Genomic DNA, 72,089 nt, shown 5'->3' with positions numbered 1-72,089 from the left:
TCTCTGTAAGCCCAACAGTTCATAATTGATTCTTGTATTCCAGTAAATCCTTGGGACTAGGGATGGCTTTTAAGACAGGAAAATTTGCTTTAGTGCAGTAATGCTTATTACCTTAGGCAGATAAATTTCCTGGGCTGCTATGTGGCTAATTTTATTTTATTCTCACTAATAAGTAATCATGAATACTTCATGAATTATTGAGCAAAATGCATGCCTGAAAGCCACTGCTTGTATTCAGTTTAAAGAATAGGTCCATTTCAACTGAATTTTGAGTGATAGCAGTAAATAAATTGTGTCTACTGGTGACTCACACCTGTAATCCCAGCACTTTGGGAGGCTTAGGCAGGAGGATCACTTGAGGCCAGGAGTTCTATACCAGCCTGGGTAATATAGCAAGATCCCATCTCTACGAAAAATTTAAAAATTAGCTGGGTATGGCAGCACACACCTGTAGTCCAAGCTACCCAGATCCTCCCACCTTGGGAGGATCACTTGAGCTCAAGAGGTCAAGGCTGCAGTGAGCTGAGATTGCACCATTGCACTCCAGCCTGGGTAACAGAACAAGACCCTGTCTCAAAAAAAAAATTGTGTCTGCAAAAGAACCTGGCCCAGTCTGGTGCATGCTACATGCTACACTCCTACTGGTAAATATGGGTTTATGTAAAAATATAGCTTGAAGAAAATGATCTGTTTTAGTCTACAAAAGTAGACAGGGAACATGGTCTGTTACTAACTTGGGTGAATTTATTCTGGAACCTTTTCTGCTTTAACATTCAAAGGTTGATCCCAGGAGAAAACATTCTACTCCTCAACATGGGTCTTGCCTGATTCATTTACCGACTATGACAGTAAGTACTGATCCATGTAGTCAATGCTTTAAAAAAAACCAGTGACGACAGCCTAGACAGGCTGTTCTTTTTCTTCCTCTCCTTTTTAGGCCATTTTTGTTGATTTTGATGGAAATCTCTATTTTGAGGGAAAGAAATATATTTGCTTACTGTAATCAGATGTTTTTGAGCCAGTGCATTAGATGTTTTTATGGTTATATCAATTTTAGTTTTATGTAATATCAAATAGATTTAAGTATTACATACATGTATATATACATATGAAATCTATCTGTAAATTATAAACTAATAATAGAATAAACATATGGGAAAACCACTTTCGACAACTTAAGAATCAGAACATTACCAGTAACTCTCTTCTTTCCTCCAGGGATAATCACTCTCCTAAATTTGTGACTTCTTTGCCTTTAAAAAGTTTTATCTTTTTTAATCGATGTATCATAGTTGTACATTTTTTGGAGTAAATGTGGTCTAAAAAAAGTTGGCTGGGCACAGTGGCTCATGCCTGTAATCCCAGCACTTTGGGAGGCTAACGCAGGTGGATCACCTGAGGTCAGGAGTTCGAAGCCAGCCTGGCCAACATGGTGAAACCCCATCTCTACTAAAAATACAAACAATTAGCCAGGCGTGGTGGCAGGTGCCTGTAATTCCAGCTATTCAGGAGGCTGAGGCAGAAGAATCGCTTGTACCTGGGAGGCAGAGGTTGCAGTGAGCCAAGACCACACCATTGCACTCCAGCCTGGGCAACAAGAGTGAAACTCCATCTCAAAAAAAAAAAAAAAAAAAAAAAAAGTTTTGCCACATATGGAGTATGTTGTTTTGTTTAGTTTTGCTCATTGGGGGTTTTATAAAAATAACATACTATTTTAGTCTTCTGTGACCAGCTCTTTTCTCTCAATATTGTGTTTCTGGGATTCACTCACATTGTTGCATGTAGCAATATAGTTCATTCCTTTTCATTGTTGTGTAATAGACAATTGTGTTAATGCTCCACAATTTATTTATCCATATTCCTGGCAATGGGCATTTGAGTTGTCTGCAGTTTTTCGCTCTTGTGAATTATGAACATTCTACATTTCTCCAGGTATGTATGTCAAAGAGTTACACTATAGGGCATTGGTTTCCAAACTTTAAAAAACTGTAATATGTTTTACACACATATTTCACAAGTACCATAAATACTTTACATCACAAGCTGTACACACATGGTGCACACATATGTGAAACTAACAATTTATGAAACAAAACTTACTCTTTTTTCTTTTTTTTCACTCCAGCACTCAAGTTGGAGTGCAGTGGTGCAATCACAAGGCTCACAGCAGCCTCCATCTCCCAGGCTTATGTGATCCTTCCATCTCAGCCTCCCGAGTGGCTGGAACTACAGGCATGCACCACCATGCCTAGCTAATTTTTGTATTTTTTGTAGAAACAAGGTTTCACCATGTTGCCCAGGCTGGTAAAACTTACTCTTACTATACTAAGTTTTTCCACTCTATTGAATTTTGTGTGTTAAAAAAAAAAGGTTAGTTGAGGCCAGAAGCAGTAGTTCACATCTATAATCCTAGTGATTCGGGAGGCCGAGGCAGGAGTATCACTTGAGGCCAGAAGTTTAAGACCAGCCTGGGCTGGGCACGGTGGCTCACACCTGTAATCCCAGCACTTTGGGAGGCCGAGGCGGGCAGATCATGAGGTCAGGAGATCGAGACCATCGAGACCATCCTGGCTAACATGGTGAAAACCCGTCTCTACTAAAAAATACAAAAAATTAGCTGGGCGTGGTGGTGGGCACCTGTATTCCCAGCTATTCTGGAGGCTGAGGCAGGAGAATGGCATGAATCCGGGAGGCGGAGCTTGCAATGAGCCGAGATCGCGCCACTGCACTCCAGCCTGGGCGACATAGTGAAACCCCATCTCCACAAAAATAAAAAAAAGTTAGCTAGGCTCAGCTTAATGGTGTGTGCCTGTAGTTCCAGTTACTCAGGAGGCTGAGGTAGGAGGATTACTTGAGCCCAGGAGTTGGAAGCTGCAGTGAGCTATGATTGCACCACTGCACTCCAGTCTGGGTGATAGAGCAAGACCCTATCACTGAAGAGGAAAAAAAAAAAAATAGTTGTTTGTACCACCAAATTGTAGATGTTTGAAAAAACCCAGATCTAGAATACTATACCCAGGAGTGAAACTGCTAGGTTCTGGTTATATGTATGTTTGCCTTTACAACAAAATGACACATTGTTTATACCAAACTGTTTATAAGAATTTACATGCCCATTAGGAATGTGAAATAATTCCTGTAGTTTCACATCCTCTCCCACACTTGGTATCATCAGCATTCTTAATTTTTGCTAATCTGGCAGATGTAAAAGAATATCTTGCTGCATCTGCATTTGCAATTACCTGAGGAATAATTAGCTGGCAGATCTTTTTTTTTCTTCTTTTTTTTTTTTTTTCCGCGGTTTGAAACAGAGTCTCACTCTGTCACCCAGCTGGAGTGCAGTGGCTCAATCAGCCTTGACTTCCTTCTCAGCTCACTGCAGCCTTGACTTCCTGAGCCCAAAAGATCCTCCTACCTCAGCTTCCCCAGTAGCTGGGACTACAGGTACATGCCACCACACCTGGCTATTTTTTAAATTTTTTTTATAGAGACAAGGTCTTGCTATGTTTTTTGGCTGGAGTCAGACTCCTGGCCTCAAGCAACTCTCTGGTCCTGACCTCTCAAAGCGCTGAGATTACAGGTGTGAGCTACTATGCCTAGCTAGCTTGAATATGTTTTGGATCTATTCACCCACTTTGTGAAATGCCTATTCATGTTTTTTGCTCACTTTTTCTATTGGAATTTTTTTTTTTTTTTTTTTTTTTTTTTTAAGACAGAGTCTCATTCTGTTGCCCAGGCTGGAGTGCAATGGCACGATCTCGGCTTACTGCAACCTCCGCCTCCTGGGTTCAAGCAATTCTCCTGCCTCAGCCTCCCGAGCTGGGATTGCAGACACCCACCACCACAACCAACTAGTTTTTGTCTTTTTAGTAGAGACGGGGTTTCACCATGTTGGCCAGGCTGGTCTCGATCTCCTGACCTCAAGTGATCCACCCACCTCAGGCTTTCAAAATGCTGGGATTACAGGCATGAGCCACCGTTGGAATTTTTACAAAGCACCTGTTGGAGAATTTGCATCACATTCTATAGCATTTTATGTATTTAATCCAGGCATAAATTGGAAGATTATTCCTTTGGGGAGGGATTAAGAGTCAAGAAACTTGATTTGGTCTGACCAGGTGTAGGAGGAAAACTATGGCCCCATTTTTTGTTTTAGCCTTGTACTTCCTCTTGTCAGGAATCAACCTGTGTCAGGAATACTCCCCTCTCTTAGCTAGGCCTGGTACCTTTTTTCTTTTTTCTTTTTTGAGGGTATAATAGCTGCTGAAGACAGTAGCAAGGAGAGTGTCAACCATTCTTCACTGATGCTGCTTCAATATGAACAGCGGCCCCGCTCCCCATTTCCTGCCTCATTTCTCTTTGACCTCAACTGAGTATCTTATTCCTTTGCCCGTCTGGCACTGGGATTATGGGTTCCTGAATGCTCCAGAGCTCCTTTTAATGTCATTCATAATTTAATCTTGAGCTGCAATTCTGGGTCTTTTGGTTCACACACCTCATTCTTCCTGCATATTTCACTATAAGTAGAGAGAAAAATGCTGGTCACTGGGTGCTGGTGGTAGCCATGCTCTGACCAGGGAGCCCCTGTTCATGCCCTTTGTCCAGGTCCCTACAGTGCTGTTCTGTGGCTGTCTCTGGGCCAGGGTGGGCCTTTTCCCACCAGTGCTTTTGGTAGCAGTGCATTCCATGCAACCGCTTCACAAAGCAGATGATATTTTTCCAGGGTAACCATGTTATAAATGGGGTTTGTGTTACTAACTAAATCAATCATAATATAAAGCCAATCCAATATCATAAAAATAAAAATCAAGTGACACACAAGCCTCTGTAATAATTATGACCCAGATTAGGAGTACAGCTCATATCTGACACTGGTATGATCTGGAGCACGATTTCATCATTGTAGTGTTCATAGGTGGCCCTAGTTTTGCTTTGATGACATCATCCTTGGTGGTAGCATTGGGCCCTACTTCCCACATCTCAAATTGAGTCCCTTGGAACCCAACTGTTCTGGAGGAAAACTTTTGAGTTGGCATCCAGCCCCTCAGTGTCATTCCCTAAGATACCAAGACAATGAAAGCAAGGAGGATGTGTGGGTGGCCAGAGCCTTGGGTCCTCTCTGTTCAAACTAGAGCAGTCTTTAAAAATACACAAACATGAACACACACACACACACACACACACATGCAAACACATAGAATCCCATATATAATAGTTCATTTTTATAAATGCACCTTCAGTTTAGAAAGTGTGAACATCCCTGGAGCAGCTCATCTTGAGGCCAAGGTCTTTAAAATAGCTGGGGCTGTAGCTGAAGAGGAAAGGTAGGCTAATGTTTGCTGACAGTTTGTCTTCCTTCAAATAGACATACAGTTTCTGAAAATTAGACCATTTTTTCTTTCCTGCTCTCATGACATTTTTGATGCCTGGTCAAGGGTCCATGCATGGTTCCCCCTGTCCCAGTTGGTAGAGTCTTCTGGTTCCTTATTGTGGCTGACTTTGGGCTGTCTCCCAAAATCTATGTTCCCTTCTTCCATAGTAATAGAGTTTCAGCCCACATATCACTGCCCAGCCAGAGGCTTCAACCCTATTTTCTAATAGAATTAGCAAGTCCAAGAATTTTAGAACTGAGAGAAATTTCAGGGTCATTGAAATGAGTTCTAGAATTTGCATCCTTTTTGGGTTGAGAAGCTACTTTCGGATTTCTGAGGTCTTGAGATCACTGAGATTTGGGGTTTGAAGTGGAAACATGTTTTATCCAGAGCCTGGGAAGGCAGAGGGCTGCTAAGAGTACCTCCCTCCCTGACTGGATGTGTAGCTGACTGCACGGGGTATAGGAAGGGCAGCAGGAGGGGCCCAGGCCAGGTTTGGCTTGCCGCAATGCCACCAGCTTTGGTCCTCTGGCAAGTATTTGGGACCTTTGGAGACTCCTATCCTGGCCCAACCTTCTCTGTTTATAGAGAAAGAAATTGCGCCCGAGTTTCTTGTCAAAAGTCGCATAGTGATTTAATGGCAAAATTGGGACTAGAACCCAGGTATCCTGACTATCTGAGGCTATGATAGTCATGCTACTTTTGCAGGTGTCTTGATTGGCCCCAGATGTTCCCCATTGCTTTCAAGACAGCTAGGCTGATATTTCTGGGCCTCAGCCCTGAAGTATAAGCTGTATCAACAAGCCACGACAAAATGTTTGATCACATTTTACAATCCTTCTGGAGTTTCTTCCCTAGAGCACTGCCCTTAGCTGGGTAGCCCCCTTCTCCATCTTTTGGCACTCTCTGCATTCCCTCCCTCTACTTAGCAGACCCAGCTTTCTGATTGATCCTACTCCCTGGCCTCTTGCTTTTTTTATATATTTTTTTTCTTTTGAGATGGGGTCTCACTCTGTCATCCAGGCTAGAGTGTAGTGGTGCACACAGCTCACTGTAGCCTCAACCTGCCAGGCTCAAGCAATCCTCCCCACTCAGCTTCCTGAGTAGCTGGGACTACAGGTGTGCACCACCATGCCTGGCTAATGCTTAAATTTTTTTTTGTAGAGATGGGGTCTCACTATGTTGCCCAGGATGGCCTCGCACTCCTGTGCTCAAGCAATCCTTCTGTCTTGGCCTCCCAAAGTTCCACGACTTCTTTTCTCTCTTTGTCCTATCTCAGTACAGCATGAAAATGGGAGTAACCAGGGATCCCTCAGACGTCAGCCCATAAGACACCAAGACAAACAGGGACAGATTACTGAAAAGCACAATCTAAAGAAGTCCAGGCCGGGCGCGGTGACTCATGCCTGTAATCCCCGCAAGATCAGTGGGATCGCAGTGGCTCATGCCTGTAATCCCAGGTGGATCACTTGAGGTCGGGAATTTGAGACCAGCCTGGCCAACATGGTGAAACCTCATCTCTACTAAAACACAAAAATTAGCTGGGTGCGGTGGCGGGCGCCTGTAATCCCAGCTACTCGGGAGGCTGAGGCAGGAGAATTGCTTGAACCCGGGAAGCGGAGGTTTCAGTGAGCCAAGATGGCGCCACTGCACTCTAACCTGGGCGACAGAGCAAGATTCTATCTCAAAAAATAAATAAAATAAAATAAAAAAGAAGCCCAGGGACAAATGAGCCCACCTCCACTATAGACACTGGGAACCACATTCTCAAAATGAGTAACTACAGGGAAGAGACAGAATTCTCACAAGAGGGCATATCCTCCGCCCTTCATACATTTCTCCTGTAACACCTTTCTGGTTGAAAAGAAATAAGAAAGCTGTGCTTGACTTTCGCTCTGGTGCTTTTTAAGATCAAGCAGGAATCTTACATTCTTTCATTGCCTTCCACATTTCTTTTCCTTCTTCCCTGTCCTCTTTCTTTTTAAATTCAGATCATTTAACAGACAACGATCATAGCTAAAAATAAATCTTCATTGTACTGAGCTACCTATGATGTCATTTACTGTATTCACGGGTCTCCAGAGTCAGCACTCCAGGCATGTAGACACACACAGGAGAATAAAACCTCAGTTCCCAGGCAGCTTCCAGAAGCTGTGGCATTGCTGTGGCCTGAGGCCTGGACTTTCCCAGGGGATAGGTATCCAGATCGTTTGTGCCCTTCCATATCACCTTTCATTCAGAGGCCTTACCTGGATTGGTAGCCAAGCATTGATACTCACACCTCCCCAAAGAGGTAAGTTTTAGTAGGAAACTGAAGGAAACCAAGGCCCAACAAAATGAGGTAACTAGACGGAGTGACTGGGGAAGTTTCCAGCCAAGTCAGATATAAAATTTGTACTGTGAAAAACTGTTATCTGTATTTTGGTATTTACCAAAAAACAGTGAGCCATGATCACTCCATGCAGTGGGTTAAACTTGTGGGGGAAATAAATTCTGTGATGTCAGCTCAGAACAGAACATATTGGGAATGCATAATAGAAAAGCAGCATTCTCACTCAGCTTCATAACTCCAGCAAATTTGTGGATTGGGGTTAACCAAGTCTGGAATTCCAGAACTCAAGTTACCCAAGTGTGGCAGGCCAGGGAATTTCTGTGGGCTGGATGGGAAATCTTCAAAGTCAGCATTTATTTTCATCTGCACTCAATATTTTGGCCCAATATGTAAGTAACTTATTTCCATTCTTGTGTTGATAAGGAGCCTAAAAGCCTGGAACAGAGAAAGGAAAAGTTGGTCTCCACTCGGGTCTAAATGTGGTCATCAGTCATGGAAAATGCTGACTATGACCATTCCCAATCAGCTCCTCATGCCTGGCACTAAGAGACACTAGACACCTTGGGCTGCAATGACTGTGTTGTGCATTTGTCACTTTACCATAAGCTGCATGAGTCCCCAGCTGGCTGTGTTAAAATGCTCCATCTTCCCAATAGCCATGTGTCCCTTGAAGGCAGGAACTCTTTTATGTTTCTTCTGCAGCTCTCATGGTGCACCATGTTGCTTATTCTTTTTTTTCCCTTTTTAAATTTATTTATTTTTAGAGATGGGGTCCTGCTATGTTGCCCAGGCTGGTCTAGAACTCCTGGCCTTAAGACATCCTCCCACCTTGGCTTCCCAAAGTATTGAGATTACAGGCGTGAGACACCACGCCCAGCCCATGTTGGTATTCTGTCTGTCAGGATCCAACCAGGGAAGCAGAACCATGTGTAAATTTTGAAGGATATATTAGGCAATGGTGGGAGAAGCTAAAGAAGGGTGCATGACAGGGAGTTAAAGGATCAGTCACAAACCAGCCTTCCTGAAGCACTGGTGTGGATGGAACAAAGTTTGCCAAGGAATATAAGCAGCTAGGCACATCCAGTTGCTGAAGTCGGACCATGAAAATGGAGCTGGTAGAAAAGTCTGTGTTTCTAATGGTGAGCCGGCCCCACTAATGGTCTTAGGAAGAGTTGCTGGATGTGGAACGGGAAACTGAACAAGCTGGAACCCACCAGCACCCCTGCACCTGCCAGCCAGAGCATCGAACCACAATGACCTTCAGAGAGTAGTGGCTGTTGCTTTACTTCCACCTTCCTAATCTTGGACAAATTTCTCTTTTGGCCAACTCTCACCCAGAGGCATACAAAGAAAGGAACTTTAGAAAACTATTCCAGTTAAAGCAAGTCGATCCAGCACAGTCCAAAATCCGTGCTACCCAGCACAGTCCAAAATACGTGCAGGTATGTACTAGTTGCTCAGAACTCAAGCAGTCAGTTTCTAGCACTGTGAGAAAAGCCCTGATCTAAAGTCAGGATATCTAGGACTTCCGGTCATAGTTCTACCTCTAAAAATGTGTCTTGGGCTCAATTGTTAACCTCTCTGCCCCTCAGGTCCTTAGGGAAGGAAAACAATGACTCATCACCTCTTAGAGGGTGCATACAGAAGTGGAGGAGTTAAAATGTTAGCAGTGAAACTGTCAAACAGTACACAGGGGGAAAAAAAGAAACTTCCATCCAAAAGTTCTAAAAGATGCTAGATTCTGCAATGTTATTTTCTCTGATTTTCCTACTGTGCATGTAAAGTGTGTTTATTTACAGCTGAGTCTCCCTGCTAAAGCATGGGTTTGAAAATGAGAAATTCTAGGCCGGGCGTGGTGGCTTACATCTGTAATCCCAGCACTTTGGGAGGCTGAGACCGGTGGATCATCTGAGATTAGGAGTTCAAGACCAGCCTGGCCCACATGGTGAAACCCCGTCTCTACTAAAAAAAATACAAAATTAGCCGGGCGTGGTGGTGGGCGCCTGTAATCCCAGCTACTCAGGAGGCTGAGGCAGGAGAATCACTTGAACCCGGGAGGTGGAGGTTGCAGTAAGCCGAGATCGCACCACTGCATTCCAGCCTGGTCAACAAGAGTGACACTCCATCTCCAAAAAAAAAGAAAATGAGAAAATCTAGCTGTTTTTTCCTGTAACTATAATCTTGGTGTGCTATGAAATTTGGAGCAAGTCATTAAACCATTTTCTGTCAACATTTACTTATATACAGAATGGGATTAATAATATTTTACACTTGATCTTAGCCAAAAGGCCGAGAAGCGATGATTAATAATATTCTAACAATAGTAATTGACCATCAGCTAAGTCCTTTAAAGAAATGAAGTCTCCAGCATTTGTTGCATCCAGGCCCTGCAGAGCTGTGTGAGCTTCAGCCCCGCTGTGTTCTACTAGACTCCAGGGCTTGCCTCTGTTATCTCCAACAGATAAGATCATGCCAGAGCACATGAAGTCAGCACTCGCCCCATTTAACCTTAAGTCAACACTATAGGGTTTGCTTCCTTTTACCAAGTACCAGCAAACATAGAAAAACAATCAGTTTCCTGGTTCCAGTCTGATCTGCTGCAAAGAACAAAGAAGGGCCCGCTTTACTTTATCCACTGAATAAAGGGAACGGGGAGCCAAAAAATGATGTAGGAGATGGTGCCAGGCCAGGGTTGAGGAAGCAGGACAGAACCCAGGAACTTGCTTTCTCCCTGGACCTACTGCTTTCTACAGACGGTCAGAGAGTTCGGCCAGAAACCTCCTCCAAGACCAAGGTTATGTGTGTGCCTCCTTAATTAGAAAAACAGGCCAGACACAGCAGCTCACACCTATAAGTCCAGTACTTTGGGAGGCCAAGGTAGGAGGGTCACTTGAGGCCAGAAATTCAAGACCTGCTTGGGCAACATAGTGAGACCTTATAATTACAAAAAAAAAAAAAAAAAAAGCCAGTCTATTAGTTCATTTTCACGCTGCTGATAAAGACATACCTGAGACTGAGCAATTTACAAAAGAAAGAGGTTTAAATGAACTTACAGTTCCACGTGGCTTGGGAAGCCTCACAATCATGGTGGAAGGCAAGGAGAAGCAAGTCACATCTTACATGGATGGCAGCAAGCAAAGAGAGAACTTGTGAAGGAAAACTCCCCCTTATAACAACCATCAGATTTTGTGAGACTTACTGTCATGAGAACAGCACGGGAAAGACCTGCCTCTATGACTCAGTTACCTCCCAATGGGTCCCTCCCACAACATGTAGGAATTCAAGATGAGATTTGGGTGGAGACACAGCCAAACCATACCACCAGGTGTGGTGGCATGCACCTGTAGTCCCAGCTACTCAGGAGGCTAAGGTTGGAGGATTGCTTGAGCCCAAGAGTTTGAGGCTGCAGGGAGCCGTGATCGCGTCACTGCACTCCAGCCTGGGTAACAGAGAAAGATCTCATCTTAAAAGAGAAAGAAAAAAAAAGACAACCCCAACAGCTCTGAAGGACACAAACTTCACACACACAAACACTTCACGAATTTCACCCCTTAGATCTGGAAGGTTAACTTCATGGCAAACATAGGGGTTACGAAAATAACGCACCATAATATTTCCCCCCCAGTTTTTCATTAACAACATGAGCCTTCCCAGGTCTGAGTACTTTGGTGTCTATCCTTAATAATTAATATCTGAGCATTAAAAGTTTCTGCTCTTTCTACCTAGCATCTGTAAGCGTCAACCAGAACCTACTAACAAATGTGAACATACAACATTTGAACATAAAGTAACATCTCTGGCCTTCGAAGGTGACAAAGCTCAGAGTAGCATTTCTCATCCTAAGCTTCCAGCTGTTGGCCTGAGCATATTCACAAAGGTGAAGCCTTGTACTGCACCATTCACTTTCTCTCCCATGTCTCTGCAGGCCAGGAGCATGCTTAAGCAAGTTGGCTGATGGTCTGAAGAGTTGCATAGAGTCAAGGATAAACATATTTTGGTCTTTTTAAAACCCAGCATAAAAATAGCAGTAAAAATATTTCACAATAAAAATAAGCATTTCTGAAGCCCTTTATTAGTTTGCTCCCTTTCTTTTTTTTTTTTTTTTTTTTTTTGAGACGGAGTCTTTCTCTGTCTCCCAGGCTGGAGTGCAGTGGCGCGATCTTGGCTCACCGCAACCTCCACCTCCTGGGTTCACGCCATTCTCCTGCCTCAGCCTCCCGAGTAGCTGGGACTACAGGCGCCTGCCAACACGCCTGGCTAATTTTTTTGTATTTTTAGTAGAGACGGGGTTTCACCGTGTTAGCCAGGATGGTCTCGATCTCCTGACCTCGTGATCCGCCCACCTCGGCCTCCCAAAGTGCTGGGATTACAGGCTTGAGCCACCACGCCCGGCCTAGTTTGCTCCCTTTCTTAACTGGAAGACTTTTAAGTGACTTACAGCATTTAGGTCCAATGTCATGTTTGTTATGTTTATATAGTAACCAAAAACTCTGGATAAATATTTATGTAGTTACAAAACTTTTAACGGGCCCCAAACTTGGAATAATCCAAAAGAAACACAACGCTCCATTTTGGGCAGTTGTAAATCCCCTGTTGTCAACACAACTCGGACATTGGAAAGGAGGGAGTAAGCCTGAATGGCTCCCATATGTTTGCCATGAGCGGGCTTCAAGGGATGGGGGTGGAGGGGAGAATGGAGGAAGGGGCTGCCATGGCTGGCCTGCATCGAGTGTCCTGACAGTCTGGTAACATGCAGAGCATTGTTTTGCGCTTGTCAGCTGTTGCCCAGGGATGCCTGTGTGATAAATGAATAATGGGCTCCACAGGGCTCTCCTTACACTAAAAAATTCAGTGCATATGGTTCTGGCCAGTTTTCTATCCCATCCTATCTTTTGGTCACTCTGGAAGTACATTTGTTCCCTGGGCCATAAAAAACAATATTACAGCTTTTAGGAGAGAATTGAGGCCAACAATTCAGAGCATCAGTCTTTAGGGACATGACATAAAGAAATCATATTTGAAACCTGGATGCAAGATCATCTAGAAAAGTACCCAGGATCAATGGGGTGGGAGAGTGGAAATAAAGAAAAATAATTTAACAAAGGTTGCTCCCTTGAATACATAAAGACCCAAACTTACTTATTTTATTTTATTTTATTTATTTTTTGAGACAGAGTCTCACTGTTGCCCAGGTTGGAGTGCAGTGGCACGATAATGATAGCCTCAAATTCCTGGGCTCAAGAGATCTTCCTGCCTCAGCTTCTAGAATAGCTGGAACTACAAGTGCATGCCACCAGGCCTAGCTAATTATAAAAAAAAAATTTTTTTTAGAGGCAGGGTCCCAATAGGTGCTTGGGCTGCTCTTGAACTCCTGAGCTCAAGTGATCCTCCCATCTTGGCCTCCCAAAGCACCGGGATTACAACCCTGAACCACTGCACCTGTCTGGCTCAAACTTGCTCATTTTTAACTGGTAATCATTTCAGAAATTTTATGAGAGAGAGAGAGACAGAAAGCAGAGGATGCTCCTAGGCCTGTACATACAACAAGTTGGCCGTGGAGTCATAGTAATCTGGGGCCAGTCCTCTATAAAATAGTAATAATAACTGTATCTACCTCATGAGGTTGTTGTGAGACATATCTACAGCAATACAGAAGTTGCTTAGTGCAACGTCAGGCACAGAGTAAGTGGTAATCAATGCTAGCTGGTATTATTCTTCCTCAATTCTTCAGACACTGATTCACTACCCTCACTGCAGGGAAAGAGTTAAAACTAGACATATTTAGCTGGAACAACTAGGAAAATTGAGCAGAAAATCTTTCCAAAAGGTTTTGACTTGGAGAAAGGAGGTTTATGGTTCTGGTCCCTAAAAGCTATGGCCTAGCAGGGGACAGTCTCTGCCCAGCAGGAGAGAAACCCTACCGTCACTGAGGCTGTTAGCAGAAGGCTGTTCTCTTAAGAATGGAGGCTGGAAGGGCCTTTTGGTCTTTGGATAGTTCAAAGCATTTCTCAAAGCTTTGCTAGTGGGGCAAGAAATACCCAGTAAAACCTGAAATAGCCCCTGCCAGGGCTGATGGCCAACAGCTGTGGGAATGGCAGCTGCTGTGACCCACGTCACTGCACCTGACCCAGGCATGGGGATCCCTGACAAGTGGTCATGAGAGTCTCATATTTTTAATCTGTCTGGAAGCCAATAGGAGGTGTAAGGAAGCCAGATTCTGATCCCAAACAGTGGCATCCAATCAATTTGCGTAAATTTCTCATCGTGATCCCTTCCTCCTTACCATGGAGTTGGAGAGAAAGGGAGAATTCTCACACTTTGGCAATATGAAAGGACTTCTGTAATCCTATTTTCAGGACAGTTTTCCTTCCTTTTAAAAATTCAGGTTGGCTGGGCTTGGTGGCTCATGCCTGTAATCCCAGCACTTTGGGAGGCCAAGGTGGGCGGATCACGAGGTCAGGAGATCAAGACCATCCTGGCTAACACTGTGAAAACCCGTCTCTACTAAAAAATACAAAAAATTAGCCTGGCATGGTGGCGGGTGCCTGTAGTCCCACCTACTTAGGAGGCTGAGGCAGGAGAATGGTATGAACTCGGGAGGCGGAGCTTGCAGTGAGCCGAGATCGCACCACTACACTCCAGCCTGGGTGACAGAGCCAGACTCCATCTCAAAAAAAAAAAAAATCTGCCTGTAATCCCATCACTCTGGGAGGCCGAGGCGGGTGGATCATAAGATCAGGAGTTCAAGACCAGCCTGGCCAAGATGGTGAAACCCCGTCTCTAATAAAAATACAAAAAAATTAGCCGGGCGTGGTGGTGGGCACCTGTAATCCAGCTGAGGCAGAGAATTGCTTGAACCCAGGAGTCAGAGCTTGCAGTGAGCCGAGATCGCACAACTGCACTCCAGCCTGGGTGAAAAAACGAGACCCCATCTCAAAAAAAAAAAAAAATTCAGATAAATTTTTCATCAGAATAGAATTCTATACCTGGGGCCCTCTGAATACTGTTTTGAATGTTGAACATCATTTGAGGTGAAATAGTGATGCTAACTCACATTTATTAAGCATTTACAATATGTCTTGCACCCCTGCAGGCACTTTATATCTATTTAATTTAATCTTATAAAGCTTATCTCTAATACCAAGGTTACATACTAGTGAGTGCCAAAGGTGGAATCCAACCCACCTTTTTCTTTTCTTTTTTCATTTTTTTTTTTTTTTTTTGCAATGGTGTCTCACTCTGCCACCCAGGCTGGAGTGCAGTGGCACGAGTTTGGTTCACTGCAACGTTCGCTTCCTGGGTTCAAGTGACTCTCTGGCCTCAGCCTCCTGAGTAGCTGGGATTACAGGTGTGTGCCACCAGGCCTAGCTAATTTTTGTATTTTTAGTAGAGACGAGGTATCACCATGTTGGCCAGGCTGGTCTTGAACCATTGACCTCAAGGGATCCGCCTGCTTCAGGCTCTCAAAATTCTGGGATTACAGGTGTGAGCCACTGTGCCTGGCCTAACTCACCTTTTTCTTTATAGAAATCTGCCTGGTTTTTGAATGAAGTCTTGAAACATTTTTTTCCTTCTTAAAAGTATTTTATAAAGTATTTTGATTATAAAAATAATGTATGCTTATAATAGAAATTTTGGAAAATGCAAAATGTGTAAAGAAGTAGTAATTCTACTACTCCACATATAACTGCTATTAATATTTTAAATTTTCCTAAGGTATTTTTCTGCACATATATTGGTAATATTTCTTTTTTCTCCAAATTGTGATCTTAAAACTTTTAGACTTTCCAAAGATTTTTTAAACTTCTTTGAAATACCAGGAAGCCCATCTAACCCAGTGAAGCAAGTATGGACTTTTGAAGTTCAAACATAGTTTAGAAAATTGACCACACGGTTTCCAAGAGGAAACTAAAATTGGCAAAATGCCCTTTTCCACCCTGATAGGGGCTTTAAGTGCCTAACCATTTGTTTTGCTGGCAGCAGGACCACTTTTTAGTGGCAACCAATGACTATTAGTGCCAATAAAAGTTCTTAAACCCCTTACAGCATTAATCATGCTCCAGATGTTACAAAAGTTGAGTGACTGAAAATGTACATACATTAAAGTCTTCAGCTGCTGCCTCAAGGTCATGGGGATTTCAGCTTCATTCTCTTAATTCAGAGTTAACCCAGACCCCATCGGTGAGATTTCAGCCTCATTATAAACCACAGAGGCTTCATTTTTGCCTATATTTCAGCATTTTCTATTTTCCTTTGGCCACTCTTATAGTGTATGTGTTCCTTTAAAACATCTCCTCTTTGATGAATAGTCCTTCCTGGGGCCCTTTTGTAGGCATGAGAGATTATACTCTGTTTTGATTCTATCTTTGCCCCTGAGATACAAACCAGTAGCATTCTTCCCACTTTGTCTGATCAAATGGAATTATTTTTAGAAGAAGCTGCTGTGTTTGAAAGACAGCTTACAATCTTAAAAAAGCCCTTTACATTGCAGACATATGGGCTTCTTGACAGTGTGTGTCTAGAATTGCAATGTTTTCTCTGCCCAGAGGACTACCTTTGAATTCACCCTTTCTGCTTGTGTGTGTCTGTAAAGATAAATGAATTGCTTTGGCACTGAATATGGTAACTGTAGCGTGCATCATTTCTGACAACTACTTCCTGAACTTCTTCCCTGAATTTTGTACGAGCTGTTCTCATTGGTTCTCCGCAGAGCTCGTGGCACAGAGGAAAATGGACATCAGGTATCGGTAGCAGGCTGGCGACTGTGGCTTTTACACATTGCTTCACACAACCCTGTCCAGGAGTTTTACACACTCACTAAACAAACAGAAGGCACCATCCAATTCACTGGAGCCCCGTTGGATAAATACGGAAAGAATGTGGGAGCTATGTCATGAACCACAATGGTTTTGAGTTCTGTGTAATTTGAAGACGAGATTCCTTTGCTGTGTGTCACCTCCCATATTACCACTGTCGCCCAACATTTCGTAACCATCAACTCTTTGCCAGTGCCCACATGCAAAGATGGGTTTGTATTAAAAAATAAATGAGAACAGCACATTCTGATGTGGTGTAGTATATCAGCATTTTCCACGAAGCCTCGTCGCCGGCCTTTCCCTTTTAGGAAACAAAGGACCCGTGACAGAGCCTACTTATCCCGTTACAGCTCCTGGTGAGAAGGGCAAAGCATGTCAGAAATAATAGAAAAGCCTTTTTCCTTTGAAATATCTAAATGTTCAAAGATGGGAACAGCCGCAGCGGGGAGAATACTGTGCTATGCAAGTTGATCTGATTTTGTGGACCATCCATTTCCAATTGGGAAGCTCACTTACTTTCAACTTGAAGCATCAGAAAACCAGACTCACAGCAGCTTCAGCCTATAGGGGTTTATTTTTCTCATGTAACAAGAAGAACAGAAGTGGACAGTCCAGGCCGAGTTCTCAAGGACTCAGTTTCTTTCTGTCCCATCAACCTTACCATGTTGGATTGTCATCTTTGTGCTTGTTGCCTCATGGTGGCAAGATGGCTGCAGCACCTCTGGGACTCACGACTGATTTTTAAGGTAGGAAGAAGGGGACAGGACTGTACTAGCCAGACAGCCTCCTTTCATCTGGAAAGCAAAAGGTTTCCCTGAATCCTCAGCAGATTTCTGCTGTCTTCCCATTGGCCAGATCTGTGTCACATGGTCACTTTTAATAGGTTTAAAAATGAGTTTTTCCTGGGAATATTGCTGGCTTGAACTAAACTGTGGTTCTGTTAGTGCAAAAGAAGAGTGGGTGGAGTTTGGTCACATACCTCACACAGCTGCTCTTCTTAAGATGCTACTTAGAGGATGGTAGGGACTGAGACGAGGAGGCAGAAGGAGCATAGCGACCTGTTTGGAGATGTAAGTGACTGTCTACATCGTGTGTTCGTAGAGCCATGGGAATCACAAATAACTCTTGTGATAGGATAGCAGCCCCAAACTTTTTGTTCACATGCAAAAATCTCTGTAATGAATTGTTAGTTACCTGTTACAATTATTATGAAAATCTGCTGTGTTTAAATTATTGAGAAAGTAAAAGTATGATTTTTAAAAGGTAAATCTGACCATTTTGCCCACCCCTGGCTTAAAACCCCTTGAGAGATTTCCATAGCTCTTGAGATAAAATGCACCGTTCTTGGCATGGGCTCTAGAGACCTGCAGGACACTATTTCAGCAGCCTCCTGTGTGTCTCTCTGCTCCAGGGCTCTCTCTCTGTCCCTCCTTTTCCCTAGAACCCTCTTTCTGCATTTGGGGCCTGGCAGCTCCTGCTTATTCTTCAGCTCTAAGATGAAAGGTTCCTTAGAGAAGCATTCCCTTACCCATCAGCCTAGCTTTGGGCACCCCAGTAGGAGCACTGAGTATTCTGATCTTCTCCTTAGCATTAATTTTTAATTTTTATTTATTTTATTTTTGAGATGGGGTTTCACTTTTGTTGCCCAGGTTGGAGTGCAGTGGCACGATCTCAGCTCACTGCAACCTCCACCTCCCGGATTCAAGCAATTCTCTGCCTCAGCCTCCCAAGTAGCTGGGATTACAGGTGCCCACCACCATGCCCGGCTAATTTTTTTGTATTTTTAGTAGAGATGGGGTTTCACCATGTTGGCCAGGCTGGTCTTGAACTCCTGATGTCAGGTGATCCACCTGCCTTGGCCTCCCAAAGTGCTGGGATTACAGGCATGAGCCACCATGCCCAGTGGTATTTATTTTTATAATTAATTATAAAAATTAATTAATTTTCAGTAAATTGTTTCGATTCTGCTTTCCCTGCTAGAATGTTAACTTTATGAAGGCCCCGTTGTTCTTTCTTCCTACTTGATTTGTAGCACCTAGTTGGGTGCCTGCTATGTAGTAAGCACTTAAAAAAATGTGTACTGAATGAATGAAATGAAATTTTAAAAGTATGAAGCTGCTTTGTTGATACCACATATTGGTGCCCATCAAAATACTGTCCTCAAACTGGTGTTGGCCTGCAAACTCTTCACTATTCATCTGCAACAAGGTAAGTCAGAAATTTAGAGGATTTAGAAACTCTTATAACAATTATCAAATTGTTTGTATGCAATGATTAGGAAATTTTTTCTTTTTTGAGACAGGGTCCTGCTCTGTCACCCAGGCTGGGGTGCAGTGGCACAATCAAAGCTCACTGCAATCTTGAACTCCTGGGCTCAAGTGATCCTCTTGCCTCATCCTTCTGAATAGCAGCTAGGACTATAGGTGTGAGCCACCACACCCAGCTAATTCTTTTTTTTTTTTTTTTTTTTTTTTTAAGAGATGGGGATCTCATGTTGCCCAGGCTGGTCTTGAACTCCTGGGCTCAAGGGATTCTCCCACCTCAGCCTCCCAAAATGCTGGATTTACAAGTGTAAGCCATTGTGCCTAGCCAGATTTTTTTTGTTTTGTTTTGTTTTTTTAGACAGAGTTTTGCCCTTGTCGCCCAGGCTGGAGTGCAATAGCACAATCTGAGCTCATTGCAACCACTGCTTCCCGGGTTCAAGCAATTCTCCTGCCTCAGCCTCCCGAGTAGCTGGGATTACAGGCACCCGCCACCATGCCCAGCTAATTTTTTGTATTTTTAATAGAGACGGGGATTCACCATGTTGGCCAGGCTGGTCTTGGACTCCTGACCTCAGGTGATTTACCCACCTCAGCCTCTCAAAGTGCTGGGATTACAGGCATGAACCACCATGGCTGGCCCCCAGAAATTTTTAAAAATAAAATCAAATTGGCCGGGTGTGGTGGCTCGCCCCTGTAATCCCAGCACTTTGGGAGGCTGAGGCAGGCAGATCATGAGGTCAGGAGATCGAGACCACCCTGGCTAACACGGTAAAACCCCATCTCTACTGAAAAAACACAAAAAATTAGCCAGGTATGGTGGCGGGCGCCTGTAGTCCCAGCTACTTGGGAGGCTGAGGCAGGAGAATGGCGTGAACCCGGGAGGCGGAGCCTGCAGTGAGCTGAGATCACACCACTGCACTCCAGCCTGGGTGACACAGCGAGACTCCGTCTCAAAAAAGAAAAGAAATCAAATTAGTCCTTTGCACAGTTTGAGAAACACTGCTATGGGTTAGATACTGCAAACTATCATTACACTAATAAAATGTAAACATTTCTGAAGCTTCAGGAGCTCAGAAGCCACTGTCAGCAGCATGGGAAGCCGGCAGGTCAACAACAACCTCCTGCAAGAGGGAAACCATATAGCCCCCACACCCCCCACTTCCTGAGTGGAATCCTAACTCCTTAACTTCCCAGCAAGTTATTTAACCCAGCTGCCTCAGTTTCCTCATGTGTAAATGGGGATTATAAAAGAACCTTCTTCACAGTGTTATTTTGAAAGATTACGTGGGGGCAACTATATGCAAAGCGTTTAGTGCAGAATCTGTCTCCAGTATACACTAGCTAAGCATCTGCTATTATTATTACTTGCAAACCATTTTGCAAAAAAATAAAAGAAGATTTAAAAAAAAACAGTTTTGATTAAAATAACACCTCAAATATAACAGCACATTGAACAGAGATGGTATCAAGCCTACACTGAGAGCAAAGTGCCTGCTGGGAGGATATGCAGTTGTGTGTGCCTGAGGCCTGGCTCTGACCTCATATCAAGGAAAATATTTGCACGGCAGAGCTGTTATATTCATGCGTGATTCTTTTTTCTTTTCTTTCTTTTTTTTTTTTTTTTTTTTTGAGACAGAGTCTTACTCTGTGGCCCAGGCTGGAGTGCAGTGGTGCTATCTTAGCTCACTACAAGCTCCGCCTCCCGGGTTCACGCCATTCTCCTGCCTCAGCCTCCCAAGTAGCTGGGACTACAGGCAGCCGCCACCATATCTGGCTAATTTTTTGTGTTTTTTCAGTAGAGATGGGGTTTTACCGTGTTAGCCAGGATGGTCTCGATCTCCTGACCTCATGATCCGCCTGCCTTGGCCTCCCAAAGTGCTGGGATTACAGGTGTGAGTCACTGTGCCCAACCTCTTTTTTTTTTTTTTTTTTTGAGATGGAGTTTCACTCTTGTTGCCCAGGCTAGAGTGCAATGGTGTGACCTTGGCTGACTGCAACCTCCTCCTCCCGGGTTCAAGTGAGTCTCCTGTCTTAGCCTCTGGAGTAGCTGGGATTACAGGCACACAATACCATGCCCGGCTAATCTTTTGTATTTTCAGTAGAGACAGGGTTTCACCTTGTTGGCCAGACTGGTTGCGAACTCCCGACCTCAGGTGATCCACTCTCCTTGGCCTCCCAGTGCTGGGATTACAGGCATAAGCCACCGAGCCCAGCCTCATGCATAATTCTTATAGGGGAAAACTCGCAAACTGAACAGAGAGAGAGAGGGATGACTCTTTTTTTGTTTTTTCATTACTATTATATTTTTTTCTAACTCAGGAAATGGCTGAAATTCTATCATTAAGACTGCAGGCTGAGTGCAGTGGCTCACGCCATCCCAGCACTTTTGGGAGGCCGAGGCGGGCGGATCACCTGAGGTCAGGAGTTGGAAACCAGCCTGGCCAACATGGTAGTCTCTACTAAAAATACAAAATTAGCTGGGCATGGTGGCGCATGCCTGTAATCCCAGCTACTCGGGAGGCTGAGGCAGGAGAATCGCTTGAACCCGGGAGTCAGAGGTTGCAGTGAGCCAGGATCACTCCACTACACTCCAGCCTGGGCAACAATAGCGAAACTCCATCTCAAAAAAAAAAAAAAAAATACAAAAAACAAAAAACAACAACAACAAAAAACTGCATCTTCTTAGTTGAAGTCTTTAATGTAAAATGCAAGTACAACTTAAATAGGTTACATTTTTAGTCCTTCTCAGTCATTTACACTTTAATGTGAAGAAAACCTCTGAAGGAATCTTAGATGGTAGAGGCCTTGCTCCTGTCTTACTGTAACCTGGCACTTGCCCCCCAACTCCACCTCCACTCCACAAAATCCCACCCATCATAGAGTTTAGCTTAGCTTGTACCTTAAGCTTCAAGATTTCTTTGCCCGTTCCAGCCTGGCTGTTCTCTCTCTTCCCTGGTAGGAAGCACAGTCTGTGCCACATAACTTGGCACTTATATTCTGCCATCCACTGTTCAGTAGAGTTCTGTGTGTTTATCTTAGTCACACCTCTGAGTTCAGAGGCCACTTTTTGATAATTCTTCCTTCCCCATCACCGGGCTGCACACAGAACAGGTGCTCAATAAACCCTTGTTGGACGATGGGGAAGGTGAGGCAGAAACCTGGGGCATATGTGTCAGTAGAGAGTAGGGGCAAGCCTCGAATGTGAGCTGGACTAAGTCATTTGTGACCTTAAAGAAAGCGTGTTCGGCTGGGCACGGTAGCTCACGCTTGTAATCCCAGCACTTTGGGAGGCCGAGGCAGGCGGATCACGAGGTCAGGAGATTGAGACCATCCTGGCTAACACGGTGAAACCCCGTTTCTACTAAAAATGCAAAAAATTAGCCGGGCATGGTGGCGAGCGCCTGTGGTCCCAGCTACTTGGGAGGCTGAGGCAGGAGAATGGTGTGAACCCAGGAGGCAGAGCTTACAGTGAGCCGAGATCACGCCACTGCACTCCAGCCTGGGCGACAGAGCGAGACTCTGTCTCAAAAAAAAAAAAAAAAAAAAGAGAGAGAGAGAGAAAGCGTGTTCAATATAGATGGGAAGGAGAGGGGGCCAGGAGGAAAGAGTGAGAGGGTGAAAACAATGATGGAGGCAGAAAGTATAGTGGGAAATCCCTTTTAAAATAATTTGTTGGCCAGATGCAGTGGCTCACACCTGTAATCCCAGCACTTGGGGAGGCCAGGGTGGGCAGATCGCTCATACCCAGGAATTCGAGACCAGCCTGGGCAACATAGTGAAACCCTGTCTCTGCAAAAAATACAAAAATTATCCAGGCATGGTGGCACATGCCTGTGGTCCCAGCTACTTGGGAGGCTGAGGCAGGAGGATCACTTGGGCCCAGCAGCTAGGGATTGCAGTGAGCTTTGATCACACTGCTGCACTCCGGCCTGGGTGACAGGAGTGAGGCCCTGTATCAAAAAGAAAAAGAAAAGAAAAATTCACAATGTTTTCAAGATAGAAGAGACTTCATTCAGCTGGTGTATCTGTAGAAAGGAAGGAGACCACAGAAAGGACGCTATTAAATGGGAAGAGAAGGGGACAATGGGTGCATGATTGTTCCTAAGAGGCATAGCACCAAGGGTTCTCATAGAAGGGCTAACCTTGGCTGGAAGGAGGGACCCCTCCTCTTCTGACGCAGAAAGGAAGGCAAGGTGGGTAAGTGATGATACATTGATGCTGAGGGGTGGACAAGAAATGAATGAGGGAGGGAGCTGGTAGACTTGACCTCAGAAGAGAGAGAATCCACGTTCTTCTCTTCCAAAGGAAGGTCACCCCACCTCTTCTCTCCTCCACCCCTGGCTCAGAGTTTGAGGCTTGGCAGTGGAAAGAATGTGTGGGTCAGTGATGAGCTGTCAGAAAAGAGGTGCTTAAAAAGCTTACGCAGTAACCTCCAAGGACCAGGTTTCTACTGGCTACATGGATATGTAGAAGAACCAGGGGCCCATTCATTCACCCAGCAATCACGTGTCCTCCATTTATCTACCAAACATTCACGTGTCCTCCATTTATTCACCCAACAATCACCTGTCCTCCATTCATTCACCCAACAATCACTTGTCCTCCATTTATTCACCCAGCAATCACATGTCCTCCATTGATTCACCCAGCAATCACATGTCCAGCCCCTACCTTGAGCCAGGTGCTACTTAGAGCCTTGTTCAGCAGTGAACAAAAGAGGCTGAGTCCCTTCATCATGGAGTTCGTAGACTAGATGAGAAGACAGGCAAACAGGCAGTTGGGGCACAGTGTGGGGAATGTTACAGTAGGGTAAATAAGGGGAGCTGTCGGGGAGATGGCCCCAGTGGTAACAAAAACTCAAGGCTGCAAAGATTAATCTATTTAGAGTGAGTGGCAGAATCAAAGGCCCAAAGACAAGAAGGAAGCTGGCTTTTTGGAAAGTAAAAGTGGAGCTGTGTGGCTGGAGCGAAGGGTAGGTGGCGAAGAAGAGAAAAGACCTGAGGTTGGAGAGGTAAGCAAGGGCTGATCACAGGGAGCAGAGCTTGCCCCTCCAGTCCCACCCAACCTGTCTAGAGTCTGCGTTTTATCCTGCAGAAGGGAGGGAGTTGGAAACAAGAAGGCCAGTTACAAGAGAGTAGTGACTGTGTAAGTGAAAAGAAACAAATGGAGTTGAGAGATTTATAGGCAGGATAATGGACAGGCCTTGTTAATTGATTGGATAAAGAAGAAGTAAAGGGAGACTCTCAAGTTTCTAGCGTGGGCAACTGGGTCAAGGGAGATGCCGTTCACTGAAATAGGAAACAGGAGGAAGGACTAGTTTATAGGGGAAGATGAAGAGCTTATTTTGAGCATGTGGATGTTGAGAGGCCTGTGGGGAATGTAAATGGGGAATGGCAGCAGACAGCTGGATTTATGTGTCTGGAGCCTGGAAGAGAGGTCTGGACTGGCGGCACTGGATGATTGATCTCCAGCTTTGGATGATAATGGAAGCCTCAGAATCATTGGGATGAACCAGAGGAGAGGAAAGAGTAAGAAAAGAACAAAACGAGGGCTAGACCAGCAGAGAATACTTAGGGATGAGCAGAAGCTGAAGAACTCACAAAGGGAGAGGAGTCCACACAGGACACTGGGAGGAGGGGCTGGGAAAGTAGGAGTTAAAGAGCGGGACGTCCTGAAGTCAAGGGATGAAAAGGACATCAAAGGGGGAGCAATAAGCAACTTGGGAAGCTACTGAGAGGTCAAGGAAGAAAAGACTCAAGGCAGTCACTGGATCAAGCCACAGGGAGGTTTTAGTAACCTTGCTAAGACTGACTCCGAGGAGCGCTGGGTGGATGCAGAAAGGAACGGAGGAAAACAGCGTCACAGAGACAGTGAAGGCAAGCTACTCTCCAAAGATTGCAGTTGAGAAAGCATGACAGATGAAGGGGCAGGTGAGGTCAAGGAAAGTTCTTAATTACGTTGTCATTTTTAAAAATTGAAGTAAATTGTATTTGTTTATATGGTGATGGGTAGGAGGCTATAGAAGAAAGGCTGAAGGAACAGGCAGAGTGAATAACTGATAAGAGTGGAGTTTCTGAAGAGGCAAGATACCATGGAAGGCATTGGCCTTGGACAGAAATGATAAGAATAGTAACAGCAATATTAATAATTAAAGAAAGTTCCTTGTGCCAGGCACCATGTACCTTTTCCATTATCTCTGTTTGTTTGTTTGTTTGAGACAAGGTCTTGCTCAGTTGCCCAGGCTGGAGTGCAGTGGTGCAATCATGGCTCACTGCAGCCTCGATCTCAACTCCGTCTCAAAAAAAAAAAAAGTGGGGGACAATCTTTAACTGAGGCCCTCACAATTGCTCCATGTCACAGAGCTAATAAATGATGCAGCTGGGGCTCCTTCCATCCTTAACAGAGGAATAAAGGGGAAGATGGACTCAGGTGCAGTAACGTTGCAGGTTTGGTGACTGTGGGCATTGTCCTCTGATTACCTCTATCTCCTGTGAAGTAGGAGGTAGGGAGGTGGTGGTGGAGGGGTCAGTGGGAGGGAGAGGTTACCCAATCACCTGTAGTGAATGCTGTAACAGATGAGCAGCTGTGAGGGCCACATCTCCAGTAGCTCCGGCAGAAGAAGGAGGAGTCGGTGACACAGGACTGGGACTGGTTCTCACTTGTCTCTCCCTGTTTTTAACCTTCCAAACCTGAGGGAGGGCCTGCCTTAGAGGTGTACTAGCTGGAGTGCCAATTTAGTTCCAGAAAGGAAGAGGAATCTCTGGTTACCTGCCAATGTTAATACATGTCAGAACAATAGTTCTGCTTGGGTCCTGGAAAATTGTGGTGCAACACCCATGTCATTACCGTCCTTATGATTTTTCATAGGCTTTGTAGCAACTTTGTAATTTGTGCTGAATTTCATTGACATACCAAATCTCAACAGCACAATACTTTTTAGTTCTGAAATGTTTCATTCATTCCATCTTTCATTTATTCATTCCACAAATATTTATTGAGAGTCAGGCAGTGGTGGCCAATACATCCAATGTTCCTGTCCTCACAAACCAGGAAAACACACCTATTTTAACTAGACTAGATGTGTGTCCCATGAGGTCATGGGCTTTGATTATTTTATTCACTGCTTCATTCTGAGTGCCTGAAACAGTGCTTGGCATGTAAGGGATGCCCAATAAATGTTTGCAGAGGTGCATTTATCATGAAACTAAATGGAGTTTAAGCTTCATAGCCCCTCAGTTGCACTGTCCTCTTTCATGGCTCTGTGAGGGGACTACTGTGTGCTCTCATGGTAATCTGTTTTTATAAAAATTTCAAAGGTAAGATACTTTAACTAGTTCTCTGTCTCTACCCTAACTTCCCCTCCACCACTTTCCGCTGACGTCAATGACATTGGAGAGGCCATGGGCATTCTGGATATCCAGCTAAAAGGAAGTTGCATTGGGACTACATTTAGTATGGGATGTTGGGGACATATTTATGGGATGTGGGAGACGTATGTGGTATGCTGTCACTTAGGTAGATATGAAGTTATTGCTAGCTATATCAGTACAGGGATGACATCCAGGAATACTCCTTTACTCACTGTAAAGACCCACCTGGCATGTCATAAAGGTACAGGGTCAGATGTGATGTCACAAAATGAGCCTGTCCTGGGCTCCTGGCACTAGAAGTTTGGGGGTGGTAGAGAAACAAGAGCTTTTTTAAAAGAAGGCCTCCAAAATTGTCCAAGCTTCAGGCCCCTCAAAATGTGAATCTGCCCTTAACTGGATATGGATAAATCTAAATCAGCTCATACTTTATTTTCTGTCACATTTACAGACTACAGAGCCTAAGTCAAAGCTTGTTCTTGGACCCAGGAAATATGTCAAATCCTTCCAGTGAATGGTGTGTCTTCCTAAATGACGCACTTGTGAGAAGAGCTGGACCTACCTGTCTAAAGGACAGCTAGCTTCCAGCCCGATTTTCAGAGCTGATGTATCAAAATCGAATTCCTTTTACAGAATAGCCAAATAAATATTTTCACTGGCAAATTCTTCACACCAAATGCTGTACAAGCAAAATCATTATACCTTAGAATAATGACTGTATTATATTCATAGATTTCTAGTGATGTTCATTTATTCACTCACTCATTTGATAAATACACGAAGTCCTTACTACAAGTCAGGTATTGGGGGTAATACATTAACTAAGACACAGTCCCCTTCTTCAAAGAGTCTATGGGGGAGTGAGACATTTAAACAGGCGATGACAATCCGTGATTCACACTAAGATTGGGGGTGATGATGAGCACAGCATTTTCGAAGCACTTGGGTGGAGCTCCCACCTTGGCAAGGCAAGTCAGGGAATGCTTCTTGGAAAAGCTGAGTCAACCTCTTGGCAGGGATGCTGGAGCACTGGGTGGAGGGTGAACTGGATCAAAGGTTCCCAAGTCTGGCTGATCATCAGAATCACCTGGGGGAGCTTTGAGAGTCCCAGGCCTGCCCCCAACCTACTGACTCAGAATTTCAGTGGGGTGAATTTCAGGAATCTGTCTCTTAAAAAATAAAAGCATGCCTGGTGGGTTTTTGATCCACCAAATTTGGTGAAGCGGATGACTTGTGATTTTGGGGAGAGGGCCCAGGGCAGGAAGGGGTAGATAAAAAAGCCCACGGGAGACTGCAGAATGCCCTATGGAAGAGGCAGAGTAAGGAGGGGCTAAGGCACAGGTAGGCAGAGGAGACTTTCCAGGCAAGGGGAACAAGAACCTTCTACATGGGCTGTTTGAAGGAGCTCAGGCCCTTTTAGAACAGTCACTCAGCATGGCTGGCAGCTCACAGGGCCACTGGCTAACTCAGGTTCTGAAAATCATTTAGCAACATGATAGAGACCACAGAGGTGGCTGTGTCTCATGTCGGGGAAAGGGGGCAGGAATGCCTGCACTGTGGGGCAGGAAGGAAAAGGCTCAGACTGCCCCTGTGACCCTGCAGAGACTTTGGTCCCCTGAAAGTTTTGCACTAGTCCAACTTCCAATGCTCTGGTTTAAGAGACCTCCTTGTGTCATTTGCCCTTTTTTTTGAGATGGTCTTGCTCTGTTGCCCAGGCTGTAGAGCAGTGGTGTGATCACAGCTCACTGCAGCCTTGACCTCCCAGGCTCAAGCTATCCTCCCACCTCAGCCTCCCGAGTAGCTGGGACCACAAGCATGCACCACCACACATTTTTGTATTTTTTGTAGGTATGGGTTTTTACCATGTTGACCAGGCTGGTCTCAAATTCCTGGGCTAAAGCAATCTTCCTGCCTTTGCCTTCCAAAGTGCTGGGATTATAGGTGTGAGCCACCACACCCAGCCTTTTTTTTCTTTTTTTATTTTTATATATGTATATATTTTATATATATATATATATAAATACTTTAAGTTCTGGGATACATGTGCAGAACATGCAGGTTTGTTACATAGGTATACATGTGCCATGGTGGTTTGCTGCACCTGTCCAACCGTCATCTAGGTTTTAAGCCCCGCATGCATTAGGTATTTGTCCTGATGCTATCCCTCCCCTTGCCCCCTACCCTTTTATTTTCTTTTCCTTTCTCTTTTTCATTTTTCAGAGATGGTGTCTCACTGTGTTGCCCAGGCTGGTCTCCAACTTCTGGGCTCAAGCAATCCTCCTGCCTCAGCTTCCGAAGTAGTTGGGATTGCAGGCATAGGCCAGCACGTCTGGCCCCTTTTCTTTTTCTAATAACAGCTTTACTTAGATATACTTTACATGCCATAAAATTCACCCTTTTAAAGCGTACAATTAAGTGGTTTTTAGTATATTCACAGAATTGTGCAACCATCACCACTATTTAATTTTAGAACATTTCATCACTCCAAAAAGAAACCGGCACCTATCAAGTCACTTCTCATTTCCCTACCCCATCCCCATCCCCTAGCAACCAACAATCTACTTTCTATCTCTATAAATTTGACTATTCTGGATACTTCCTGTAAATAGAATAATACAATATATAGTCTGCCTGGTGTCTGGCTTCTTTTTTTTTTTTTTTTTCTTGAGACAGAGTCTCGCTCTGTGGCCCAGGCTGGAATGTGGTGGTGTGATCTCAGCTCACTGCAACCTCTGCCTCCCGGGTTCACGCCACTCTTCTGCCGCAGCCTCCCAAGTAGCTGGGACTACAGGTGCCTGCCACCACACCCAGCTAATTTTTTTGTATTTTTAGTAGAGATGGGGTTTCACTGTGTTAGCCAGGATGGTCTTGATCTCCTGACCTCGTGATCCGCCTGCCTCGGCCTCCCAAAGTGCTGGGATTACAGGCGTGAGCCACCGCCCCCAGCCATCTGGCTTCTTTTACTTATTAGCATGTTTTTGAAGTTCGACCATGTCGTATGTATCAGTACTTCATTCCTTTTGGTGGCTCAATAATCCTCCATTGTATGGAATTGGTTTATTCATCCATCAGTTGATGGACATTTTGGTTGTTTCTACCTTTTGGCTAGGAATAACACTGCTATGAACATTTGTATACAAATTTCTGCATCAATATAGGTTTTTAATTCCCTTGGATATATATGTAGGAGTGAAATTTCTGGGTCATATGGTAATTTTATTTAACTTTTTGAGGAACTACCAAACTGTGTTCCAAAGCAGTTGCCCTGTTGTATGTTCCCACCAGCAATGTATGAGGGTTCTGATTTCTCTATATCCTCCCCAACACTTTTTTTTTCTTTTGAGACGGAGCCCTGCTCTATTCCCCAGGCTGGAATGCAGTGGCGCAATCTCGGCTCACTGCAACCTCCGCGTTCCTGGTTCCAGCCATTCTCCTGGCTCAGCCTTCCGAGTAAGTGGGACTACAGGCGTGCGCTACCACACCCAGCTAGTTTTTGCATTTTTAATAGAGACAGGGTTTCACCATGTTGGCCAGGCTGATCTCGAACTCCTGACCTTGGGTGACTGGCTTGCCTCACCCTCCCAAAGTACTGGGATTACAGGTGTGAGCCACTGTGCCTGGCCCCAACACTTGTTTTTATTCCTTTTTTTTTTTTTTTTTTTGAGACGGAGTCTCGCTCTGTCACCCAGGCTGGAGTGCAGTGGCGCAATCTTGGCTCACTGCAACCTCTGCCTCCCGGGTTCAAGCAATTCTCCTGCCTCTGCCTCCCGAGTAGCTGGGACTACAGACACGTGCCACCACGCCCAGCTAATTTTTTGTATTTTTAGTAGAGACGGGGTTTCACCATGTTAGTCAGGATTGTCTCAATCTCCTGACCTCATGATCTGCCCGCATCGGCCTCCCAAAGTGCTGGGATTACAGGTGTGAGCCACCGTACCAGCCCTCCTTGTTTTTTTTTTTGTAGCTGTTCTAGTGGGTTTAAAGGGGTACCTTATTGTGGTTTTGATTTGCATTTTTTTCTTTCTTTCTTTTATCTTAGAGTCAGGGTCTTGCTCTGTCACCCAAGCTAGAATGCAGTGGCACCATTATGGCTCATTACAACCTCAAACTCCTAGGCTCAAGCAATCCTCTGCCTCAGCCTGCATTTTTCATATGACGAATGATGTTGAGCATCTTTTCATGTGCTTATCAGCCATTTGTATATTGTAGAAATGGCCATTTAGATCCGTTTTAAAATTGGGTTGTCTTTTTACTACCAAGTTGTAAGAGTTCTTACAACAGCTCTATCCATATTCCAGATATAAGTCCTTTATCAGATAAATGATTTGCAAATCTTTTCTCCCAGTTTGTAGGTTGTCTTTTCACTTTCTTTTTGATGTCCTTTGAAGCATAAAAGTTTTAAATTTTGATGGAAATTCAATGTATCATTTTTTTTCCTTAGTTACTTGTGCTTATGGTGTCATATTTTGAAAACCATTGCATAATCCAAAGTCATGAAGATTGATTCCTATGTTTTTTTCTAGGAGTTTTGTCATTTCACTCTTACATTTAGGTCTACAATCCTTTTTTTTTTTTTTTTTTTTTTGAGATGGAGTCTCGCTCTGTCACCCAGGCTGGAATGCAGTGGTGGCACGATCTCGGCTCACTGAAATCTCCACCTCCCGGGTTCAAGCAATTCCCCTGCCTCAGCCTCCCAAGTAGCTGGGACTACAGGCGTGCAGCACGACACCTGGCTAATTTTTTTTTCTTTTTTATTTTAGTAGAGACTGGGTTTCACCATGTTGGCCAGGATGGTCTCGACCTCCTGACCTTGTGATCTGCCGTCCTCGACCACCCGAAGTGCTAGGATTACAGGCGTGAGCCACTGCGCCCGGCCTTTTTTTTTTTTTTGAGAAGGAGTTTTGCTCTGTTGCCCAGGCTGGAGTGTTGTGGCACAATCTCGGCTCACTGCAACCTCTGCCTCCCGAGTTCAAGCGATTTTCCTGTCTCAGCCTCCTGAGTAGCTAGGATTACAGGCGTGCCATCACGCCCGCCTAATTTTTGTATTTTTAGTAGAGATGGGGTTTCGCCATGTTGGCCAGCATGGTTTCAAGCTCCTGATCTCAGATGATCCACCCGCCTCAGCCTCCCAAACTTCTGGGATTACAGGTGTGAACCACTGCACCAGCCTACAATCCATTTTGAATTAAATTTTTTTTTTTTTTTTGAGAGATAGAGAAGGTCTCTCTGTGGCACCCCGGCTGGAATGAGGTGGCATGAATATGGCTTACTGCAGTCTCAGTCTCCTGGGCTCAGGTGATCCTCCTGACCCAGCCTCCCCAGTAGCAGGGCCCACAAATTGTACCACCATGCCAGGTTAATTAAAAAATATGTATTTTTTGTAGACATAGGGTTTTGCTGTGTTGCTCAGGCTGGTCTCCAACTCCTAGGCTCTTCCTGCCTCGGCCTCCCAAAGTGCTGGGATTACAGGTGTAAGCCACCACGCCCAGCCTTAAATTAATTTTGATATGATATGATATGATATGATATGATATGATATAGGGGGTTCAATTTCATTGTTTTGCGTGAGGAGATCCAGTTACCCGCACACCATTTGTTGAAAAGATTATTTTTCCTCGTTGAATTGTCTTGCCACTCTTGTTGAAAATCAATTAACCATATTTGACAGTGTATTTCTGGACTCTCAATTATATGCCATTAATCTCTGTCCTTATTACAGTACCCTCCTGTCTTGACCATTGTAGCTTTGTAGTAAGTTTTGAAATTGGGAGGTGTGAGTCCTCCAACTTTGTTCTTCTTTTCCAAGATTGTTTTGGCTATTCTGAGTCCCTTGTATATTCATATAAATTTTAGGATCAGTTTGTCAATTTCTGCAAAAAAATATAAAAGGGGCAGCTAAAATTTTGATAGGGATATTGTTGAAATCATTTATTATTGAAGTAGTTCCATGAGGCCACTAACAGGTCAGAGTGGGAAACAACTATTTATTATCTATTGGACAGGAAAACTGAGACACAAACAGTGAATTTTAAAACTTCCTCAGCCTGACAGTGCTGCTTTCAACGGTAGAACAGGTATCTCCCAAATCCCATGATGCCAATTTCCTTCTGTCCTTATTAGAAGCAAATATTTCCTGAGTGTTTGCTCTGTGCCAGGCACAGTTCCAGGCCCTCAACAATGTAGAGGTCAAGCTTGAGAAAGAACCATATAAAACTTGCTGTCAGGCCGAGTGTGGTGGCTCATGCCTGTAATCCCAGCACTTTGGGAGGCCAAGGTGGGTGGATCAGTTGAAGTCAGGAGTTCGAAACCAGCTTGGTCAACATGGTGAAACCCCGGCTCTACTAAAAATACAACAATTAGCCAGGCTTGATGGCGGATGCCTGTAATCTCAGCTACTCGGGAGGCTGAGGCAGGAGAATCATTTGAACCCAAGAGGCAGAGGTTGCAGTGAGCTGGGATCGTGCCACTGCACTCCAGCTTGGACGACAAAGTGAGACTCTGTCTCAAAAAAACAAAAAACAAAAAACTTGCTCTTTCTAAGAGAGGTGATATCCATCAGGAATTTTTCATTCTCTCTACTACCCAATGTATACCAACCAAATTTTCTCTTAACTTAATAATTTATTATTTTTCCTTTCCTGATTATCTATCACAGAAAATTTAAAAGATATAAAAATTCCAAAGAACAAAATGAAAATTACCTATAATCCCATAAATCAGAGACAGTCATTATTAACATATTGGTCTAAGACTTTAAACTCTATAATAATAATAGATAACATGGTGGTGAGTGTGTGTCTGGCCTGTTTAAATATTTTACATTCATCAATTCAGTTTAATCCTCACGAAAAACCAACCAGTTAGGTATTTATTTATTTCTTTGTTCACTTATTCAGAACATGTTTTTCAGCCCCTATTATGTGTTGGGTCCTTAGCTATGTGCTTAGCATGCATTAGTAAATCAAATGAATAAAAATCTCTGTCTTCTTTGATTTTACATTCTAGCAGGGGAAATTGCTACTAAACAGTATGATAAATAGGTTAATTATATATTAACATTAGAAGATGTTAAGTGCCATAGACAGGGATGGTGGTGGAGAGGAGGTGGTATGGGTTGCCTCAATGAGTAGTAAATAGGATAGTCAGGTCTATTTATCTGTTTACCATGATTGTAGTGGGTGCTCTGGTTCTGTCTAGGTGCCCTTTCAGGATTGGAGACTGTTCCCCCAGCTGCTGACAGTATGGTCAGCCCTCAGTTGCCAGTCCTCTTTGGGAATTGCCTTGGATGAAGAAAGTCACCTCACCCAAGATCACTCCAACTCCTGGGACCCACATTCAATGATTGGCCAATATGGGGACTTAAAGGCCTGGTCCCCTTTCCTCAACTTGAGACTACTCTGAAAGGATCACCCAGCTTCAGAGCTTCCCATGGCTGAGACTTTTAGACTTCACTGTGGTCCAACCAACCTCTTCCTATACAGGAAGTCCTGACTCCTTCACTTCCCTCCCAGCACTTCTTCTATGTTAATATCAAACTTCTGTGCTAATAACAAACTTCTTCTATGCTAATATCTCTCGGTGTCTCCTTCCCTGGGAACTCAACCCAAGATTGTTTATATCAGCAGTGATCCAAGAAAGAGATGCCAACATGAGATTTTGGAATTGGATCACCTACCATCCAGCTGGCAGTGCAGACCCCATCAGTGGCAGTAGAAGAAGTACATACAGTCCCTAGCACAAGGTAGCAGTGAAATTGTTAAAACTTTTGCCAATGGTGAACTAGAATGGTATTCCCATGGAAGGAAATGCACCAGAGGGTGTGACCTATCAGGTGGTTGAGAAATATGGGGGGAGTTACCACAAGGACAATGCAATTAGGTGGCTTTTGCTAAGGATAATTAACACTTTGAAAAAAATAATGAAATGTTGAAAAGGATTCATCAGCAATTGAAAACTGAGTGGAGCTCATAGGGATACTCTCATCCCCTGCACCTAGAGGAAAGGCAAAGCTGAGGACCAGGTACATGGTGTAATCCTAAGAGTAGCAGAGTGCAGGCCGGGTGCGGTGGCTCATGCCTATAATCCCAGCACTCTGGGAGGCCGAGGCGGGTAGATCATGAGGTCAGGAGTTCAAGACCAGCCTGGCCAAGATGATGAAACACCATCTCTACTAAAAATACAAACAGCTGGGCACGATGGCTCACGCCTGTAATCCCAGCACTCTGGGAGGCCGAGGCAGGTGGGTCACCTGAGGTCAGGAGTTTGAGACCAGCCTGACCAATACGGTGAAACCCTGTCTCTACTAAAAATACAAAAAAATTAGCTAGGCATCATGGCACAGGCCTGTAGTCCCAACTACTCGGGAGGCTGAGACAGGATAATTGCTTGACCCGAGAGGTGGAGGTTGCAGTGAGCCGAGATTGTACCACTGCACTCCAGCTTGGGTACCCGACTGAGACTTTGTCTCAAAAAAATAAATAAATAAATGATACAAAAATACAAAAGAAAAAATTAGCTGGGCACAGTGGCAGGTGCCTGTAATCTCAGCTACTGGGGAGGCTGAAGCCAGAGAATCACTTGAACCCAGGTGGCAGAGGTCGCAGTGAGCCGAGATTGCACCATTGCACTTCAGCCTGGGCGATAGAGTGAGACTCCGTCTCAAACAAACAAAAAAAGAGTAGCAGAGTGCCAAAAAAGGTTCAAGGACAGGTTCCTGGTTGGGAAAGAATGGGACTCTGATACATGAGATGTGAATATCTGAGTGGATGTACCCAAAGATCTTGAATTCCCAGATTGCTCTGAGCCTGCAGAAGCGGCCCACCTTTCTCTAAGGGCTGGCACTCCCGGTTTGCTAAAAGATGATGCAGAGGACTCTCCTCTGCAGGACAACATGCACCTCGTGTAGAATCTGCCACCATCTGCCCTCCTGACCACTAACCCATTAACTAGGGTAAAGTCACAGCATGACTTGGCCAGAGACAAGCTGGGTCTCATAAGAGAGGGAAGGGCTTCTACTGCGAAGGAACTGCAGAACCTACCAACATGTACCAGGAGCTGTTGACAGACTGCTGGGCATGGGTCCTAGGGGAGACCCTGAGACTGGAAGAGTATGCCTGAGACTATGTTCAGAGGGCATGGGATCAACAGGGGCAAAACATTTCGGAAAAGGAAAGATGATCAATTTGGGAATGCCCTGGCATGATCGCAGGATGACAGTGGGAACATACTGCTAGAATGGTTCTTAGAAGCCTGAAGAAAATTATGGCCCACACCAACTAAGGTAGGAATGCCAGAATTGCCATAGCAGAAGATGGAAGAGGGGAAAAATCTCAGAAAAATGGCCATGCTAGAGCTGCTATACTGCATGCAGCACGAAAGCCTGCAAGGTGACTATATCCCACAGGAGACCCAGAAGATATCCCAAAGCAATAAGAAATGCACTGCTGGGAGAGACATAAGAGGGCACCAGTATCATCAAGAGTCTCTAGGCCAAGGCTAATGATCAGATAGAACTAGACTCACGCATGGCAGTGGGGATGATGGGACCCTGAAACAATAGAAGCTGTTAGCCCTCAGTAGCCAGGTGGATGCAATTATCATAATGAGCAGCAAGTTTGGAGTGGCAGCTGGGGGACCCTGACCCTCAGAGAGTTGTGGCGATAGTTACTAGAACATAGCAAAACTAATTGGGCAAAAGGGTTCTGCTCACTGGGCACAGTGGCTCACGCCTGTAATCCTAGCACTTTGGGAGGCCGAGGCAGGCAGATCACGAGGTCAGGAGTTCAAGACCATCCTGGCTAATATGGTGAAACCCCATCTCTACTAAAAATACGAAAAGTTAGCCAGGCATGGTGGCAGGCACCCTGTAGTCCCAGCTACTTGGGAGGCTGAGGAGAATGGCATGAACCTAGGAGGTGGAGCTTGCAGTGAGCCGAGATCGCGCCACTGTACTCCAGCCTGGGCGACAGAGTGAGACTCCGTCTCAAAAACAAAACAAAAAAAAAAGGATTCTGCTCAATCCGTACAATAAAGAGAAGTCAAGAACAGTTGATCAGCAAGCCAAGAGCAGCTGCCCCCAATAAAAAGTCACAATCATTTGCTCAGTTTCCAGACAGGAACTAGTTTTCAGACCCAGAACCCATAGATGAAAAGAGAAGTCAGGTCCCCAGTGAGTACCCTATCAGATCATGTACACTGATGTACATGGTAAGCACCCAGTAAGTACCCTGTCAGATCATGTACACTGATGTACATGGTAAGTACCCGTAGTCATGTACATGTACATGGTAAGTACCCAGTAAGTACCCTGTCAGATCATGTACACTGATGTACATGGTAAGTACCCAGTAAGTACCCTGTCAGATCATGTACACTGAGGTACATGGTAAGTACCCAGTAAGTACCCTGTCAGATCATGTACACTGATGTACATGGTAAGTACCCAGTAAGTACGCTGTCAGATCATGTACACTGATGTACATGGTAAGTACCCAGTAAGTACCCTGTCAGATCATGTACACTGATGTACATGGTAAGTACCCAGTAAGTACCCTGTCAGATCATGTACACTGATGTACATGGTGGACATTTCCCAGGTTCTTCCCCAAAGGGAACTCTGGCCACTTATTTGGGTACTCGGACTCTGAGAAAAGGGAATACTCTTTTTTTTTTTTTTTTTTTTTTGAGATGGAATCCTGCTCTGTTGCCCAGGCTGAAGTACAGTGGCGTGATCTCGGCTTGCTGCAGCCTCAGCCTCCTGGGTTCAAGCGATTCTCGTGCCTCAGCCTCTTGAGTAGCTGAGATTACAGGAGCCCATCACCACACCAGCTAAATTTTGTATTTTTAGTAGAGACAGGGTTTCACCATGTTGGCCAGGCTGGTCTTGAACTCCTGGCCTCAAGTGATCCACCCTCCTCTGCCTCCCAAAGTGGTGTGAGCCACCGTGCCTGGCCAGGAATACTCCTTTAAACACTGTTAGGTATGAGGTCCTAGTTGAGACCCTGAGACTGGAAACATCATCATGAGACACATTTAAAGTACACATGGGGGCCAGGTAGTAAATGGAGGCTGGCCTAGGTGTGGCCCACCGTGTGCCCACCAGGTCCACAGATTCACCAAGTGGTCATTTTTCTAGTCCTTGAATATATAATTAGAATGGACATACCTTGGTTTCTTGGCCTGTAGAATAAGAGCTATTATAATAGGAAGGTCAAGTGGAAGCCTCTGAAACTGCATTTCCGGCACCCTCCTTCCCCCATGAGCCAAGACAGTAAATCAAATAATGCATCCCAGCTGGGAATGACAGCCATTCATAAAAAAAGTAATGGGGGCTGGGTACGGAGGCTCATGCCTGTAATCCTAGCACTTTGGGAGGCTGCGGCAGATGGATCATGAGGTCAGGAGTTCAAGACCAGCCTGGCCAACACGGTGAAACCTCGTCTCTACTAAAAATCGAAAAATTAGCCAAGCATGCTGGTGGGCGCCTGTAATCCCAGCTACTTGGAAGGCTGAGGCAGGAGAATCACTTGAACTTGGGAGGAGGAAGTTGCAGAGCCAAGATCAAGCCACTATACTCCAGCCTGGGTGACAGAGTGAGACTCTGTCTCAAAAAAAAAAAAGTAACTGGGAAAGACCCAAGGGATACAAGGTAGGTGGTCTCCACCACATCTCCATTTACTCACCAGTCCAAACTGCGAAAGTCAGGCAGATCCTGGAGGATGACAGTAGGTTACTGTAGTCAACCAAGCAGTAGTCCTATCTGTAGCTGCTGTGCCAGATGTGATATCTTTGCTAGTGCAAATTAACATATTCTCAGGTACATAATAAGTGGCCACTGAACCAGTGAGTGCATTCTTTTCCATCCTATCAAAAAGAGGATCAGAACAGTTGATTCACTTGGAACAGACAACAGGTACATTTACAGGCTGGGTGCGGTGGCTCATGCCTGTAATCCTAGCACTTTGGGAGGCTGAGACAGATGGATCAGGAGATTGAGACCATCCTGGCTAACCCAGTGAAACCCCATCTCTACTAAAAATACATAAAAATTAGCTGGGCATGGTGGCAGGCGCCTGTAGCCCCAGCTACTCTGGAGGCTGAGGCAGAAGAATGATGTGAACCCAGGAGGCGGAGCTTGCAGTGAGCCAAGATCACGCCACTGCACTCCAGCCTAGGTGTCAGAGCGAGACTCTGTCTCAAAAAAAAAAAAAAAAAAAATGTACATTTACAGTCTTGCCCCAGGGCTGTGTTAATGCTCCTGCTCTTGGCATAATATAGTCCTGAGAGACATGGGCTGGCTGGATACTGATGACATCATGCTAATCGAACCAGCTAAGCGAGAGTTGACTAGTGCATCAGAGACCTCTGTAACAAGCATTCCAGAGCATAGGAGAAAAACCCTATGTTAGACATCAGAGGTCTAACATCTCAGTGACATTTTTAGGGGTCCAGGGGCCTGGGACATGCTGAGACTACTCCTCAAAGGAAAGAATACACTTCCCATCACAAAGTAGGAAGCCTAATACCTAGTAGGCCCCTTTGAGTTCCAGAGGCAACATATTCCAAAAATGGGACTATCGCTTTAACTCATGCTCCAGATGACATGAAAGCCTGTCAATTTTAAGTGGGGCCAAGAGCAGGAAAGGGCCCCGTAGCATGTCCAGGCTACAATGCAGGCAGTCCTGCTGCTTGGACCAGATGATCCAGCAGAGTCTATGTTACTAGAGGTATCAGTGCTGGAAATTTATGACAAGTCCCAAAGGGAGAATCACAGTGCAGATTTGCAAGGTTCTGGAACAAGGCTATGCTATCTGTAACAGAGAATTAAATGCCTTTCTAGAAAGCTCCTGGAATGCTATTAGGCCCTGTTAGAGACAGAGCACCTGACCATTGGACACCAAGTAACTAGGCAGCCATAAGTGCTCAACATGAGCTGGGTTCTGTCAGAGCCATGGAGTCACAAGGTTAGGCAGGCCCAATCCCAGCAGAAGTCCACCATAAGGCGGAAATGGTATATCCAGGATCAACCGGGTGCAGGCTGAACAGCACATGTGATCTGCATGAGCTAGTAGCCCAGACACAAGCCACTCATCACTGTTATACCAGCATCTGTCTCAGCTCACACCTATGAGCTGGATCCCTGATTGTGATTAGTTAACAGAGAAGGAAAAAAACTGAGTGTGGTTGATGGACGAGTTGATTCGATACATGGGTAAGAACTGAAAATGGGTGATGGCTGCACTACAGTGCCATTCAGGGATGACCTTGAAAGACAATGGTGAGCAGAAATCTTCTCAATGGGCAGTGAATTTGTCATCAGGTTTATATGCAAAACAGATGGCTTGGGTTTAGAACAAACTAGGACTCATGGGTAGTGATAATGGCTTGGTCAATGGCGTTCAAAGAGAAAGATATGAAGATCGGGACAAAGAAGTATGTGGTAGAGGCACTTGGATGACATGTAGGAGTGGACGCGCAGTGCGAAGATCATTGATTAGCGTGTTAGTGCCTGTGTGACAGCACTCACAACACATGCGTGGAGCAGCCATGGTGGAAGGGATGGAGGCTAGGCATGGGCCCAATAGCAGAGGCTCACCAAGGTTGCACTAGCTCCTGCTACTACATGTCCAATCTGCCAGCAACAGTTACCAGCACTGAGTCGTTTCTTTGGTATCATCCCTTGAGGGGACTGACCAGCCACCTTGCAAGGAGTAGCAATTAACGTAGACAGAAATAGACATTCTGGGGATGGTTTCGGCTTTCCTCCATCCAGTGTCTCAACCAACACCACTATCCCAAGGCTTATAGTGTTGAATCCACCAGCACGGGATCCTACATAGCATTGCATTAGACCAACAGACCCACTTTACAACAAAGGAGGTGCAAGAGTAGGTCCATGCCCATCATATCACATATTGAAACCAACCCAATTATCCCATAGTTTTTTGGATAAACCACCGGAATTCATGCTTCTGGTCTTAAAGCTTGAAACTTATATTTGTTTTATCTGCATTCCTTCTTCGGGAAGCAATCTTCAGGCCTCTCAAAAAACTATCAGGCCGGGCACAGTGGCTCACGCCTGTAATCGCAGCACTTTGGGAGGCCAAGGTGGGCAGATCACAAGGTCAGGAGTTCGAGACCAGCCTGACCAAAATGGTGAAACCCCGTCTCTACTAAAAATACAAAAATTAGCTGGGCATGGTGGTGTGCGCCTGTAATCCCAGCTACTCAGGAGGCTGAGGCAGGAGAATTGCTTGAACCCAGGAGGCGGAGGTTGCAGTGAGCCAAGATCACACCACTGTACACTCCAGCCTGGGCAACAGAGCAAGACTCTCTCTCAAAGGAAAAAAAAATAACTATCAAAGAACTGAAATTCAGCCAGGCGCAGTAGCTCACGTCTGTAATCCTAGCACTTTGGGAGGCTGAGGCAGGAGGATTGAGGTCAGGAGTTTGAAACCAGCCTGGCCTACATGGTGAAACCCCGTCTCTACTAAAAATACAAAAAAATGGCCAGGTACAGTGGCTCACGTCTGTAATCCCAGCACTTTGGGAGGCCGAGGCGGGCAGATCACAAGGTCAGGGGTTCAAGACCAGCCTGCCCTACATGGTGAAACTCCGTCTCTACTAAAAATACAAAAAAAAATTGGCTGGGCGTGGTGGTGGGCCCCTGTAATCCCAGCTACTCAGGAGGCTGAGAAGGAGAATTGCTTGAACCCAGCAGGCAGAGATTGCAGGGAGCCGAGATGATGCCACTGCACTCCAGCCTGGGCAACAAAGCAAGACTCCATCTCAAAAAATAATAATAATAATAAAATAAATAAAAATACAAAAAAATTAGCCAGGCGTGGTGGTGTGCGCCTGTAATCCCAGCTACTCGGGAGGCTGAGGCAGGAGAACCACTTCAACCCGGGAGGCAGCGGTTACAGTGAGCTGAGATGGCGCCATTGCACTTCAGCCTGGGCGACAGAGCAACACTCTGTCTCAAAAACAAAAAAAGAACTGAAACTCACCAGATCACCACATCCAGACAATGGACAATGAGAGGCTGGATCCCTCATTCATCATGATTGCTTCCTTGCCCCTCCCTAGTTCCTATTTTGTTATACATTGTTACACTTCTTCCCTGATATATAAACCTCTAGTTTTAATACAGCAGGGAGATAGATTTGAGACTAAGCTCCCATCTCCTCGGCTGTAGCACCTGATCTGTAGCTACAGAAGGCTATAGCACACCTTCTTCTTCTTCCTTCTTCTTCTTTTTTCCTTATTCCTTGGTAATACTCGTTGTCTCAGTCATTGGCTTTCTTTGCAGCGAGCAGCAGGATCTAGACCAAACCCCTGGTGTTTCGGTAACAATATCATACTACCCAGTCTGAGAGAATGGTAGAGGTGGAGTAGCCTGTTGAAGCATCAGCTGGAAGGCATTACAAAGATGGCAACGAACTTTCAATCTGGAAACCAAGAGGCAGAAGCAAGAATGACTCCATTTATTCACCATTCTCAATCACCCACTTGGGGAATTTGTGTTTCCTGTCTCTGCAACTATGGGCTCTGCAGGATTAGAGGTCCTGGCATTAAAATGGAGAAATGCTGGCCAGGCATGGTGGCTCATGCCTATTGTAATCCCAGTACTTCAGGAGGCCAAGGCAGAAGGGTTGCTTGAGCTCAGGAGTTTGAGACCAGTCTGGGCAACATATTGAGATTCCCATCTCTACAAAAAATTGAAAGTTAGCTGGACACGGTGGCACATGCCTGTAGTCCTGGCTACTTGAGAGGCTGAGATGGGAGGATCACTTAAGATGGGAAGGGTGAGACTGCAGTCTGCCACAGTTGTGCTACTGTACACCAGCCTGAGTGACAAAGTGAGATCTGCTCTCAAAAAAAAAAAAAAAAAACAGCTTCCACTGGAGGACCCAGAAAAAATCTCATTGAACTATAAACTATGGCTGCCACTTTGGTACTTCAGGCTATTTGTGCTAAGCAGGACCAGCAGACAAGAAGAAGAGTCACCATCTTGGCAGAGGCAGTTGACTGTGATCAGCAAGGGAAGGGAGCTCTACTGTTACACACGGGGGGCAAGGAAGAAGATGTTTGGCACCCAGGTGATCCACTTGGGTGACTCGGTCCTCACCCAATTTTGACAGCTAATGGACAAGTACAGCAGCTGTGGCCTGTGAAAGACCTGGTGACCAGGGAGCAAATAGATCCCTCAGGGATGAGGGTCTAGGTTCCTGGACCAGATAGGCCACCTAGACCAGCACAGTCTATTTGTGGGTGAGTGGAAATCTAGAATTGTATTATCAATGTGGGAGGGAAAAATGAATATTAATCGTAGCCTCAAGACAAGCTGCAATGTCAGGGGCTGTTGTTCATCTCCTTAACCTTCCTGTTATAAGTTTCTCCCAGGAAAGAAGCCCACTGGAATTCCAGAGGAACTGCTCCTTGAACTTATTTGAAGTAGGTCTAAACAGCACAAGGGGTGAATTATGATGGACGCTGAGATGCGCCATCCATAACCCCCATTAGGACTGATTACTTATCTCTGCAACTGCTTGGGAGTGCTGCAGGCAGACAGCTCTCAGCTGTGAGCACTCCTTAGGAATCGTCTCTGTTACAGAGAGCAGTCTACTCGCTTTCCTAGGGCTGCCTTCATCCAGTGACCTGGCCCCCTCACCCTAACTCAGGACATCTCTGAAGAGCCTGCCAGCCTCGGAGCTCCTCTTAGGATTGGCTGACGACTTTGTTGAGACTACTGCACGGTCCAGTCCCACTTCCTCCTCTTCCCTTCCACAGGAGTTGACCCCAAGAGCACTCCCCAATAAACTTCCCATTCAGTCTCTGTCTCAGAGACTGCCTCCGGAGAACTCAACCTGTGACAGTGATATTTGGGCAAAGACTTGAAGGAAGTAAGAAGGAAGATTATTCCAGGTAAAAGGGCAGCTAGTCCAAAATCTCTAAGGCAGGAACGTCTGTGTGGTCAAGAAACAGCGCAAGAAGCCAGAGTGGCCATAGTGGAAGAAGGGAATGGAGACCATGGAGGAAGATGAGATCACAGCAACAATAGGAACAGTAGGAAGCCAGATCATGGAGTGCCCCGAAGACCGTTGTTGGATTTGGCTTTTTACTATGAGTGGGCCCCATTGCAGGGTTTTGATAAGAAAAGTGACATGGCCAGGCGTGGTGGCTCATGCCTGTAATCCCAGCACTCTGGGAAGCCAAGGCAGGCAGATCACCTGAGGTCAAGAGTTTGAGACCAGCCTGGCCAACATGGTGAAACCTCGTCTCTACTAAAAATACAAAAAAAAAAATTAGCTGGGTGTGGTGGCGCACACCTGTAGTCCCAGCTACTCAGCGAGGCTGAGGCAGGAGAATTGCTTGAACCCAGGAGGTGGAGGTTGCAGTGAGCCAAGATCGTGCCCCTGCACTCCAGCCTGGGCGACAGAGGGAGACTCCATCTGAAAAAAGAAAAAGAAAAAAAGAAGGAAAAGTGACACACTCTAACTTGAAATGGAAAGCATCATTCTGACTGCTGTCTTGAGAAAAGAGTAGGAAGGGGAAGGATGGTCACAGGGAGACTAGCAGGGACTCTATTTCAGTCATCCATTGAGATGGGACAGTGGCCCAGACCATGGTGGCAGTGGAGAAGACAGCAAAAACTGATCTGATTCTGGATATGGCCCGAAGCTAGAACCAACAGATTTCCTAAGCCGTTGGGTGTAGTCTGTGACAGAAAGAAAGAAGTCAAGGATGACTCTAGGGTTTTTTGTTCTGAACCACCTGAGGAATGGAATTGAGATGGGGAATGCTATGGATGGAGCGAACGGGGGAACAGAAAATAAGGAGTTTAATTTCATTTTGGATGTGAATTTCGAGATGCCTATTAGACATCCAAATAAAGATGTCAAGTAGTCAGTGAGATGTACCAGTCTGGATTTCAGGGGAGAGGTCTGGACTGGAGATATAAATTGGAATCATCTGCACACGCACATGGTTGAAAGTCTTGAGACTAGATGAGACCACCAAGGTAAGGGGTATAGATGAAGAAGAGAAAACCAAGGACCATGTCCCAGGTGCTGTATCCTTAAGAAGGCAGGGAGGAGGGAGATACAGGAGTGACCAGTGTGGGGTAGGAGGGAAGTTAAGAGAAAATAGGGTCCTAGAAGCCAAGAGAACCAATTGTGTCAGAGAAGAAGAGGGGCCCAGCTGGGTCAAATTATGCCCAAAGACCATGTATGATGACAGCTACGGACTGTTCCTTGAACTTAGTCAATGTTAGCAACTTTGACAACATCAGTTTTACCGGAGTAGCAAGGACAAGAGCCTGGCTGGAGTGGATTTCAAAGAGAGTGCATATCAGTGCATATCACCTATTCTTTTGAGAAGTTTCATTGCAAAGAAAAGCAGAGAAATGGTAGGTAGTGGCAGAGAAAGTGGTTAGGAGAAGGTATTATTATTGTGATCCATTTTACAGATGAGGAAAATTAGGCTTAAAAAAGTCGAGGGCCAGGCACAGTGGCTCACGCCTCTAACCCCAGCACTTTCAGATGCCAAGGCAGAATTGCTTGAGCCCAGGAATTCCAGACCAGCCTGAGAAACATGACGAAACCGTCTCTACAAAAAATATCCAGGCATGGTGGTGCAGGCCTGTAGTCCCAGCTACTAGGGAAACTGAGGTGGGAGGATTGCTTGACTCAGGAGGTCAAGGCTGCAGTGAGCTGTGATCGCACTGCTGCACTCCAGCCTGGGTGACAGAACAAAACCTTGTCTTGAAAAAAAAAGTCAGGGAATTGGCTTAGGTTCATTCAGTTAGTAAGTTGTGATTTGAGCTCAGAATCTAGAAGCTGAGCTCTTACTTTTTTTTTTAACCAATTCCCTATTGATGGAACTAAGTTTTTCTCAAAATTTTCTATTATATTGATTTATTTCTATTGTTAAAAATGTCAGTTATAAAGCAGATGAATATTCTTTTTTTTTTTTTTAAATGTTGGCCAGGCTAGTCTCAAACTCCTGACCTCAGGTAATCTGCCCACCTCGGTCTCCCAGAGTGCTGGGATTATAGGCGTGAGCCACTGCACCTGGCCCAGATGAAGATTCTTACAGGTAAGCATATAATCACATTTCTGATTATTTCCTTAAGATGAATTTCTGGACGTAGAAATCCTGGGTCAAAAGGTATGCACATGTGTATAGATTTGGATGCCTCTTGCCAATGCTCTACGGAAAGGTTGTAATCATTCCCACTTTTGTCAGCAACACAGGAGAAGGTCCATTTCCTGCATCATTACCAGCCTTGGGTCTTATCTTTCTCTCTCAACCGCCTCCCACTGCATAGTGAGAATGATACCATTTTATTTTCCAAATGTACGATTACCAGTTAGATTTGACCATGTTGTACAGGTGTATCTTCCAGCCACCCCTTTGGCTTCTGCTGGTGTTTATCACTCTCAGACCTGATTGCCTTCACCTGACCCCTCTCATCAGGAATATTTATCTCTTGCTGCAACAGACCCAGTTTAGAAGGTAAACTGCACAGAGCTAGGTCGAATTTTAAAATAACAATAATTTTAGGGTAAGAAATTAGATCTTGGGTGATTTTTCTATCTGAGAGACTGTGGAAGAGCTAAGATTTTAGAAAAGCTAGGGGAAATATAGGAAGATGTGATAATTGGACCTTCTGTGTGACTCTCCATGTAGCTATGACCTAACAGTGTCTCGTTCCGAAGAATCCCCCAGAGTGTGCATTGAAAGGGGAGGGAGGTCCCTTCGTGAAATATACTTCCAGGGCCATAATCTTCAATTTAGCCACTGTTGGAGGGCTTTCCTGCTCTTCCTCTGCTCCTCAATCTAGCCCTGTCTGGGAGCACAGCTGATAAACTGGCCCCAGCACATTTGAAAGAAGCATAGATATTTCTTTTCTTTCTTTTTTCTCTTTTCTTTTTCTTTCTTTTTTTTTTTTTTTTTTTTTTTGATGGCATCTCGCTGTCTTGCCCAGGCTGGAGTGCAGTGGTGTGATCCCAGCTCACTGCAACCTCCGCCTCTTGGGTTCAAGCGATTCTTGTGCCTCGAGTAGCTGGGACGACAGTCATGTGCCACCACATCCGGCTAATTTTTGTATTTTTAGTAGAGACGGGGTTTCACCATGTTAGCCAGGCTGGTCTCGAACTCCTGACCTCAAGCAATCCACCCGCCTTGGCCTCCCAAAGTGCTGGGATTACAGGCGTGAGCCACTGCACCCAGCCTGATATTTCTTTTCTTTTCTTTTCTTTTCTTTTTGAGACAGAGTTTCACTCTTGTTGCCCAGGCTGGATTGCAATGGCTGATCTTGGCTCACCGCAACCTCCGCCTCCCAGGTTCAAGCAATTCTCCTGCCTCAGCCTTCCAAGTAGCTGGGATTACAGGCATGAGCCACTGCACCTGGCCAGATATTTCTTTATACCAGTAATACATAGTTGTTGTAAAAAGATTAGGAAATAGGCCAGTACAGTGGGGCATATCTGTAGTCCCAGTTATGCAGGAGGATTGCTTGAGCCCAGGAGTTCAAGGCCAGCCTGGGAAACATAGAGATACCCCCTCTCCACTCCCCGATCTCCATCTCAAAAAAAAAAAAAAAAAGATTAGAAGGCTGGGTGCGGTGGCTCACACCTGTAATCCGTGGATCACCGGAGGTTGGGTGTTTGAGACCAGCCCAACCAACATGGAGAAACCCCGTCTTTACTAAAAATACAAAATTAGCCAGGCATAGTGGCACATGCCTGTAATCCCAGCTACTCGGGAGGCTGAGGCAGAATAATTGCTTGATCCCAGGAGGCAGAGGTTGCAGTGAGCTGAGGTTGCACGATTGCACTCTAGCCTGGGCAACAAGAGTGGACCTCCGTCTCAAAAAAAAAATAAATAAATTAGGAGGTAATGACAGCAGAAAGAAAAATAAAATAATTAAACCAATAGAAATTCCTTCCACTGTCCTCTCAGATAACTGTTATTTACATTTTGCCAATTTTGGTTTTCAGATCTTTTCATTAAACATTTTGTATAATAAATTTACATAATCTATTATTTTCCAGTAATAAATCTTGAATGTCTTTCTAACTTTCCAATTGTCAATCAATGTTAATCTACATTGTCATTTTTTTAAAAACAACTTTTGTAGAGACAGGGTCTTGCTATGCTGCCCAGGCTGGTCTTAAACTCCAGGCTCAGGTGATCCTCCTTCCTTGGCCTCCCAAAGTGCTGGGATTACAGACATGAGCCACTGTGCCCAGCTTACACTGTCATTTTTAATGAGTTAATTTTTATTAAATTTCATTATATGGATCATTTTAAGTAATTTAGTTAATCTCTTATTTGTGGACTTTTATTGCTTAGTTTTTTACTACAATAAGCAAGAGTGGCAATATTGAGGCTAGGTGCAGTGGCTCATGCTTATAATCCCAACACTTTGGGAGGCCAAGGCAGGAAGATTGCTTGAGCTCAGGGGTTTGAGCCCAGCCTGGGCAATGTAGTGAGACCCTATCTTTACAAAAAATTTTAAAATTAGCCTTGTGTGGTGGTGTACACCTGTAAGCACAGCTACTCAGGAGGCTGAGGTGGGAGGATCGCTTGAGCCCAGGAGGTCAAGTCTGCAGTGAGCCATGATCATGCCACTGGATTCTACCCTGAAGACACAGTGAGACCCTGTCTCAAAAAAAAGTGTGCCAATATTGTACATACATATTTGTCCACTTGTCCAGTATTCCTCTAGGATAAATCCCAAAAAGTAGGGTTACTAGCTCAAAGAGCATGCACATTTTTAGGGTTTCTGAGATGAACTCCTAATGATCCAAACATTTCCTGAATGACTTTATCTCCACAACAGAGTTCTAGTTATAGGTTTTCACTCAATGTTCACGCTGAAATGAGCAAGAAAGAAGTCACAGGTTCTCTTTGGGACAATGATTAGTTCTGCAAGCAAGGATATTATTTGAGAAAGATAAACTGAAAACAAAAGATGAATGGAAAGTGAGGAGTTTAACATTTAGAATGCAAAGAAGCAGATCTGTATGCACATGAGAACCTGAGCTTCCAGAAGCTTCCATGTGACTTGGCCTCTGCTTAATAGCAGCAGCAGTCCTAGGCCTCTTGTTTAAACTCTATCTACACTCGCACTATCCTGTCTGATGGAAGAAATGACAGAACTGGAAGAAGAGCCATCTTAGAGATGGATGTGTGCCCGGCATAGACAAGCACTTAGTGTCCTGTTAAGAAGACCAAAAACATAAACAAGAGAAGAATCCTCTGTAGCAACATCAACAACCATCTTCACACTAGTCCTTGGTCTCTTAAGCCAACAGGCCTGAAATCGAGCTCACTGTTCTTTCCCATGGACTCTTGCTCCTGTTATCCCTATCTTCAATTAGTGGTATCGCCATTACTTAGCAAGCCTAAGCAAAAAACCTATGACTTCTCCTTCTCCTTTAACCCCAACATCGAAGGAGCCAACTATTTGCATGTATCCTATCCTCAGGGTCTTTTCTTTCCATTCTCCTTATAGCCCTGTATGGAGCCTCCATTGTCTTTTGCCTGAGAGAAGGTGGCGGTCTCCAGAATGTGCCTATGGAGGTTTCAAAACTTTCTGATGGCTCCATCGTCTGCAGCTGATGCTTCCACTCCTCAGTAAGGCAGTAAAAGCTTTTCCAAAATCTGACCCCAGCCTTGCTTTTCAGCTTCATCCCCGCTACTTCCCTTCTTGTGCTCCAGATACTTGGACTTCCCCAGCAATCGCCTCCCTGTGCTTTTGTTCTGGTGGTTTTTTTCCCCACTGACCTCACTCCTCTTCTCCTGCCTTTCCCAGCCTCCTCAACTCGTTCTCATCCTCAAAGGCCAATGCAAATATTAATTCTCTGCAGCTTTCTCCAGACAGAATCAATCATCCTCTCTATTGTGTTCCCATAGCATTTTGTCTAACTGCTAGAGAAGCATTTAGCATGGTATCAGATGCCTCCTGACAGACTGGGATTTCACTGAGGACATGGAATGTGTCATATTCATCTTGGATACCAACGGCATAGACGAATTCCAGGCATATAGGAGGGGCTTAGTAAATATTGGTTGAATTGGATTAAGTCAGAAATAGATCCAGGTCACTGACTCTTACCCAATGTCTTTTTTTTTTTTAGACAGAGTCTTGCTCTGTTGCCTAGGCTGGAGAGCAGTGGCGCAATCTCGGTTCACTGCAGCCTCCGCCTCCCAGGTTCAAGCTACTCTCCTGCCTCAGCCTCCTGAGTCACTGGGATTACCGGTGCACACCACCACACCTGGCTAATTTTTGTATTTTTAGTAGAGATGTGGTTTCATCACATTGGCCAGGCTGGTCTTGAACTCCTGACTTCAGGTGATCCGCCCACTTCAACCTCCCAAAATGCTGGGATTACAGGTGTGAGCCACCACGCCCAGTCCCAGTGTCTTTTATATTATCCCAAAGTGAATGCTTGCACCACAAGGGGGCCATTATTACCAGAAGTCAGAATGGACCAATCTCCCACTCTTCCTGTTCCTTTCTGTTACCCCTTGAAATTCCATTGGAAATTAATTCTTTTGTGTATGATATCGTCTCTAGTTACATTACAAATACCCCTTCTGCTGAGCATTCTAGGGATAAAAAATTACAAATATCCCTGGGAGGGATTAAGACTTTAAGGCATTATCATCAAGGTTAACTCCACTAAAATTTTTGTGCTGAAAATGAACTTAGAAGTTGTTACTCTTAGGCTGGGCGCGGTGGCTTACACCTGTAATCCCAGCACTTTGGGAGGCCGAGGTGGGTGGATCACTTGAGGTCAGGAGTTTGAGACCAGCCTGGCCAACATGGTGAAACCCCATCTCTACTAAAAATACAAAAAAATTAGCCGAGCATGGTGGCCTATAATCCCAGCTACTCAGGAGGCTGAGGCAGGAGAATTGCTTGAACCCAGGAGGCAGAGGTTGCAGTGAGCCAAGATCGCGCCATTGCACTCCAGCCTGAGCAACAGAGAGAGACTCCATCTCAAAAAAAAAAAAAATAGAAGTTGTTACTCCTTTCTAAAGAAACAACTAACCTACAGGGACTACCTGCAGAAGGAGTGGGCGTTGGGTATGTTAACAGGAGCACTGAGAGGAAACAGTTGGAGAGCAGGGCTGGGGGCGGGGGTGGTAAGGGCCAGTTCTGCACGAGGTACCATGGAGGGAGGTATGGGGTAGTGCGAGTGCTCGGATGCCTGGGGAGGGGATGTGCAGGTGGGGAGGGAATTAGATCATGGGAGAGGGGAGGAGCGAAGACAAATTCTTCCTACTTCCCAATTCCGTCAAGTGTCTTCTTCCCTGTGTAGAGTGATGACTGTTAATGAAGATCCTGACTTCCAAACACCTCTGGTAGATCTCCTTTTTTGCTAGAGTGCCAGAAAATTCTTAGGTAATTTTCCAATTTTAATTCACTTTCATCTTAAAAATAAATACATGCCTCATTGCATTTTTAAGAGGGGTGGGTGTTTGATGAAATAAAATGAGTGACAACAGGGTGTCACAACTCCAGAAAGGTTTCATATCGCTGGTTTAGAGATTCCCGGTGAGTAGGAGTTTGATGAACTGAAAAATGAAATGGCTTCCAAATCATTCTGCCCTACTATGCTGATTTGAAACACATAACCTGCCTACACTGCTGAAAAGCTCCCAGCCCTGAGGTGAATGAACCCTGCAAAGCTACTACTTGGCACTCACCCAGCAGTTTGCAAAAGGCAGTGAAAGGAAATGTTCATAGTCAATTGATAGCAGCAGGACCCTTAGGGAGCTAGAGTGAGGGATGGGACCAGCCAAGGCCATTTGGACGGGCATCCAAGTCACCACACAAAAGCCTTCCTGGGAACTCTCAGGACAATGACGGTTTGGAGCCCTGGCTTCACATTTCACTTTAAAAGAGGCCACCACCTAAGTGGGTTGAGATGCTCCTTTCTGGCTCTCTCTAGTCAAAGGTTCATACTGCCCAGGAGAAGAGTGAAAAGGGAAAATCAGCCTTATTAGTATGTATTTATTTGGGGGCTTGACTCTGAGGCAGCATTTGATGGTGCCTTTCAGGACTGGAAGAGGCTAGAAGATTCCTGCTATATTTGAAAGCAATTCATGACTTAATTTCACATTTTTTAGCTCTGGATTATGTAGGGTGCTTATATATTCAATTATTACCTTGGATTAAGATTTCAAATTGTGATCTTCCTATTTCCCAAAGAAGAGAGCTTGAGGAGTTCATTAGGCCAGGATTCTTCTTCCTTTGAGAGACAACCAAGCAGATGGTGTTGCTAATGCACAGACACCTGCACAGATGCCCTGCTGAGGCCCAAACAACACCTGTGGCTTTTCTTCATACCCAAGGAATAACTTACCTTTCCCTCTCTGATTTTTCCTCTTTTAAAATTCTGTATAGTTACTAATGGAGGGGATAAGGATAATGCAGGGCAGGGCTTTTAAAACACTTTTAAAGCAACAAAACCCTCTTTCAATTGAAATCTGTGCCTAACTTCAGTATGTAAAACCAAAAAGAAAGGCCAGGTGTAGTAGCCCATGCCTGTAATCCTAGCGCTTTGGGAGGCAGAGGTGGGAGGATTTCTTAAGGCTAGGAGTTCAAGACCAACCTGGATAACATAGCAAGACTCTGTCTCTACAAAAACTACAAAAATTAGCTGGATGTTGTGGTGCACACACCTGTAGTCCCAGGTACTCAGGAGGCTGAGCCAGGAGGATCTCTTGCTTTTTGAGATGGAGTCTCACTCTTTTGCCCAGACTGGAGTGCAGTGACGCGATCTCGGCTCACTGCAACCTCTGCCTCCCAGGTTCAAGCAATTCTCCTACCTCAGCCTCTCGAGTAGCTGGGATTACAGACATGCACTACCACACCCAGCTAATTTTTCTATTTTTAGTAGAGACGGGGTTTCACCATGTTGGCCAGGCTGGTCTCAAACTCCTGACTTCAAGTGATCTGCCCACCTTGGCCTCCCAAAGTGCTGGGATTACAGGTATGAGCCACTGTGCCCGGCCATTAGAAGGATCTCTTTTTTTCTTTTTTTTTTTTTTTGAGACGGAGTCTCGCTCTGTCGCCCAGGCTGGAGTGCAGTGGCGCAATCTCAGCTCACTGCAAGCTCCATCTCCCGGGTTCATGCCATTCTCCTGCCTCAGCCTCCAGAGTAGCTGGGACTACAGGCACCCGCCACCACACCAGGCTAATTTTTTTGTATTTTAGTAGATACGGGGTTCCACCTTGTTAGCCAGGATGGTCTCAATCTCCTGACCTCGTGATCCGCCCGCCTCAGCTTCCCAAAGTGCTGGGATTACAGGTGTGAGCCACCGCGCCCGGCCCTGGAGGATCTCTTAAGCCCAGGAGTTTGAGGCTGCAGTGAGCTCTGATCATGCCACTGCACTCCAGCCTGAGCAACAGAGCAAGACCCCATCTCAAAAAAAAAAAAAAAAAAGGTAGGGGGCTGGGTGCAGTGGCTCACGCCTGTAGTTCCAGCACTTTAGGAGGCCAAGGTGGGCAGTTCACTTGAGGCCAGGAGTTCAAGACCAGCCTCACCAACATGGTAAAACCCCATCTCTACTAAAATTACAAAAATTAGCCGGGCGTTGTGGCGCACACCTATAATCCTAGCCACTCCAGAAGCTGAAGCAAAAGAATCGCTTGAACCTGGAAGGTGGAGGTTGCAGGAGCCAAGATCGCACTGCTGCACTCCAGCATGGTTGACCGTGCGAGACTCTGTCTGAGAAAAAAAAAAAGAAAAGAAAGAAAAGAAAAAAAGTAGTGGTTCTTTGGTTAAGCTGGGATGGGGACCTGGAGTTTTGACCTCCTCGCTTCTGGCCCCTGGAAAGCAAATCTGACATAAATTCCAGAATGCTGCCATCATCCCAATCAGAATTTCTCAATCTCCAAGGGAAATTTTGTCACCTGGCACTTCAATGGCTGTTTTAAAATGTTACAAAAGATTTGGCAAGGTCCCAACGGGAGGGGCAGGCACCTATATCTGGGCTTGGAAGCCAACGGTGTGATATGAGGGAGTCTAAGTGGCCACTGCCAGCTCCACTCTGGGGAGTCATTCAAGATGAGACTGGCTGGGCGTGGTGGCTCACGCCTGTAATCCCAGCACTTTGGGAGGCTGAGGCGGGGGACTGCCAGCCTCCCATCCTGCTTGCTGTCTACATCACATCACGTGCCTGGTTGAGAAAAGGCCTTAGGAAGAGCCAGAGGGTGCCAGAGAATGGAAAGAGTATGACACATGCCTCGCTGAGGTCGGACAGCACGTCAGCCTTACTTTCCCAGCTGACTAAGGACGCCTCCCACCAAGCTGCTTGCCTGCTGAAGCCTGTCTTGAAAACTGACAGTAGTTGGCTGCGACTACCCAGAGTTTTTCCCCCAGCAGTTAATGAACACACAGCAGACGCATGCATGCAACACCTTGGAATCATCCCAGAGGCTCCAGGTCAGGTCTCCTTGTCTGAACGCCCCTACCTAGCTGGGCCACATAAGCAGTTTCCACGCTGAGTCCACTAAGTAATCCAAAACAATTGTTCCTTGGGACTTTTCTGAAAAAGAGATAGAAAGGGCTCTGCCTCGGTGAGCAGAGGGAGCTGCTTCAGTATTGGAAACAAAGATAACTGAAATGCATTCTTTGGACTCTGATAAACCCTCTTCCCAGGACAAGAAAGGCATGAAGTCAGGCCTGAGCTTTGGGGCTCATTTCAGGTACATGCTGGCTTTAGCAACAGAGGAAAAGCCTTTATCCCTGTCTTCTTAATTTCCCTCAGCAATCAGCCCTAGCAGGTTCACCATGTTCTCTGTGCAGTTTGAGACAAACTCACTAAATGTCCTGTTCTCTGAAAAATGATCCATCCAAGAGGGCACAGGCCAAGAATGTTTCTCCTTTTGGTATCAAGGACAGGTTGTGATGCTGCCATGATCAAAGGCATGACTTCCTCAGGTGAGGGGGCAGCCCGGCTACAGCCCTGGTGGGGAGGGCTGCATTTAGCGTAGGAGCTGGCTATTTCACTGCCCCTACCCCATCTTCATTGCTTCTAGGCATCCAGAGCTCTATGGTGTAACATATATCCTGGAATAGTTCCAACATCTGTTTCAGGACTTGCTGGACGCAGACCCACTTGTGATATGGTTAGAAAAGTCACTTTTCATCTCCTGTGCTAAGCTGCTAAGAAAAACGAATCATGTAGCCTACATTTACATGTCTGCATTTTTCTGGCGATCATGAGTGACTGATTTGAGCAATAAGTATATGACTGAGAGGCCCCTGCCAGGCATTTGTGGAGCAGATTGCTGAAGCTTGGTTAGTTAAGCAATATGCTAGAAATTTGGAGATCATGAACTCTGACTTTTGCCACCCTGCCACATGCTCTTCAGCCAGTTATTTCTCCTATGTTCTGCCTTTATAAAATGGGGATAAGCTATCTCTGAGATTGTTTTAAGAAGAGACACTAATGAAAATGATTGTCAAGTGCCTCTCTAAAGAGAAAGTACAGTAGGCATAAGTGCTTTATGTGATGAAATTCAATCTTTCTCCCTCCCTTTGCAACCTGAACCATGGAATCAATAATGTTTTTCCAAGTGCAGTGTCCCCAGGACAAAATGTGAATCAGTTTCCTGAGCTCGGCAGCCCTCGGATGGGGAGTAGCCCCTGCCCTCTGCGGCCTGGTGTCCAGGGTGTGGCTGGCTTTACTGCTGTAAGTGCCCATCTTATCCTGGGATTCCAGCCAAGATGCCAGGGTTGCAAATTTCTCTAATTTCAAAGGAAGCTTTGTTTAGGGGTTGAGTCTTCACAATGGCTTTTGCCATCTATTTCCATTTTATTTTCTCTTTTATTGAGTACCTATTGTACCCCAGGCACTGTGCTAAATGCATTCACCTACATTATCTTGTTTAATCCTCTGAGCAGCTCGGCAAGGGGGGTGTCATTACCATTCTTATTTTATCTCACGAAATAGACACTTGGGGGGAGTGAAACAAGTTAGCAAGATAACACAGAAAACAACGGGCAAGGCCAGGATTTCAGCCCAAGCTCATCATTACACTCCCATGCTTCCTTTCCCACAGTTGCCCTACATTCAGGCACTTCCCATTTAAGAGAAAATCAAGTTGCAGTTTGAGAAAACACTAACTAGAGAGTTCAAGGGAGTGGGGTCTTCTGCCCACACCTATGGGGAAGATGCTGTAGGCATGGCTATTGGGTACTTACTTGCCTTGGAGGATGAAGGTGAAGGAAATGGGGTCCTTCCTCCTTCACCTGGTCCTGAAGACCAGTGCCCAGGCCTATGTGTTCTCAGAGCATTTCCTGCCCATCTGAAATGCAGAGCATCCAGGCTGTCACTGCTACAGCAGGGCCCCTAATGCACTGCCTTACAGTCAACATGATTGTCAACTCATTTCAGCTCAATCATCCGGCCTTGTGAGAGACGCCCACATGCTGAAGAGCCTTTCTGCAGTTCTGCATTGAACTCTTCATGTGGTCCCATCTAGTAATGAGTGCGAGTGGTAAGTGCAAGAAACAGAGCAAGGGAGAGGGAGAGGACCCTTCTCTTGTAGTTCTTTTTTTTTTTTTTCGAGACAGCATCTCTCTCTGTCACCCAGGCTGGAGTCCAGCGGTGTAATCTCAGCTCAATGCAACCTCTGCCTCCTGAATTCAAGCGATTCTCCTGCGTCAGCCTCCCAAGTAGCTGTGACTACAGGCATGCGCCACCACGCCTGGCTAATTTTTGTATATTTAGTAGAGATGGGGTTTCAGCATGTTGGCCAAGCTGGTCTCGAACTCCTGACTTCAAGTGATCCACCCGCCTTGGCCTCCCAAAGTGCTGGGATTACAGGCGTGAGCCACTGCGCCCGGCCATTATAGTTCTTTATATAGAGAAAAAAGTTCTGATGACTAGTCCTTGTGTGTCCGGAATTGGTGGGTTCTTGGTCTCACTGACTTCAAGAATGAAGCTGTGGACCCTCGCGGTGAGTGTCACAGCTCTTAAGGTGGTGCATCTGGAGTTGTTCGTTCCTTCTGATGTTCAGATGTGTTCAGAGTTTCTTCCTTCTGGTGGGTTCGTGGTCTCACTGACTCAAGAGTGAAGCTGCAGACCTTTGTGGTGAGCGTTACAGCTCTTAAGGCAGCGCATCTGGAGTTGTTCATTCCTCCCAGTGGGCTCGTGGTCTCGCTGGCTTCAGGAGTGAAGCTGCAGACCTTTGCGGTGACTGTTACAGCTCATAAAAGCAATGTGGACCCAAAGAGTGAGCAGTAGCAAGATTTATTGCAAGGAGTGAAAGAACAAACTCCCACAGTGTGAAGGGGACCCCAGTGGATTGCCACTGCTGGCTCGGGCAGCCTGCTTTTATTCTCTTATCTGGCCCCACCCACATCCTGCTGATTGGTAGAGCCGAGTGGTCTGTTTTGACAGGGTGCTGATTGGTGCCTTTACAATCCCTGAGCTAGACACAAAGGTTCTCCACGTCCCCACCAGATTAGCTAGATACAGAGTGTCAACATAAAGGTTCTCCAAGGCCCCACCAGAGTAGCTAGATACAGAGTGTCGATTGGTGCCCTCACAAACCCTGAGCTAGACACAGGGTGCTGATTGGTGTATTTACAAACCTTGAGCTAGATACAGAGTGCCGATTGGTGTATTTACAATCCCTGAGCCAGACATAAAGGTTCTCCAAGGCCCCAACTGACTCAGGAGCCCAGCTGGCTTCACCCAGTGGATCCCACAGTGGGGCTGCAGGTGGAGCTGCCTGCCAGTCCCGGGCCCTGCGCCTGCACTCCTCAGCCCTTGGGTGGTCGATGGGACTGGGTGCCGTGGAGCAGGTGGTGGCACTCGTCGAGGAGGCTCGGGCCGCACAGGAGCCCACGGAGGGGGTGGGAGGCTCAGGCATGGCAGGCTACAGGTCCCGAGCCCTGCCCCACAGGAAGGCAGCTAAGGCCCAGCAAGAAATCGAGCGCAGCCCCAGTGGGCTGGCACTGCTGGGGGACCCAGTACAGCCGCTGGCCCGGGTGCTAAGCCCCTCATTGCCCGGGGCTGGCAGGGCCGGCCAAGCCCACGCCCACCAGGAACTCCAGCTGGCCTGCAAGCACCGCCCACAGTCCCGGGTCCCCCTCACGCCTCTCCCTCCACACCTCCCTGCAAGCTGAGGGAGTGGGCTCCGGCCTTGGCCAGCCCAGAAAGGGGCTCCCACAGTGCAGCGGTGGGCTGAAGGGCTCTTCAAGTGCCGCCAAAGTGGGAGCCCAGGCAGAGGAGGCGCCCAGAGCGAGCGAGGGCTGTGAGGACTGCCAGCACGCTGTCACCTCTCACTTGTATCGATGAGAACTGAGATGTAGAGCAAAGCGGAGCTGCCTACAGATCAACTGATTTTTTACCAAAATAAAGGAGGGTCCTTCCTGACAGGTTTGCTTGGGGACTCGGGGAGAGACTTCAGCTTATTGCATAATATCTGTTTCCCTCTTAATTATAAAACTCCAAGTTTATATGGAGCAAAGTACCCAGCTAACATCTATATTTCCAAGTGTTCCTGGCCACTGAGATATAAGGGAATATTACATGTAAAAATTTCAAGAAGTCTACTGAGAGGGAGCTGACTCAGAGGGCCAAGCTTTTGTTGCTTTGCTTGTCCCTCTCCCTTTGTCCTGCTGCCTGGAATGCAGATGTGATGGCTGGCATGCCACTGCCCTCTTAAACCATGAGGTAGCCTTGGAGATGGAAGTCAGTGCTAAGGATGGTGCTGCAGAAAGCCAGAAGCAGCTTGGGTTCCTGCTAACTTCGTGGAGCCACTATTCCTGCCCAGGACTGAAGTCCCCTGGAATTCTTTTACATAAGAGGATAAACCTTGTTTTCTGTTGTATAAAGTCTAACTTAATCCTAACTGACAGATTCTGTTTGATAGAGGCACTTGGAAATTCTAGCTAGTCAAGATCACCTGAGCCCTGTCTGCTCTATCTACCTCCTAAAGGCACATACCTAAGTCTTCCTGATAGTCTGTGCACAAGTTATATGATCACCTGTAGAAGGGGAGATGTGGAGACTTTTTAGGTAATACTAAATGAATGCCTGAATTCTATCTTTTGTGGAACATATATATTGAGCACCTACCACACACAAGGTACTATGGTAGATACGCTCGGGTCTACTCTCAGGACACTTAAATAGAGTATTTTAATAGAGTGAGATGGCAACTTAAATAGAGTGAGATGGCTGGGTGCAGTGGCTCACACCTGTAATCTCAACACTTTGGAAGGCTGAGGCAGGCAGATTGCTTGAGGCCAGGAGTTTGAGACCATCGCGGGCAACATAGTGAAATCCCGTCTCTACAAGAAATTTTTTTTGGGCCAGGCGTGGTGGCTCACGCTTGTAATCCCAGCACTTTGGGAGGTCGAGGCAGGCGGATCACGAGGTCAGGAGATCGAGACCACGGTGAAACCCCGTCTCTACTAAAAATGCAAAAAAATTAGCCGGGCGTGGTGGCGGGCGCCTGTAGTCCCAGCTACTCGGAGAGGCTGAGGCAGGAGAATGGCGTGAACCCGGGAGGTGGAGCTTGCAGTGAGCCGAGATTGCGCCACTGCACTCCAGCCTGGGTGACAGACCAAGACTCCATCTCAAAAAAAAAAAAAAGAAAATTTTTTTGAAAAGTTAGCCAGGCTCAGTGTCACATGCCTGGAGTCCCAGCCACCTGGGAGGTTGAGGCAAGAGGATCACTGGAGCCCAGAAGTTCAAGGCTGCAGTGAACTATGATCACACCACTGCACTCCACGTTGGGCAACTGAGTGAGACCCTATCTCTAAAACAAACAACAAAGTGAGATGTGCACTGTAAGGAAGTACTCTAACAGAGGAGTTCCCTAACCTAGTCTTGTAGAAGGCTTGCAAGAAAAAACTGGAGCCTGTAGGGCAAGTAGGAGCCAGTCAGATGTAAAGTAACCAAATGAAGAGCTTTCTGTGGATGATACACAATCCTTTTTAATGGGCTACAGTTGTCTTTCCAAACAGGCTACGACCCAGCAGCTGATTCTTGCTAAGCTTGCAATGATCAATACTGGTGGCCACTCCATTACCGTACCCCCACGGTTTAGAAGGTAGTTTGTATTTTTCCTTCTTTTTCTTTTACCACAAACTTTACTCCCTCCTAGGGTCTAGAGTAAGGAAAAAAAAAATGTGTGTAGATCAGGAAGTCTGATTATGTACCAAGAGTAGATTTGGGGAAAATTCAGACTGGTTGTATCCAGATGGGTTTGCACAGTCAGTATGTGGTCCTAGGCCTTGGTCTTGGCAGAGGCAGTGCAGGGCAAGGGAGCTTCCCCAGTGGTCTCTAGGGAACCCGTTTGACATTGTCACTCTCAGACCTGATCCGATCCAGGCAGCTCTAGGTCTGCTGCTTCTGCCCTGAACCCAAGTTCTAAGTTTTTGTTTACATTCAAGATGAGACTGGCTGGGCGCGGTGGCTCACGCCTGTAATCCCAGCACTTTGGGAGGCTGAGGCGGGTGGATCACAAGGTCAGGAGATCAAGACCAGCCTGGTTAACATGGTGAAACCCTGCATCTACTAAAATTACTAAAAATTAGCTGGGCGTGGTGGCACGTGCCTGTAGTCCCAGCTACTCTGGAGGCTAAGGCAGGAGAATCGCTTGAACCTGGGAGGCGGAGGTTGCAGTGAGACAAGATCATGCCACTGCATTCCAGCCTGGGTGACAGAACGAGACTCTGTCTCAAAAAAAAAAAAAAAAAAGATGAGACTGTATTTGATTATAAGTCACAGAAACCAACTAAAGGCAGCTTAAGCACAAAAGGATAAGTCAGAGGACAGGTAAGGATTTTCTTTTTTCATCCAGTGGCAGGAAAGCAGCAATGTCGAAGGAAGATATCAAAGTCATAAACTAGAAGGTATCAGGAGTCCCCAATCCACATGATAATGAATAAATAGTGCTCGCGGCCAGACGCAGTGGCTCACGCCTGTAATCTCAGCACTATGGGCTGCTGAGGCAGGCAGGTCACCTGAGGTCAGGAGTTCGAGACCAGCCTGGCCAACATGGTGAAACCCTGGCTCTACTAAAAATACAAAATTAGCCAGGCGTGGTGGCGGATGTCTGTAATCCCAGCTACTTGGGAGGCTGAGGCAGGAGAATCGCTTGAACCTGGGAGGTGGAGGTTGCAGTGAGCTGAGATTGTGCCATTGCACTCCAGCCTGAGTGACAGAATGAGACTCTGGCTCAATAAATAAATAAATAGATAAATAAATAGTGCTCACTTTGGCAGCACATATACTAAAATTAGAACAATACAGAGAAGATTAGCATGGTCCCTGCATAAAATAAGTTTTGTGTGTGTGTGTGTGGTTTTTTGTTTTGTTTTGTTTTGTTTGAAACAGAGTCTTGCTTTGTCGCTAGGCTGGAGTGCAGTGGTGCGATCTCAGCTCACTGCAACCTCCGCCTCCTGGGTTCAAGTGATTCTCCAGCCTCAGCCTCCCGAGTAGTTGGGACTACAGGCGCTGGCCACCAAGCCCAGCTAATTTTTGTATTTTTAATAGAGATGGGTTTCACCACGTTGGCCAGGATGGTCTTGATCTCTCGACCTCATGATCTGACCACCTCGGCCTACCAAAGTGCTGAGATTACAGGTGTCAGCCACCATGCCCGGCCAATAAAAAAAAATTTTAATTTAAAAAAGACAAATAGGCCGGGCGCGGTGGCTCACGCTTGTAATCCCAGCACTTTGGGAGGCCGAGGCGGGCAGATCACGAGGTCAGGAGATCGAGACCACGGTGAAACCTCGTCTCTACTAAAAATACAAAAAATTAGCCGGGCGTGGTGGCGGGCGCCTGTAGTCCCAGCTACTCGGAGAGGCTGAGGCAGGAGAATGGCATGAACCCGGGAGGCGGAGCTTGCAGTGAGCCGAGATCGCGCCACTGCACTCCAGCCTGGGCGACAGAGCGAGACTCCGTCTCAAAAAAAAAAAAAAAAAAAGGACAAATAAATAATTTGTAAAAGGCCAGGCACAGTGGCTCATATGTTATCCCAGCATTTTGAGAGACTGAGTGAGGTAGGAGGATCACTTCAGGCCAGCCTGGGTAACATAGTAAGATCCTATCTCTACCAAAAAATAGAAAAGTTACCCGCGCGTGGTGCCACATGCCTGTAGCCCTAGCTACTCAGGAGGCAAAGGTCGGAGAATCGCTTGAGTCCTGAAGCTCGAGGCTGTAGCAAGCCATGATGGCGCCACTGCACTCCAGCCTGGGAGACAGAGGGAGACTGTGTCCCCTAAAAAATAAATAAAAATAACTTCTCAAAAAAAGATATACACGTAACCAACAAACATGTGGAAAAAAGCTCAACATCGCTGATCATTAGAGAAGTGCAAATGAAAGTCCGGGCACGGTGGCTCATGCCTGTAATCCCAGCACTTTGGGAGGCTGAGGCGTGCTGATCACCTGAGGTCGGGAGTTCAAGACCAGCCTGACCAACATGGAGAAACCCCGTCTGTACTAAAAATACAAAATTAGCTGAGCGTGGTGGCAGGCGCCTGTAATCCCAGCTGCTCGGGAGGCTGAGACAGGAGAATCGCTTGAACCTGGGAGGCAGAGGTTGTGGTGAGCCGAGATCGAGCCACTGCACTCCAGCCTGGGCAACAAGAGCGAAATTCCATCTCAAAAAAAAAAAAAAAAGACAGAGAAAGAGAAATGCAAATAAAAACCACAATGAGATACCATCTCACGCCAGTCAGAATGGCAATTATTAAAAAGTCAAGAGACAACAGATAGGCCAGGCATGGTGGCTAACACCTGTAATCCCAGCACTTTGGGAGGCCAAGGTGGGCAGATCACTTGAGGTCAGGAGTTTGAGGCCAGCCTGGCTAACATGGTGAAACCCTGTCTCCACTAAAAATACAAAAATCAGCCGGGCACCATGGTGCACACCTGTAATCCCAGCTACTCAGGAGGCTGAAGCAGGTGAATTGCTTGAACCTGGGAGGCAGAGTTTGCAGTGAACCAAGATTGCGCCACTGCACTCCAGCCTGGGTGACAGAGTGAGACTCTGTCTCAATAAAATGAAATTTAAAAAAGAAACAAGAGCTGCTGGCGAGGTTGTGAAGAAATAAGAAAGCTTTTACACTGTTGGTGGGAATGTAAATTAGTTCAACCATTGTGGAAGACGTGTGGCGATTCCTCAAAGATTTAGAACCAGAAATACCATTTGACCAAGCAATCCCATTGCTAGGTATATACCCAAAGGAATATAAATCTCTCTGTTATAAAGATACATATACACATATGTTCATTGCAGCACTATTCACAATAGCAAGGACATGGAATCAACCCAAATGCCCATCAGTGATAGACTGGATAAAGAAAATGTGGCAGCCGGGCATGGTGGCTCATGCCTTTAATCCCAGCGCTTTGGGAGGCTGAGGCAGGCGGATCACCTGAGGTCAGGAGTTCAAGACCAGCCTGGCCAACATGGTGAAACCCATCTCTACTAAAAATACAAAAATTAGCTGAGTGTAGTGGTGCATGCCTGTAGTCCCAGCTACTCCAGAGGCTGAGAGGCAGGGGAATTGCTTGAACCTGGGAGGTGGAGGTTGCAGTGAGCTGAAATCATGCCACTGCACTCCAGCCTGGGCAACAGAGCAAGACTCCATCTCAAAAAAAAGAAAAGAAAAAGGAAAGAAATAAAATGTCATACATATATACCATGGAATACTATGCAGCCATAAAAAGGGACAAGATCATGTCTTTTGCAGGTATATGGATGTAGCTAGAAGCCATTATCCTCAGCAAACTAACGCAGGAATAGAAAACCAAACACTGTATGTTCTTACTACTAAGCAGGAGCTGAACAGTGAGAACACATGGACACAGGGAGGGGAACAACACTCACTGGGGCCTGTTGGGGGCGGGCAGGGGAAAGGAGAGCATTAGGGAAAAGAGCTAATGCATGCTGGGCTTAACACCTGGGTGATGGGTTGATAAGTACAGCAAACCACCATGGCACACGTTTACCTGTGTAACAAACCTATACATCCTGTACATGTACTGAGGAACTTAAAATAAATAAATAAATAAATAAAAGTAAAAAATAAGGGCCATGACTTAGCTCCTGGTTTTGTTTGTTTTTTGAGACAGAGTCTCACTCTGTCGCCAGGCTGGAGTGCAGTTGGCGCAATCTCGGCTCACTTCAACCTCCACCTCCTGGATTCAAGCAATTCTTCTGCCTCAGCCTCCCAAGTAGCAGGGACTACAGGCGCCCATCACCACGCCCGGCTAATTTTTGTATTTTTAGTAGAGACGGGGTTTCACCCTGTTGGCCAGGATGGTCTCAATATCTTGACCTCGTGATCTGCCTGCCTCAGCCTCCCAAAGTGCTGGGATTATAGGCGTGAGCCACTGCGCCTGGCCTCCTGGGTTTTAACATGAGCTCAGCCCAGACTGAATCTCTTAGTCTCAATTCTAGGTCCTGTGGCAAAGACACTTTGAGGAGCTCATCCTATGAAAACCATGGCCAGGGAAGAGGCCACAGCAGAGAGGCAGAGCTGCTGAAACCACTTCTGCAACCACAAGGACGAGAGTGCACCTCATTGGTGAGGGAGGGCTGGTGCCTGCCCCCATGTGCACACAGCAGCCCATAGCTGAGGAGTCACAGAGCTCTCACCTCAATTCCCCCTGATCAGTTCAGCCAGAACTGATCTCTCAGCCAAGTCTGCACCCTGGCTAGAATGTGATCTTCAAAATGTGATCCTAACCTGTTTTGTTCACTCCTATGACTCCAGCATCTAGAACAATGCTTAGCGCCATTGGTAGGCACTCAAATACTATACTTGGTACATCAAATAACAAATTAACTCCTCCATTCTATGCCTTCTTGGAAGGGATACAGGATGGCAGCTGGGGAGAGGAAAGCACAGAAGAAAGATGAGAACAGGATCTTAGAAAACTTCCCTGGGGCATATTTGTAGGCCCTGACTTACCCAGATCCTTGGAACGGGAATTATGGCTTAGGGAGCAGTAGGCGAGCCCTGATCGTGGAGCCTGGCAGACCCATTTATTCCTTCCACAAAGATTTATGGAACACTTACCAGATGCCAAGTCCTGCTATATTCTCAGCCTCGCCAGGCCTAGCTTTCACACCCTTCTGGCCTTGTGATTTCTGGCTAGCTGTTAGCCTCTCTCTCTCTCTGTTCATTCATTGGTACATAGATCACAGGGTTCTTGAGAAGATTAAATGACATAATATATAAAATACTTCCTTGTACATAGTAACTGTCCTGTAAATATTTTTGCTGCATAACATGGTTGTTGGGTTTTCTGTTGTTTTGTGGGGGGTGGGGAGATGGGGCTTAGGGTACAATTGTAACTGTGTAATTTACCCCTGTCTGGGGTTCCTCCAGAAGATGGAATTGATCTGTATAATCATCATTTCTCATGCAAGAATAGCCCTGCCTTCACCTGGCTGCTTTTATATGAAGGAAGTGCTCTTCTTTCCATAAGAGGGCACAGCTTCCAGCGCAGCAGCAGGAAGCTGTAGACACGGCATGGGTTACTCAGGGGATAATGGGGTTTGCACAGCACCACATACACCTTGCTACCCACATGGGGTGCCCGGGGTGCTGGTGTCGGCCTGGTCAGAGGGCAGGTGAAGCTAATGGCTGCCATGCAGTGAATTCACGGGACTACCTTGTTCTACTTCTCTCTACCTCCTCCCTCCTGGCTTCTGGTCCCAGGTGTCTCAAGCACAGTTCAGCCTCTTTGAATCTCCATTCAGGGCCATCCCAGTCCCTCAGGTTCTCTGATATGAGAGAGAAGATCTCCCAGGCCTCCTTCCTCCAAGAGAGCCCCTCTGTCCTCCCCACTCTCCCCTAGTTTGGCCTCCTAGGCAGACGGTTTTTGTTTGAGGGTCATTCCTCTCCTCCGGACGCCCCATCATTCACCTTCAGCATTTAGGAACACAGCAGCAATCTAAACCACATGGAGAAAGCAGGAGAAATTTTTAAAAGAAAGAGAAAAAGGCCAGGTGCGGTGGCTCCCACCTGTAATCTCGGCACTTTGCGATGCCAAAGCAGGTGGATCGCTTGAGGTCAGGAGTTTGAGACCAGGCTGGCCAACGTGGCGAAACCCGTCTCTACTAAAATACAAAAATTAGCCAGCCATGGTGGCAGGCGCCTGTAATCCCAGCTACTCCAGAGGCTGAGGCAGGAGAATCGTTTGAACCTAGGAGGCGGAGGTTGCAGTGAGCCCTGGGATGGAGCCACTGCACTCCAGCCTAGGTAACAGAGCAAGACTCCATCTCAAAAAAAAAAAAAAAAAAAGAATAAAAAAGAACAGATAATTTCAAAAGGACATTAAGCTCTATTCAGAGACACAATCTCCAATCAACAAAACGAAAGGCGAGCGTTGCCCCACAGGGACTGGCTGAAAGGCAGGCTGGCGGTGAGAGCATTCCGGAGCCGGCTTCTCACACTGGGGAGGGCGCCCTCCCAGCAACCAGCCCCACCTGATGGGATCAGGCAGGACCCCACCCCAGGCTACGGGGCTTTGGGCTTCCCTGCTGCGGAGCTTCCTCCTGACACAGCTTACAAAGTCTCCCTCACGGGGGTAACAGCAGGACCGTGCTTGGCTGACAGAATGCTTTGGCAGAAAACTGCTGTCTGAGTCAGCCCTGAGAAATAATTAACCCTCATGATGTTTCCTGGAGGACTGAAGAGGGTTGGGTGTGGAGGATACAGGGAGGGCCTGAAGAGCTGGGCTTCTGAAGGGGAGGGAGCACCTGGGCCTTTGGGCCTGGGACTCCAGCACCCTCACCTGAGGTGCCAGGACCCCCCAGCTAGCTCGCACCTGCTCTCTGGGCCTCAAGATTGTTCTGGGGGAGGGCAGAGAGAAGATTCTTACTTTTCTTTTCTATTTTTTTTTTTGGAGACAGGGTCTGGCTGTCACCCAAGCTGGAGCGTAGTGGTGCAATCATAGCTCACTGCAGCCTCAGCCTCCTGGGCTCAAGTGATCCTCCCACCTCAGCCTCCCAAGTAGCTGGGACTACACACACACCACCATGTCCAACTAATTTTTGTACTTTTTGTAGAGACAGGGTCTCGCCATATTGCCCAGGCTGGTCTCGAACTCTTGGGCTCAAGTGATCCACCTGCCTCAGCCTCCGAAAGTGCTGGGATTATAGGTGTGAGCCACTATGCCTAGCCTTTTATTCTTTATTTATTTTTTTGAGACAGTGTCTCTCATGTGGCCCAGGCTGGAGTGCAGTGGCATGAACATGGCTCACCACAGCCTCAATCTCCCAGACTCAAGCTATCCTCTTGCCTCAACCTCCCAAAGCGCTGTGATTACAGTCATGAGCTGCCACACCCAGCTAGTATTTTTTTTCTTTTTTCTGTAGAGACAAGTTCTTGCTATGTTGCCCAGGCTGGTCTCGCACTCCTGGGCTCAAGTGATCCATCCACCTCCGCCTCCCAAAGTGCTGGGATTACAGGCAAGATCCACCGCACCCTGCCTGACCCTTACTTTTCTAGACACTCTTCCTGGAGGCCTGTTTCCGTTCAGGGCCTTTTTGTAACATGTAAGTCAGGCAGATCACTATGCAGAGTTGCTCACTGTGTGCTGCTAAGTGTGGTACTGAGAGCTCAGAGAAGACACAAGTAAAAGATAAGATCCAGACTGGGCCTCAGGGAACTCACCACCAGAGCAGAGAGGGGAGACATGAAAACCCATTCAGTTAGATGGCCTCTGCTGGTCTTGTGTTCATACATCCAGTGTGATCGGGGAAAAGAGATTTTCTTGAGCCTAAGCAGATTACTTTACACATTTAGACTGGGGGCTCAAACACTTGCTAAGGTAATAATGTTGCTTGTGATTCATATTGGTTCTTCCTCCTTTTTTTTCTGAGACAGAGTTTCACTCTTGTTGCCCAGGCTGGAGTGCAGTGGGTGCAGTCGCGGCTCACTGCAACCTCCACCTCCCGGGTTCAAGCGATTCCCCTGCCTCAGACTCCCGAGTAGCTGGGATTACAGGCGCCTGCCACCACGCCCAGCTAATTTTATATTTTCAGTAGAGACAGGGTTTCTCCATGTTGGTCAGGCTAGTCTCAAACTCCTGACCTCAGGTGATCCGCCTGCCTCAGCCTCCCATAGTGCTGGGATTACAGGTGTGAGCCACCGCGCCCGGCTGGTTCTTCCTTCTAAGAAGCCTCCAGAGCTCCCTGCCTGTGTCTGAGAGTCGGTCAGATGCCCCTCTTTCATTTCCCTCCATTCCAAGGCCAAGATTTCTCATCCTCATTTCACAATCGGGAAAGTCAAGACCCATGACACAGGCCGGCCTGCCAGGCAACTGGCCTGAGGTTTACACACGCTCAAAGGTGCAGCCGAAGATTTGAAAATCCCCCTGGCACATCCGTCTTCATGCACTGAATGTATTCATTGAGTTTTTAATTGTTCAGAGCACTCTTGGAAGCGGCCAAGTCCAAAGAGAATTGGAGGCTGGCAGACACGGTGCTGGGGCTTACTCTGGATCGTATTGGTGGGGCAGGATACTGTGGCATGCTAACTCAGCAGTCAGCAAACTCTTTTTGTAAGGGCCCAGATAGTAAATAGTCAGTATTTTAGGCTTTATAGGCCAAACACTGTCTCTGTCACATTTTCTTCTTTGTTTTTTGTTTGTTTGTTTTTGAGATGGAGTCTCGCTCTGTCGCCCAGGCTGGAGTGCGGTGGTGGGATCCCGGCACACTGCAAGCTCCGCCTCCTGGGTTCATGCCATTCTCCTGCCTCAGCCTCCCGAGTAGCTGGGACTACAGGTGCCCGCCACCACGCACAGCCAATTTTTTGTATTTTTAGTAGAGACAGCGTTTCACCGTGTTAGCCAGGATGGTCTCAATCTCCTGACCTCGTGATCCACCCACTTCGGCCTCCCAAAGTGCTGAGATTACAGGTGTGGGCCACTGCGCCCGGCGTTTTTTTTTGTTTGTTTTTTGGTTTTTGTTTTTTTTTAACTATGGTATAGCTGGGCATGGTGGTTGGTGCCTGTAGTCCCACCTACTTGGGAGGCTGAGATGGGAGGATTGTTTGAGCACAGGAATTTTAAGCTGCAGTGAGCAATGATCACACCACTGTACTCTAGCCTGGTCAACAAAGTGAGACCCTGATTCTAAAATGAACCAAAACCAAAAAACGCTGGGCTGGATGCAGTGGCTCACACCTGTAATCTCAGCACTTTGGGAGGCTGAGGTGGGCGGATCACTAGGTCAAGAGATCAAGACCATCCTGGTCGACATGGTGAAACCCTGTCTCTACTAAAAATACAAAAATTAGCTGGGCATGGGGTCGCATGCCTGTAGTCCCAGCTACTCGGGAGGTTGAGGCAGGAAAATCGCTTGAACCCAGGAGGAGGAGGTTGCAGTAAGCCGAGATTGCGCCAACTGCACTCCAGCCTGGTGACACAGTGAGACTCTGTCTCAAAAACAACAACAACAACAACAACAACAAAAACAGACCATACCATGGCTGGCTTTGGCCTGTGAACATAGTTGGCTGACCCATCTGTTAGAGGAATAGATACAAGATCTAGATTTGGTAAAATGTAAACACTTTAATCCAGGACAAACCAGTCTTCATGCACATAAGACAGTAGTATAATGCCTCTGTTGGACTCCTAGCTCTGCCACAGACTGGCTATACAATCCTGGACAAGTTACTTAACCTCTCCAGCCCTCAGTTAGCTTGTCAGTGAAACTGGATTGATAATTGAAGCTCTCTTATAGAGTTATTATGAAGATTAAATGAGATAGTGCACAGAAAGCTCTTGGTACGGTGTCAGGCACACGGGAAGATCACAGTAAATGTTAGCCTCTACATGGATCAGGAATGAAGGAATCCTGAGGAAGACACCATCAAGGTTGAAGCTGCTGGAACTCCAAGATGAGGTTACATTCAAATGTGTTTTCTCAGCCTGGAAAGCCTCTGGAAGCATGGGGGCTGTAAGAGCAGATTGCATATTGCTTGGTCCCCTTGCCCTGGGGCTCCTGGGTAGGCAGCCAGAAACCCCTGAGCAAACTGGTGTTAGCTCAACTGTTTGAACCCTGACAGTTCAGCCCGCTGCTCCCCCTGCCCCTTGGCCTGGAGCTTCCATGCAGGGAGAGGCTGCCACCCACCAGATAGCGTTCCCACCAGGCAGGAGAAGTTGGGGTGGCCAGATGGTCAGGAGAGGCAGATGACAAGGGAAGCCACAAGAAAGAGAGCCTGTGGCTAGATCGGGGGTGCTGAAGCCAGCCCCAGAGCAGGACAGTCACCTGCTGTCCACAAACATCCTGCTGAGGGAAGTTCTTCTTTGCCCCAATAGGTGTGATAGCTGGCAACATGGCTAGAAACAGCTGTGCCCATCCTGGCTCCTTGGCAGACATTGGAGAAATCAAGGATAGAGATGAGGATTCTGATACTCTCCCCTCAATACTGGAAAGGAAAGGAAGCCTCCCACCCCCAAGTCGTCCCCGGTCTGTCAGCAGCATTTATGGAAGGCCCACTGTGTGCAAAGCCTGTACAATCAGGAGGGAGTTAAATGGGAAATTGAGGACCAGGCTCCACATGCCCATGGAGGGCTCCTGTGGAGCCTAAACATGAGACTGGCTCCCGAACACTTGCCAGGCGAACAGGATGGAGCCTGGATGTCCTCAGCCAGCTCCACCACTGGCAGCAACTCCTTACAGGGTCACTAGGCCCTGACTGAAAGGGCACCAGCTGGCCGGGTCATGGGTGGGTATACATTTGGTTTTAGAGAAAAACAACCACAGATCCAATTTCTAGGCTTTGAGTCTCACCAACCCCTCCTTCCAGTCTTTTCTCAAGAGCGGCATTAACTGGGACCCCGAAGAAGGGAGGTGGGAAGCACACACCCAGCAGGGCTCTGCAGGAATCTCCCTGAGCCCCACACCCAGCTCCTGCTGTCTGTGCAAGGGGTGATCATGACTTTCCTCTGTGGCAGGGAGACAGTGGAATCTGTAGGAGGTTCCAGACCCAGCGACGACCAAGCCTGGGTGGTTCTGACACCAAGAACAAAACGCCTGCAAGATCCACACTGGGAACTCAACCAAGAAGAAAGAAAAGAACAAACAAGATCAATTTCTTCCCCACAAGAGCCAGAATTTTCCTAAGCCAAAACTACGAATGTTCAGAGACATCTTTATCTCTCACAGGAACTCTACCTCCTCTCCTGTCTCACCTCCTGAAAAAAGAGATGAAGTCCCACTCCCATCAAAACACCTCTGAGGTGTCAGCTTCAAATGATTTATGAATTACTTCTCCCAGGCTGGGTTACCTTCAAAACTGGGAATGGGTTAGGGTGTCAGCATGGGAAGAACCTTTAAGAATGTCAGGCTTTTAGAGCCTCAAAGCCACAAATCTCTCAAATGGTGCCCTCTCCAACCCTGGGCACTGGGTCCGATGAGCAGGGGATGGACGCATATTTGGACAGGGGCCTGCATCTGAGACCAGCCCGATACCAAACCAAATGTGTCTCTTGTATTTTTAACTGCAAGCTCCCACCACCCTGAGTGAGTTTTTCCCTAAGCAGTGGTGTCACAAGCAGCCATTCAGTTGGCCTTTGCAGTCATGCTGACCCAGGGGTAATTGGTCTTTATCAGATTCTCAGTCTAAGCATCAATCCTCTGACAGAGGGACCTACCTCAGGCACTTCCAGCTCAGCAGAAAGCACCCTGAGCTAATAAAGGAAGATATAATTTACAAGTCATGCCCCAAAGCCAGCTATTTCTGACTGCAGATCCAGCTCCAACTAAAGCCAAGCCAAAAATTAACATTATTTTGCATTTTAAACAACTTACTAGTCTTTCAAAGGGTGCTGATTGGTGAATAGCAATTTACAATGAAGTAATCAGTTGCAAATTACCAATAATTGCTATCATTTCAAGTGTGAGTTTTCCCCCTCCTCATTTTCTTCCCCCTGTTCTGTCTCTGTTTTTAAACCAACAAATATTTATCAACCTTCTTTTAGACAAGGTGTGAGCTAGGAGCCATGAGAGATAAAAAGATGCGGCTGCCAAGTATTTGCATGTGAGATATTCATAGTCTGGCTGGGGTAGTAACATGGTACACATGGGGAAAATAACCAAACGTCAAAAGACTGATAGGTGATGAATGTCGATTCTGTGAAAGTTACATAGAATGTTCAGGAAGCTTGATTTTAAGTTGCCTGAGGGTTGTAAACTACTTTCCAGTGAGGAAAGTACTCTACCAGTGCTTCCCAAACATAAAAGTCTATAAAATGATTTTTTTTTTTTTTTTTGAGACAGAGTTTCACTCTTGTCACCCAGGCTGGAGTGCAATGGCGTGACCTCAGCTCACTGCAACCTCTGCCTCCTGGGTTCAAGCAATTCTCTTGCCTCAGCCTCCCGAAATAGCTGGGATTACAGGCACCTGCCACCATACCCAGCTAATTTTTTTGTATTTTTAGTAGAGACGGGGTTTCACCATATTGGCCAGGCTGGTCTCGAACTCCTGACTTTGTGATCCACCCACCTCGGCCTCCCAAAGTGCTGGGATTACAGGCGAGAGCCACTGCACCCAGCAGTTTTTTTTTGTTTTTGTTTTTGTCTTTTGAGACAGGGTCTCGCTCTGTTGCTCAGGTTGAAGTGCAGTGGCACAATCTTGGCTCACTGCAACCTCCACCTCCTGGGTTCAAGTGAGCCTCCAACCACAGCTTCTTGAGTAGCTGGCAATATAGGAATGCGCCACCACACCCAGCTAATTTTTGTATTTTTTGTAGAGACAGGGTTTCACCATGTTGCCCAGGCTGGCCTTGACCTCCTGGGCTCAAGTGATCCTCCTGCCTCAGCCTTCCAAAGTGCTGGGATTACAGACATCAGACACACTGCACTCATCTATAAAATGTTGATACAAGTTCTATGAAAAAAATATTCT

The 72,089-nt window shown here is 46.2% G+C and overlaps 1 long non-coding RNA gene and 1 other non-coding gene across 2 annotated transcripts; both read left to right on the top strand.

Annotated features, from left to right (window-relative positions):
* Nucleotides 1-16,761: 16,761 nt before the first annotated feature.
* On the top strand, nt 16,762-71,059 carry LOC105739723. Its single transcript, XR_001115665.2, has 3 exons — nt 16,762-17,266; nt 55,579-55,681; nt 70,138-71,059. It is a non-coding gene; the product is annotated as an uncharacterized LOC105739723 (long non-coding RNA).
* On the top strand, nt 60,413-60,520 carry LOC115835268. The gene has a single exon (XR_004030259.1). It is a non-coding gene; the product is annotated as a U6 spliceosomal RNA (small nuclear RNA).
* Nucleotides 71,060-72,089: the final 1,030 nt, after the last annotated feature.

This window comes from Nomascus leucogenys, chromosome 5 (assembly GCF_006542625.1).
Source record: "Nomascus leucogenys isolate Asia chromosome 5, Asia_NLE_v1, whole genome shotgun sequence".
Lineage (NCBI taxonomy): Eukaryota > Metazoa > Chordata > Mammalia > Primates > Hylobatidae > Nomascus > Nomascus leucogenys.
This window is presented reverse-complemented; position numbering and strand designations above follow the sequence as displayed.